Below are 69,919 nucleotides of genomic sequence, written 5' to 3'. Positions count from 1 at the left end.
TACAATCGTTTTAGCTTTAAGTTGAGTCATCTCAGCTTGAACCTGTTTTTGTATAATCGCCTAGACGACTGGAGATTGCTAGCTCGATATCAATTGTAAGGTCCCAACAGTCGATATACTATACCATGCCTGTATATTCTTGGTCGTAGTGTTAGAGATACTATAAATCTGATTTATATCAGGTTCACCTGTAAATCAAGCCTCCAACCATAAATCTGGATTGAGTTCTGAATGAGTTAAATGATTATCCTTGTATATCTCATGCAATCAGGTATTATATGTTTCCTGGAAAAAAATGTTAGCAAATAAAAAATTAATAACTCTAAATTTTTTTTCTAAGCTCGATTATCCACGAGTTGTTACACCCCTTTCCACCGGTCCTCATTCCACATGTGAGTTTCAACACAAAAAAAAAAAAACTCCATTAATCTTGGATTGCACCCAAGCATTTGCATGCAAAACAAACGAAATCGACTTGACAATGTGCATGGTAATGGAAAATCTCTTTGATCTGGTTTTTTGTACTAAATTGTGACCGACACAAGAAACACTCAGAAGTCATGTGTTAGTTATAAGCATCTCATATACCCTCCGAGACGTGCGAAGGTCTAAAATCCCTCCACACATCCATGTCTTCTTAGCCTGAAAAACCCTTATCTTTTGTCTATTTCTTTGATTTTTTTCTAGGCCTCATGCGAGAAATCACACAACTTGGTTCATAAAAAAACGTTATTGGTTAAGATTACATAAAATAAAATTTTAATATTTAAAAAAATATCACAATTTGAATTTAATCTTACCTAATAGCGTTATGATTCTTTCACACTCTCCTAGCTACATCGTTGTCAGTCTCCTCTCAATAAAAGTTTTTCTTATATGTCAATTTCATAAAATAATTAGTTTATTAGAATAAAAAAAACTAATCGATTTAAATATTAAAAAAATAAATTATTTGTGTATATACTAATTTTGAACTTTCTGAACCAAACATCAATCATAGGTCAAATTAAATGAGTATTGGACGAATTTGCATAAAAATTAATTCCAATGACATAATTAAATTTTTAATGGGCCAATTTGATGTAATCATGGGTCAAATTGAATTTTAATTATGTTCAAGAATTAATTTGGGTCCAATTGAAGGAGCTAATTAAGTGCAAGGACTTAATTATACTTTAAGCGGGTCAAATTAATTGGAGGGCTTAATTGGTGAAAATTAAGTTTGGGAGCTTAATTTGGATTTAATTGAAAAATTAGAATTTTAAGAGACCCAATTTAATTTTTACCAAGTGAATTGATTGAAATTAGGGGCCAAACACAAAACTTGAGGGACCAATTTTGAAGCTCGAAAAACTATTTTGCCTATAAATAGCCTTCATTTTCAGCTAAGACCCGGTTGCTCCACCCAACAGCCTCCGCAGCGGCTCCCTTCTTCCTCAGCTCCGACCTACACACGGCTATGCCCACAGACCCGCAGTTGCTCCCTGCGCCCAGGAAAAACTTCCTTCTCCTCCTCTCAGCGGCAGTTCGTCTCCATCAACAGCCGCCGGCCACACCTGTAGCAGCTCCTCCCAGCTCCCTCATCACTTCTCCTCAGCCAGCGGAGCTCCCCCCATTTCAACAGATCCTCTTCTCCTTCGGTCTCCTCCACAGCCACCGAACGGCGGCAGCAAGCCACCTCGCCGTCTCCTTCAACCAGCGCCCACAGACCAGTAGCTCCATGGTCCAGCGACCGGCCACTTGAAGAAGAAGAAACCGGATCTGCAGTGAAGCAGATCCAACCGTGACAGACCCGAAGGAACCGGATCTAAGAAAAAGAACCAAAAGAGACTGTTGCTTGCGTTTTTTTGTGTTTTGCAGGTGACATTGATTCTCACTGCCGGTGAGGGGAAGAAGAGGGGAAACCGTGACTGACCCCTGCTGTTTTGGAGTTCCAGCGGCGGCGCGTGAAACCACGCGCTGCTAGTGACGGTGGCGCGTGTTCCAACGCGCCACCAGCGTTCTTGTGTACTATTCCTGCTGGCAGAGGGTTCCCTTGCAATTTCTGGAGTTTTGGGGACTATTTTGTAAATTGTAAATTATGTGATGTAATTTTTATTTATTTTTGAATTTTATAACTTGTATTGTGGATGTAAAAAAAAAGGAAGAAAAAGAAAAAAAAGAAGAAAAGCAGAAAAACAAAAAGAAAACAAAAGAATATATTATAAAAAATGTGTGTGTGCGCTTGTATTTTTATTAATGTCATTGGATTATAAAAAAATAAAAAAAAAGGAAAAAGAAAAAAAAACAAAAAAACAAAAAATGCATGTTTGTATTTATTTCAGGGATCCTTTCATGATGAGACGGGAAAAGAATAAAGAAGGATTTAATATTTTGATTGGATCACGGTGTAGAAGTACAAACTTGTACGGAAGTTGTATTTCTAAAATCCGATGAAAAAACAAAATTTTTAAAACTTCTTTAACACATCAAAGCCATGAAGCAGCTTACCTCAGGTAGGGTGCGTTAGGGGTGCTAACACCTTCCCTAACCACAATCAGTCCCTTATCCGCGAATCTCTGACAAGACCAGTCAACCTGGGTTTCCTAGTAACCCTCAATTAAATACTAGGTGCCGACTCCAAACAAAATCAATTCCAATTAACGGAGAGCAAAAAAACTGCCATCGTTAGGACGGGACGCCGCGTGCGGATTTTGACGTGCGACAGAATGGCGACTCCACTAGGGAGGTACTGTTTCTGACAATATTGGACTAAGCTTTGTGTAATTGATGTGTTTAAATTTTGCCATTTTTGTCTTGTTTTTTTTATCCATGCATTTTTAGAATCGTTTCATGCATCACTTGTATTGATTTTTGAAAGCACACGCAAGCTTCTAAGCTAAGTGGGGAGTAGCGGTCTGCCTCATGACTTTCAGTCGGGGTTCAAATTTGTGAAACATCCAACTATGAGCTGAGTGTTTACTCGGTAATGGCGGTCACAGGGTGCCCTGACCATTCCTTGTATACCCTTATACTGCCTTCACGCGAGGTGGTCACTGGGCAGCTCATAGACCCTTTTGAGACCAGGTAGAAAACCCACCCATGTTCACATAATGAATAGAACATGTCCTTAGGTTGTATGTGCTATCATTTATTTGCATCGGGGCGAACCTTTCTTGAAGCATCTTGAATTCAAGACTTGTGGGTGACAGAATGATCGTCACTCCGAAAATTTTCATTGTAGAGTTTGGGCAAGAATCAAGATTCTTGTTTCATCATACAAAAGTTACGATCATATATCACCCCTCGAAGGGCGAGCTCATCATATAGGTTTCATGTTCATACATTTGTCATGCATGCACCAGAATAAAAAGTGGGTCCCCTATGAGTCTGCAACACCCAATTTTGAGCAAAAAACATTGGAGATACAGAGTATGCTCGCCGCATCACCCATTTTCAAAAAAGTTGGAGTCTCTGAACAAAAGCTTGACTCGCTTCTGGCTTACTCGAGCAAATATTGAAAAATATCTATAGGGAAGTTCCTTTCAGCTGACCTATCATCTTTGTTCAAACCCTAACAATGATTCAACCCAAAAAAAACTGGGGGGCAAACATGGTAAAAAACCTCCACACAATCCGAAGGGGAATTACACCGTAGAATGGCGAGCTAGTTCTTGTCCTGCTAAAAAAAAAAAACTACCTCTGCTTGATCATGCCTGTAAAAATTTCTTGATTTTTTCAACCTATTCCAGTTTTTGTCAGTAATTTGGCTCAAAATGCCACAAGACTTTCTCTGTCAAATGAGCCTTTCCTGTGAATAAAAGCATGTGTTTTTTTATGTGTTCATGCAAATAACATACTGAGCACACCTTTGTACTTACAAAACCATTGCGCCAAGAATCTTTGGGCGTGTTTCCCTTTTCTTCCAAAACTATGCATGTTTTCACAAGGATTTTTGGGAAATCAAAGTTTAGTACAAAAGACAGAAATCATGTTGGTGTTTGTTCAAACAAACAAGTTCTGGAAATTCAGGTGATTCCTTAGAGAGGTAACCATACACCTAGAAAACCTAAAAAAACAAAAACACAATGAAGTGACTCTAAAGCTGAGTTTTGGTTGCATGAATAATGAGAAATCACTCTACATACTTGCATGAAAGCAAGGCTTACCGATCCTAAATGCATGCATTTGAGATGAAGAAAGGCCATCTTTGATAATCCTTTCACAAGGCTGAAATATCTCCTTTGCAGTCCCCTTTTGAGCCTAATAGATTTTTCTTGAAAAATAACCTTGACTAGGATCACACCCCACACTGGGGGGTAAGTGCAAAAAATCCTTAATGACTAAAAATGCCCAAACAACCCTGGGGGGCATGAAAAACCTCAACGATGGAAAGTGCCCAAACAATACTAGGGGGCATAAAAGAGAATTCTCAATCATCGAAGGTGCCTATGCAAAGCTGGGGGGCATAAAAAAAATCCAAGGGATCCAAAATTCTGAGCATAAAAAAAGTCAAGCCACTGCAATGATGCTCAAAATCAAATGAAGAAAACAAAAACAAAGAGAAAGAGCCCAAACCCAACACTGGGGGGGCACCGTGGACCATTATACAAATCAAATCCAAGGTCCAGAAATGTATGAACAAAAGAGTTTGGGATATAAGCACCAGTGATCCTTAGTCTTAAAGTCCCTTAAACACCTTTTGAGCCTACATATATCATTTTCTTCATAGCCAAAAGCCAAAGCCTACATTACGTTCCTAATCAAGCCCTTTCTGATCAAAGGCAAGCAATCTGGATCGGTAGGCAGTGCTTTCTCATGCAAACTGAATCATTATTCATGCAAATAAAATGAATGCAACCATATGTCACTTCTTCACATTTTCATCGAAAGACGGTTCTCAATAACCCTCAAATTGAAATTTCAACCTTTTATGACCAACCAGATGTCACTTCGTGTTTTTCACATTTTCGTCGAAAGACGGTTCTCAATAACCCTCAAATTGAAATTTCAACCTTTTGTGACCAACCAGATGTCACTTCGTGTTTTTCATATTTTCGTAGAAAGACGATTCTCAATAACCCTCAAATTGAAATCTCAATCTTTTGTGACCAACCAAATGTCACTTCATGTTTTTCACCAAAAATCAAAACAAAAAGTTTTCATCACATCTTAAAACCTCTCCATAGGAATCACTTGAATTTTGTCAGAATGAGTTCTGCTTTGAATCGATGTCAAAATGATTTTTGTGCCTGGAATAACTTTGAAATTCCAAAAATTCTGCATGAAAACAACTCCTTGTAAATAACCAAACCTTCTTTCACATAGCCTCATCCCCAAACATGATTTGAATACTTGGGGGCATGATCAAGCTAGGGGGCAATCAAAAACATCTGGCAGAGCTAGCTCTATGATTCCTTTTCTAAGAAACTATTGGGCAAAATTGGCAACTCTTGAGATAAAGGGGCGGATGACAAAGAAGTATGATGATATCAAGTCTTTCCCAGGGGTTAATATCACAAGAGATGACTCGAGTAAGCAAGAGCGAAAAGAGCCATCGAAGCTTACTATCAGAGACTCAAACTTTTGAGAAAATGAGAACTCCATGTAGAAAAGGAAACTCCATGAAGAAAGGGGACCTATATTTCTCAGGTAAGTATACATGCATATTGATCATGATGCATAACCTTCATCTTGACAGATTAGTGTCTCACAATCACCTCTTTTTGAGTGGGCCTTCGAGCCCTCACACCTTAGGTAATGTGTTTTCTAACCCTACCTCCTTTTTTAAGTTGGCTTTCGAGCCCTCACCCGTTAGGTAGTGTGTTTTCTAACCCTGCCTCCATTTTTAAGTGGGCCTTCGTGCCCTCACACCTTAGGTAGTGTGTTTTCTAACCCTACTTCCTTTTTTAAGTGGGCTTTCGAGCCCTCACATCCTAGGTAGTGTGTTCTGTAACCCTACCTCCTTTTTTTGAGTGGGCTTTTGAGCCCTCACCTCTTAGGTAGTGTGTTCTCTAACCCTACCTCCCCTTTTGAGTGGGCTTTCGAGCCCTCACACCTTAGGTAGTGTGTTTTCTAACCCTACTTCCTTTTTCGAATGGGCTTTCGAGCCCTCACATCTTAGGTAGTGTGCTTTCTAGCCCTATCTGCTTCCTTTTTCGAGTGGGCCTTCGAGCCCTCACACCTTAGGTAGTGTGTTTTCTAACCTTGCCTCCATTTTTAAGTGGGCCTTCGTGCCCTCACACCTTAGGTAGTGTGTTTTCTAACCTTGCCTCCATTTTTAAGTGGACCTTCGTGCCCTCACACCTTAGGTAGTGTGTTTTCTAACCCTACTTCCTTTTTCGAGTGGGCTTTCGAGCCCTCACATCTTAGGTAGTGTGTTCTTTAACCCTACCTCTTTTTTTTTAGTGGGCTTTTAAGCCCTCACCTCTTAGGTAGTGTGTTCTCTAACCCTACCTCCTCTTTTGAGTGGGCTTTCAAGGCCTCACACCTTAGGTAGTGTGTTTTCTAACCCTACTTCCTTTTTCGAATGGGCTTTCGAGCCCTCACATCTTAGGTAGTGTGCTTTCTAGCCCTGTCCGCCTCTATTTTCGAGTGGGCTTTCGAGCCCTCACACCTTAGGTAGTGTGTTTTCTAACCCTGCCTCCATTTTTGAGTGGGCTTTCGAGCCCTCACACCTTAGGTAGTGTGTTTTCTAACCCTGCCTCTATTTTTGAGTGGGCTTTCAAGGCCTCACACCTTAGGTAGTGTGCTTTCTAGCCCTATCCACCTCTTTTTGAGTGGGCTTTCGAGCCCTCACATCTTAGGTAGTGTGCTTTCTAGCCCTATCCACCTCTTTTTGAGTGGGCCTTCGAGCCCTCACACCTTAGGTAGTGTGATTTCTAACCCTGTCTTCATTTTTGAGTGGGCTTTCGAGCCCTCACATCTTAGATAGTGTGCTTTCTAGCCCTATCCCCCTCTTTTGAGTGGGCTTTCGAGCCCTCACACCTTAGGTAGTGTTTTTTCTAACCCTACCTCCTTTTTCGAATGGGCCTTCGAGCCCTCACACCTTAGGTAGTGTGTTTTCTAACCCTACCTCCATTTTTGAGTGGGCTTTCGAGCCCTCACATTTTAGATAGTATGATTTCTAGCCCTATCTACCTCCTTTTTAGTGGGCCTTCGAGCCCTCACACCTTAGGTAGTGTGTTTTCTAACCCTGCCTCCATTTTTGAATGGGCTTTAGAGCCCTCACATTTTAGATAGTATGCTTTATAGCCCTATCTGCCTCCTTTTAGCGCTCCTTCGAGCCATTAACCATCTTAGGTAGTGTGTTTTCCAACCCTGCCTCCTTTTAGTGCGCCTTCAAGCCACCAACCACCTTAGGTAGTGTGTTTTCCAACCCTGCCTCTTTTTAAGTGCGCCTTAGGGCCATCCACCACCTTAGGTAGTGTGTTTTCTAACCATACCTCCTTTTTAATGCGCCTTAGGGCCAACAACCATCTTAGGTAGTGTGTTTTCCAACCCTGCCTCTTCTTTAGTGTGCCTTAGAGCCACCAACCACTTTAGGTAGTGTGTTTTCTAACCATACCTCCTTTTGAGTGTGCCTTAGAGCCTTCAACCACCTTAGGTAGTGTGTTTTCCAACCATACCTCTTTTTAAGTGCGCCTTAGGGCCAACAACCATCTTAGGTAGTGTGTTTTCCAACCCTGCCTCTTCTTTAGTGCGCCTTAGAGCCACCAACCACTTTAGGTAGTGTGTTTTCCAACCATACCTCTTTTTAAGTGCGCCTTAGGGCTAACAACCATCTTAGGTAGTGTGTTTTCCAACCCTGCCTCTTCTTTAGTGCGCCTTAGAGCCACCAACCACTTTAGGTAGTGTGTTTTCTAACCATACCTCCTTTTTAATGCGCCTTAGGGCCAACAACCTTCTTAGGTAGTGTGTTTTCCAACCCTGCCTCTTTTTTAGTGCGCCTTAGAGCCACCAACCACTTTAAGTAGTGTGTTTTCTAACCATACCTCCTTTTTAATGCGCCTTAGAGCCTTCGACCACTTTAGGTAGTGTGTTTTCCAACCCTGCCTCTTTTTTAGTGCGCCTTAGAGCCCTTACCTCTTAGGTAGTGTGTTTTCCAACCCTACCTCCCTTTAAGTGCGTCTTAGAGCCATCAACCATCTTAGGTAGTGTGTTTTCCAACCCTGCCTCTTTTTAAATGCGCCTTAGGGCCATCAACCATCTTAGGTAGTGTGTTTTCCAACCCTGCCTCTTTTTTAGTGCGCCTTAGAGCCACCAACCACTTTAAGTAGTGTGTTTTCTAACCATACCTCCTTTTTAATGCGCCTTAGAGCCTTCGACCACTTTAGGTAGTGTGTTTTCCAACCCTGCCTCTTTTTTAGTGCGCCTTAGAGCCCTTACCTCTTAGGTAGTGTGTTTTCCAACCCTACCTCCCTTTAAGTGCGCCTTAGAGCCATCAACCACCTTAGGTAGTGTGTTTTCCAACCCTGCCTCTTTTTAAATGCGCCTTAGGGCCAACAACCATCTTAGGTAGTGTGTTTTCCAACCCTGCCTCTTTTTTAGTGCGCCTTAGAGCCACCAACCACTTTAGATAGTGTGTTTTCCAACCAAACCTCCTTTTTAGTGCCTCTTCGAGCCACCAACCACCTTAGGTAGTGTATTTTCCAACCATACCTCCTTTTTAATGTGCCTTCGAGCCCTCAACCACCTTAGGTAGTGTGTTTTCTAACCCTGCCTCCTCTTTTGAATGTACCTTCGAGCCCTCACCTCTTAGGTAGTGCGTTTTCCAACCCAGCCTTCTCTTTTGTTAGTGCGCTTTCTAGCCCTTAAGAGGATTCATCATTCCTCAACTAGATGAGTCAATCATCTCTCATCCTTTTTTTCTTCTTTACAACGCTTACTATCTAAAGTCTCTTACGAGACTTTCTACCACAAGCATTGTAAAAAGGGGGGCAACTGTCATCACCCAATTTTGGGTGATTCCCCAAAATTCATTTTTTTCCAATAAAAATAAAAATAAATAAATAAATCAAAATAAAAAATAAAATAAAAATAAAAATAAAGGCTGGCAATGCGAAGAAAGCTGACCAAGAAAGGCTGCAAAAATAGGTGAAAATCAAGCTGCAATTTTCGGAAGAATTTCAAGGCCCAAGTGTACGTTGTTATGCCCAAAAATAGAAAAATACAAATTCAAAGGTCAAATTAAATGAGTATTGGACGAATTTGCATAAAAATTAATTCCAATGACATAATTAAATTTTTAATGGGCCAATTTGATGTAATCATGGGTCAAATTGAATTTTAATTATGTTCAAGAATTAATTTGGGTCCAATTGAAGGAGCTAATTAAGTGCAAGGACTTAATTATACTTTAAGCGAGTCAAATTAATTAGAGGGCTTAATTGGTGAAAATTAAGTTTGGGAGCTTAATTTGGATTTAATTGAAAAATTAGAATTTTAAGAGACCCAATTTAATTTTTACCAAGTGAATTGATTGAAATTAGGGGCCAAACACAAAACTTGAGGGACCAATTTTGAAGCTCGAAAAACTAATTTGCCTATAAATAGCCTTCATTTTCAGCTAAGACCCGGTTGCTCCACCCAACAGCCTCCGCAGCGGCTCCCTTCTTCCTCAGCTCCGACCCACACACGGCTATGCCCACAGACCCGCAGTTGCTCCCTGCGCCCAGGAAAAACTTCCTTCTCCTCCTCTCAGCGGCAGTTCGTCTCCATCAACAGCCGCCGGCCACACCTGTAGCAGCTCCTCCCAGCTCCCTCATCACTTCTCCTCAGCCAGCGGAGCTCCCCCCATTTCAACAGATCCTCTTCTCCTTCGGTCTCCTCCACAGCCACCGAACGGCGGCAGCAAGCCACCTCGCCGTCTCCTTCAACCAGCGCCCACAGACCAGCAGCTCCATGGTCCAGCGACCGGCCACTTGAAGAAGAAGAAACCGGATCTGCAGTGAAGCAGATCCAACCGTGACAGGCCCGAAGGAACCAGATCTAAGAAAAAGAACCAAAAGAGACTGTTGCTTGCGTTTTTTTGTGTTTTGCAGGTGACATTGATTCTCACTGCCGGTGAGGGGAAGAAGAGGGGAAACCGTGACTGACCCCTGCTGTTTTGGAGTTCCAGCGGCGGCGCGTGAAACCACGCGCTGCTAGTGACGGTGGCGCGTGTTCCAACGCGCCACCAGCGTTCTTGTGTACTATTCCTGCTGGCAGAGGGTTCCCTTGCAATTTCTGGAGTTTTGGGGACTATTTTGTAAATTGTAAATTATGTGATGTGATTTTTATTTATTTTTGAATTTTATAACTTGTATTGTGGATGTAAAAAAAAAGGAAGAAAAAGAAAAAAAAAGAAGAAAAGCAGAAAAACAAAAAGAAAACAAAAGAATATATTATAAAAAATGTGTGTGTGCGCTTGTATTTTTATTAATGTCATTGGATTATAAAAAAATAAAAAAAAAGTAAAAAGAAAAAAAAACAAAAAAACAAAAAATGCATGTTTGTATTTATTTTAGGGATCCTTTCATGATGAGACGGGAAAAGAATAAAGAAGGATTTAATATTTTGATTGGATCACGGTGTAGAAGTACAAACTTGTACGGAAGTTGTATTTCTAAAATCCGATGAAAAAACAAAATTTTTAAAACTTCTTTAACACATCAAAGCCATGAAGCAACTTACCTCAGGTAGGGTGCGTTAGGGGTGCTAACACCTTCCCTAACCACAATCAGTCCCTTATCCGCGAATCTCTGACAAGACCAGTCAACCTGGGTTTCCTAGTAACCCTCAATTAAATACTAGGTGCCGACTCCAAACAAAATCAATTCCAATTAACGGAGAGCAAATAAACCGCCATCGCCAGGACGGGACGCCGCGCGCGGATTTTGACGTGCAGGAAAAGAAAATAAACTTACATGTTTTGGTCAGGTTTCTACTAGGAAATATACTTTCCGGTGTATACATCTTGATAAGAGGGGACACCCCTTTTATGAGTTACCCTCACACTCGATGAGCCTGCATTAAGAAAGAGTGTCTGTGCCTGAGGTGCCTCGTCATAGTCAACACCTAGCGGCTCATGCTTATTATAAGCGCTGCTAGAAGAACCAATAACGCTGCTATTCGTATTACTCTCTAATGATCTTCTATTCTCCATCTAAACAAATTTGATAAAAAATAAAAGTGATAATATTATCATTATATCCTATTTAAAAAAAAATCAGCAGCACCTCCTCTATATAAAAGACTATCTAAGATTTTAAAACCTATAAATATGCATTAATAAATGAAGTTACAAACCAATTGATTTTACTTATGACTAATATTTAATTTATTTATTTTGAAATCTACGTGGACAATTACAAGTTACAAATTGCACATAAAATAAGCATTTCAAAAATGTTTTTTTTTTCATGTAGCCTAAATGTTTTAATTTCTAGAATTAAACAAGAACTCATGAAATTCAATAAATAATTTCTAAAACATCTTAACATCCTAATATTTTTTTTACAATAAAACCATCAAAACTATATTAACCTCAAAATTTACTCTCATTTAACCTAAACTTATAAATTCCCATAATCAATTTCACAACCTCATATTAACAGCAATAAACTCACTAATTTCACCATCAATCAACAATTAACGCAAACCATTATAGTTAACCCAAACCATAATAATTATCAATCCATTACAATTAACAATTTATCACAAAGTTGTAATAACATTTAAAAGATTATGTCGGTTCAAAAATCAACCTTTAATGTGGTTAGGGATAGAAATTGCTGGAATAGCTAAGATCCTCTCGTGGCAATAAAAAAAAAGACATTATACCATAATTTGTTAAAGTGAATGCCTTGTTATTTTTCATACAGTATAAGCATATTAATTTTCCATGTATGCTCCAACTATAAATCATCTCATATGTAGAAAAATAATCAATCGTTCACATTAAAGTTGTCTTCTTCTGAAAATTCTATTTTGTTAAGACAACATATGTCAAAGTTCTGAATGACCATAACTGATTCAACTCGTCAATCAATGGTTAAAGACAAACATCGATATTTCTACCTGGACTATTAGGATTGGATATGATCATATATAAAAACATGAACTCGACCTCATACACATCCTTGGTGGTAAGTCGTAAACAATGAGTTACATCAGCCAACAATAATAGAGTGCAACAAATAACCCGAATGGATTAAATCTATTTGTACATAACTCAACATGTATATTATGTGGTTCCATTAAAAAAAATGATAATGCATCCTATTAAACTATTTTCAAGATTCACCATCAGAAGGGTGAACCATGACTTTGTCCACCACATCATGTGAATGATGTCATGTTATGTGCTTAATAGTCTTTGAAGACATAAATAACCTTTTGTAGTCTACGAGTGATTAGAAAATATCTCAGTTTTCTATGTGCGATAAGAGTCATTCCCTTACCAGTTTTAGGTTTTTTCCAAGTATGCCTATAAGTTCTATACTCGGTCAAATCTATATTTTCGTGGTAGTATAACATGTAAAAATTTGAACACATATCAATTTTTTGATATCTTAGGCCAATGGGTTTCATCATGAATTTAGTAACATAGAAGTTCTCTTTCAGCCTAGTCATTTCAGGTAAAATGTTTCTTGCCCATTTAACGATTTTGTCGTAATTGGCCTTACTCAACCCATAATCTGACTAGATGGTGAACACATGTGCAATAACCTATAATTTATTATGATTTGTGCACCCATTCCATAATGGTTAGTCATAATATTTCAAAAGTCCAAAAAACTTAGTTACGTCTGTGTTTGGTTCTTTATCATAATTGAACATTCATCTGCATAATCCTGATTTATTCTCATTGCATCCATCATCATACTTTTACAATGATTATTGTTATCATCTACAACTTCATACATGTTAGAACTAAAAGTTGACTTAGCCATCTTTACTACTATGATCTCATAAAAAATATATGATTTTACGGGTGGAAACCAATACAAATATTTTTTCATGAACTTGTTTTATAGAAGATGCATCGTGACAATATATGGATTAAGAAATTTTTTATTTTTACACATCTTACATGGATATTTAATAACTCCTCCATTAATATTTTTTAGATTAGATTGTGTGTAATTAATAAAACTCTTAACCTAATTACAATAAGCCATCTTGTGCAACCATCTAAATGAAACTCGATATATCTAGGAACAATCATCCATTACTTATATGAAACATAAATAGAATATTGATGACAATATGTATTAATAAATAATATGAACTAAATAAATTATTGGTACCCAACTAATTAGCTATCAATTGTGTGTAATTAATAAAACTCTTAACCTCATTACAATAAGCCATCTTGCGCAACCATCTAAATGAAACTTGATATATCGAAACAATCATCCATTACTTATATGAAACATATATAGAATATTGATGACAATATGTATTAATTAATAATGTGAACTAAATAAATTATTGGTACCCAACTAATTAGCTATCAATGGTTGAATTCAAACTTATTCAATTTTTTTAATAGTACCCTTTAATCATTATCAATTTTCTCTAAAAAAATCAAACTCCTTCAATTTATCTAAATTTTCAACTTAACAATAAAATTGACAAAATATAAAACGTTCTCATTAAATAAAATCCATTATTTGTTTCATTATAAAACACCCAAATCACACAATTAAACTTAATTTCATCAAATGAAAAACAAATACAATTTTTCAAAATCTTAAACAAAGCATAACATGTACAAATCATAAATTCATACAACAAATTTCTATAGAAAAAGGTTATAAAACAAGTAAACACTCAAATAAACTACATATACTACATAAAAAATAGGTCACAACAAAAAATATGTAAGTTTGCTAACTTGATGTAGCGAATCTTCAAAGAAAAATTAAGCCAAAATAGGGATACTGACAAACTAAGTGATTCGGTGGTCGGATTTGTGATGATGAAAGATTGATTTGTGACAAAATAAATGGGAAAAATGTTCTGTTTTATACATGAAAAAAAGAGAAGAAGAAGATGAAGAAATGGGGGAGAGGGAGATGAGGGTCACGTGGCAGACTATAACTTAAATATTACCGATATATTCCCCTATAAAAATTAATGACAATTATTTTCATTGGTAATTTAGTCGGTAATATTGACAAGTTATATTTTCTGACGGAAATAACGAAGGGATCCATGCCTAATTCCTTTTTTTTTCCTTTCCTTGAATTTCATCTGTAATTCTCTTAGTATACATCGACATAAATTTTTTTATTAGTAAATACCGATGGAAATAACAACGTCATGTTCTGTCGGTAAATGTCACTACAATTTACCGATGATATTTTTTATTAGTATTTCTATTTTTATTTGATAATTTTTTAGTAGTGTCTTCTTTCTAGTAACATCATTTTCATCTTCTTTATTATAGCTAACATCATCATTGTTTGAACCAATATAATTATTATTATCATTTACTATAAAATCCCCTCAAGAGGTTGTAGTCTAGGTCTTTTTATTATTCCATATTCTACAATTTTGAATTTCTTAGTTCTTAAATCCTTTAGATTTTAAATTTCATTCTGCAACTTTTTTATTACCATCACCATTATGAAATGCCACACTATTGAGTTTTTCCTCCTCCTTATCCTTACTACTATCAATCACATAATCATTATTATTATTACTATCACTATATATTACTTTATTTATATTTAAACTCTCATATTAAATAATTTCTCACCACTATCAACTTTAACCTCAGCTACATCTTCTTCAATATCTTAAAGATCTTATGATATGTTTGCAAATATATCTTCAACTATTTCAACCCTAATATCAACTTCCTTCCTCATATTTTATGTTGTTTCCTTTCTTTTATAAACACCTTAACTATCTTTTAATATTTATACTTTTTTATATCCTCTTCAATAACCTCAACTCTCTCAACTACTATACTATATATTTTATTTACTTTCAATAGCCTCAATTCTCTTTTCAAAAGCCTAAACTATAATTCACACATATAGTAAATAATGATGCAGGGTGACATTTAACATATTTTTCATTTACAAGAAGTTAATTTTAATAGCTAAATTGGTGCACTCTACAAAACAAATTTATTTTCTTGCAATGAAAATGAGTAGCATATATAAATTGCAAGATTTTTTTATTATAAATATATAAAATAATTTTTTAAAAAGATTTTTTTATTTTTAATATATATGAGCACATCAAAAACACTAAAAAACACCTAAAATATCAGTTTAATATTTTTTAAGACAAAAATAATTTAAAAAACAAGTTTAACTCCATGCAAATTCAATTTGCCCTATGAGTTTGATTTTATCCAATATTCACTTGTACCAGCCTCCCTTGTAGTCTATTGAATTGGTCTTTTTTAATAAAGCAATCATATCGTGTTAGGGTTCGAGGTTGGTAGAGAGAGAATACACACGAACATATCAACCTATACTTTTTTATGCATCGAGATCCTGTATTCTTTTTTTTTTATGTGGCAAATTTGACTACTAGTCAATAAAATTGGACCAGTCAATAATTGATATGGGTGAATTTACAATTAAAAAAGAAAAAGAATATTTTGAAAATTTAAATGAATGTAATTGAAAAGAAAAAAAAACCCATATTTTAAAAAATAAAATAAATCAATATGTATTACAAAACAACCAAATTTCCAATTTTGTCTATAATGAAAAACAAGTAAAAAATTTAAATCAATATACAGATTAAATACTCAAGAAAAGGAAAAATCCCTTGTACCTTCTCAGCCCTCGTATCATTCTTGTCATAAATCTTAACCCAAATTGGGATGAAAGGGAGTTGGATTTCTGAAAGTCGTTGATCACGTAGTGTAAGGATGTTTTAGAGGACTGATCTTCACAAGTAGACTCAATTCTTATTCTTTAATGCCTGTCCATCTATTCACAAGAGTATTTTATAATATTAGTATTGATTTTTTTAAAATAAACAACAAAAAATTATAAATATTTTCATTTAAAGAAACCGAAAATTACATAATACTCAAGGATCACAACAAATAATAACTAATGATTAAATTTAATGATTTGATGAAATTTTATTTTAATGCATGATTATTATTAATTAATAATACAAAAAAGAGACTAGCCTTCTTTTTAAAAAATTATTTAATAATATTTTTTGAAGAATTGTATTATATATTAATTAAAGGCATGGAGGATTAAATATTAGTATCATGGTATGGTATGTTATTGTTTCAAATTATACATTAAGCATAACATAATCAATCAGAAGTTTTTGAAAAGTTACAGCATAAATTTCGATTAAGCATTTTATAGTATATTGTTTATATATGTTCCATAAGAGTTAGCATAAATAGTTAAACTTACCCTTTAAGACATATATAGCATGTTTTTCATGTTATCATCTAGGATCCAAATCCTGAGAAAGAGTGCAGCTGTTTCTTGTAAATTAATGCATCATTTAATGTTAACTCTACGAGAGACTTCTACCATTTTTTTTAAAAAAGGGGGTTACTAAAACTTAGCCCATAAGAAGTTATGTGGATTACAGCCAGCCCTACGGCCTTGATGGCTTGTGAATTTCTAATCTTTATGGGCATTAATGCATGGGAATTCTTCCGCAAAAAGGAAAAAAGATGGACCTTCCTCGATCCAAAAACTTGTATGAGCCCTAGAAGCAGCTTCCCACAACTTTGAAATATTAAAACCAAAGTGTACTGAATTTAATTGTGAAATCCTCCTATCAAGATATAACAGCGTGCACGAGAGTCAAGAAAGGATGAACTACTCTGATGAAAAATATTTAGTTGATGATTTGCAACCATTGAACACATTTAGCGTGTGTTTTTGCACTTCTTCGTGAAAACTTGGACTGACTAGTTAGGCTACCCAACAGACTGATTCTGTCTGCTCCTCTTCCAAAGACATCTAAATAACGAAACTACATAATACTAAAATATCTATGGAATCTATCTTTGTCCTGAGTCCGATGCATGCGAAGTCAATGAATGCAAGGACTCTCGTCTTTTTTTTCAAGCTTTTAGGTGTTGTTTTGTCCATATATACATGCATGTTGGGCACGCAAAGGTCATACATAGTGTTGCATAATCACTTCTGTGTTGTATTTTTACATACTGATCGATCTTTTTAAATTCATAGGTGCCCTCGATCAGGGCTTTCAATATGTTGCGGTATGAGTAGGATTTTAAGTTAAATAGTTATGTCATGTATGAATAATTTTTAATTGAGAAATAAAAAGATATTGTTTGCATTTTATAAAATAAATATTTAAAAATACATAAACTGATAAATAAATTAAAAATTGTTAATGCTAATCTTCCTAAAAAAATAAGACAAGAAATATACATGTAAATATTTTATAAAATGACTATATCGTTTTTATTTATGTTATCTTAATTAGAGGCTAATCTTTATTGCTAATGATAAAGGATTTTGGTTTTCATAAATACATCATATATATATATATATATATATATATATATATATATATATTCTTTGAAGCTTTATGAAACTAAAGAAATATTAAAATATCAATCAGTGTGTTGGGCACGCAAAGGTTATAGTGCTATATAATTTTTTATTATTATATTTACATTAATTATTTTTTAAAGTATTTTTTATTTTAAAATGTATTAAAATAATATATTTTTTATTTTTAAAACATTATTTCTGATATCAGCACACTAAAACAATAAAAAATTATAAAAAAATAATTTTAAATAAAAAAATCCATACTCACCCCACCTCCGTTTGAAACGCAATCGAGACTTGTCCGTATACAAAGAAGACTTTCAGCTCAAGAGCTACCACCCAGGTACAAGTTATATAATGGTATTAATCACGTTCATACCATGTATCCTTCTAGATCACTGAATAGCTAAAATCGAATAATTAATTACTGATGATACTTTAAGCATCTAATGTCAACCGAATTACGAATTTGACACACATTCCATCGACACCAGATTAAATTAATGCAAGTGGCCAAGAATTATGACTTGTTCACATAGTTCTTCAAGTGGAGAATCTCAACCAGATTGAACCTAACTCGCCTACTTTAACAAGAGAAACTCTCATTCTGTTTGCGGGTCAATTGCTCTTTATCTAGTACTGGCCCAATATATTCGTTAATTTATGCTATACTTGTATACAATGTCGTTAAAGAGAAACACCTTGTCTCTGTTCACATGGTCCGATCATCTGTAAAAAAGATGCCTTATTACATTATTGATACTTTAATTAGCTACATGCTAATTCTTTATACAAAGAAAAATAATAATCAAGCACTGCTTGCCTAGTATATATATGAGAAATCACAGGCGCGTTCAAGCTGTGGGAACAAACTATGTATGCTTCCACACATATTATTCTTTCTGACAGCATATATGTTGTATATCTTGGTGTTAAATGAGCTGCGGCCAGGTTAATGAAGACCCTGTTCAGTATGGTTTTAGTTTTTCATTTTCAGATTTTTTTTAAAAAATAAGATAATTGATAATAGGTTTGGAAAATTGAAAAAAAAAGTTTTCAAATTTGGTCTTTTACACAATCAACACACATTTTAGGAGGCAAGAAATGCGCTTGGAGTTTGGAACTAGTTCAAGATGGTTAGGATTCGGATCGAGACCTAAACTGAATCTTTTAGGTTTGAACGGAGACCTAATCTAAATCATTGAATAACAGTTAAATTTGAGATGGCTTTAACTTCTTAAAATGAGAGGTACATGGCGAAAGATGAAGTAAAAGGGCGAATTATCTGAAATCACATAATTATTGAAATTTAAACTTGTAATCGCTTGATATTAAAGCTCTAATAACATGTATAAAAAATATATACCTATAAAAAAGAAGAAGGATGAAATACAAGTTAAGCGTATAACTTTTAAAAAGACAGAGCAAGAGAAAGATCCGTGTTTCAAATATAAAGGGGATCTAAGAGTGAAATATTTAATTTGAAGGGCCATCATTACAATAAGCAAGCCATGATAACCTTCGTCTTTGCAGTGATAGCCAATCGAATCCGTCGTGATATTAAAATACTAATAATAACGAAGGCTAATTAATCGACTGTGTATTGATCATGGACTATGAGACCCTATCTCTGAAAGCAAAAACTAAGCATGAGGAAAATATGTATGTTATTAAACTCCTAGACAAAGGTCAAAACCTCCCATGTGTAGGGTTGGGGTCCCCAACTAGGGGGGAGAAGGATAAGGACAGCGAAGCACCCAGCATATTTTCAATGATACATGCATGCATACATATATGGTTGGAAAGAGAGAGAGAGAGAGAGTGACATAATTAAAATATTAATTTATAACATATGATTGATAGAGCTATATGTATGCCTACATTGGTCTTTTCCACTCTAAAATTAAATAATCAGCTTTATTAATTAAAAGTCTCTAAATAAGAAAATATGTGAATCATCAGCGTATCCATGAAAATTAGAAATGACAAGCATTGTTATCTGGTTTGAATAGCGTGTATGTATGTATGTATGTATTAAATAATATTAAAATATTTTAAAAATAGTCATACTATAAAAGGCAAAGAAAACAATTCAAGAGTTATAAATAGCTTTGTTCATTAAGAATGCCATAACACTGTAAAAATATCATTATCAGTGTAAAAAATATTTATCTGAGTGGTTTGCAATCATGTAAATAGACAATGTAAAATCAAAGTGAAAAATGAGTCTTAATTTGACGTATTGGTATTGAAGATTAAGTCATTCATATCAAGCTAGATACCCCCAAACAATGCTATAAAATAATATGTGACTGGTCTTTTTATAAAACTTATTTTTATTTTTATTTTTATTATTAATATAGATATTCGGGATAGCTTGCATGTATCTCAATTAATTTTATAAATACTAAAGTTAACAATCATATAAACTTTTAATAATTTTAAAAAAATTTATCTTTTGATAGTGAAGGCCATTGAGTAATCAGCTGATCTAAAGTTTATGGTATACACCAATGCACTCCCTTACCATGATAAGAATCTTGTACACATTCTCCATGTTTCTTGAAGTGAATCAACAAGGTTCTCAACGTCTCTAAATTTATATGGCAAAAAAGGCAAGAAAACAATTCCCTGGATAATAATTCTCATTGGGAATTATTATCCTTCAAGGCCAAGTCAAACAATCAAGAATCAATCCAGAAAGACACTTTTTCTCCATTACCCTCCGTGTATCTCAAACTTTGCGTAAATGCATTGGATGCAGTATTGCCTGCAAATCCATCCTTGGCACTTCATACGGGATCTTGAGAAGTATTCATCTCTGTATCTGAGATGAAAGGTGACAGATCAATATATATATAACTATCAAACATGTGATTGCCGGTGGTCTCCCTTCTAGTTTTCTGAGCCTATGCAGGAAGAACTGGCCCGGAAAATTACTTATTAGTACATTTGTTGATACCTCGGCTACATGATCATGGATACCATGTAATATTAATTGAGTCTTACATTAAATATCTTGATTAACTTGACCAGAAGCAAGCCAATCAAAGCACGTTTCTGCAAAATAATCATCACATGCGTGTGTGTGAAAAGAGCAGATGATTTTTTATATATATATAACTTGGGATTATCGAGTTAGTTTACGCACAATACAATTAATTCTCAAATTTATTAAATATTCTATAAATTTAGTAGGCAAATAACACACTGGGGTGATAGGTATACATAAAAAAAGATCGATGCAGAAGAAGGAACAAATCTCTTTTCTCATTAGGCCACTACCTCCAGTGCAGGGGATGGTTTTTACAAGACCTGGTGGTAGTTTTGTTAGTACGAAGGAGTCAAATTTTCAGGTAATGGTCGCGCATGGATATGATGGAACTATAAATACGACCTCTATTTGTACCGCAACTTTCATCGTAAGGCAAAATCAGCAGCAAACAACTGGGTTAAATAAATAAATAAATAAAAAGCATTGAGGCTTGTAGCCCAGTGATATAAGCAAAGTTTTCATGTCTCTGTTATTTGGGTTCGAGTCTTAGCGTGCATGTCTGTCATCTCCACGGTATCTTACCTGTCTATTGGGCTTGCAGGGTGTTCAGTTGATCCGGGAATTAGTTGTTGTGCGCGTAAACTGGCCCGAACACTCCAGGCTACCAAAAATAAATAAATAAATAAATAAAACAAATTAAACGTGTGTGTATGAAGTAAAAAGTTTTTTTGAAATATTGATGAGATAACGATATTACCCGGAATAAATTTGTTAAATTTGTGATTTGAATTATACATCTAACTAGATTTAATAATATTATTTTTTAAAAAATTATTTTTATTTAATTATATAATAATAAAAATATATACTATCATGAAAGTAATTGGAAAAAAAAATTAAAATTATAATGAGCAGTATAAAAAAAGTTATATTATAAAAAGATTGTTATATTTTTATTCGGAAAAAAAAGTATTACATTGAATAGCATTTAATAAAATAATATATAATAAAATCTTAGTTAATTAACATATTTATAACATTTTCAGTTAATTAATTTAAAAAAACCTCAAAAACACTTACCAATCCCAAAATTATTTACAAAAATAAAAATTAACCAAATAAAAAAAATCTAAACTGACCTCAATTTATTTTTTATGTCATGTTTATAGTTAAAATTCATCTTTATTAAACTCATGTTATCAAATGAAAGCCATTAACATAAAACCTTTTTTTTATGATTGAATTTTGGATAAATATTAATTTTCTCTCTCCTCCTATGCTTTTTGATGACTTTCTTTCTCTTATCTCAATCTTATAAATTGAAAAACAAAAAAAACAATAATTTTTTAGACCCAAATAAAAATTTAAAAAATTATAAGATTAGTAATGTGTTTTTTTGTATTTTACATTGTGACCCTCTCACTTTTAATTTTAGCTATCTTCTATAATTTAGAATTTTATCTCATGAAATTAGACAACAAAAATATTTAATTAAAAAATAAATAAAGTCGGAGGACACCAATTTTTTAAAAAAATTAAAGAGGATAACAAAAATTGAAAAAAGAGGTGTTTCACTATTCTCTCGCACTCTCTAAATACAACTTATTCTTATGAGGTTGTTAAATACTTGGGAATATAGGATTGTTACTAGTTTTCTTTCTGTGCTTGGATAAAAAAAATTAAACATAAAAAATTAATATTTAAATTATAAAAAAATCTCACAACATTCTCATTAAACTTCATACAACGATTTAAATTTTAAAACTCTAAACACAGTTCTTTATTTAGTTTTGATTTTAAATTAAATTATGTAAAAATTATTTTGAAGTCACAGTGAATAGTAAATTATATCTATATATATCCATAGTGAATTTGCTTTCCCTATAATTTATTTTTTTATTAAAAGAGAATGGAATCTTTTGAAACTCATGAATATTTAATAAAAGAGGCTTTGGTAAACCTGAAGCTAGTGAGAAGATTTATTTTCATTTTTTTTTTATCTAATTATCCTCAACTTGTCTTTTTGAAGTTTAAATAAGATTGTCAATATGAAAAAAAAGAACAAAAAAAAAACACTCAGGTTAAGCATAAAAATAAAATAGCAAATAAAAGATACAGAGATAATATATCAGTGTGAAAAGCATATTTTTTAAGAACTAAGTCAGATTTTACACCATGATGCCATAAGAAAAAATTCAAAGCTAATTTTTTTTCAACTATGTGGTAATTAAAATAAATATTCTCAAGAGTTTTAATGATTTGAATCTTGAAGGAGAAAATATATTTCTTTAGTATAGTTCCTCATTCTTTATTTATGGATTGTTTTTAGTTTTGAAGAAAAATATTGTTTTTTTTATATATATTAACAACATCCTTTCTTTAATAAAAAAACAAAAACAAAGATAACTACAATAAATATTCATAGGAATCTCAATAGTTTAATTATTGAGGGGAAATTTTTTATTTCCTGAGGCAAAACTCTCATTTCCATATTGATTTTCTCAACACACACACACACATATACCAAAAACATAATTTTCAACTATTTTGACTTGAAAATACCTCAAACATATCATAAAATTTTTAATAACTCTATTTTCAACTTTAAAACACTATATAATTACTCTAAAATAAAAAATCAAACTAATCTAAAACACCTTTAAGGATTCTGACTTTTTTTGCATGGTTCAAAGACAAAATCACTTCCATTAAATTCTTTTATCCAAGAAAAATCAAGTAACACCAAGATCCTTTTTATTTTTGTAGCTGGAATGTGGCTGGCCAAATGTTTTCTCTATCCTTTTTTATTAGCAATTTTCTTTCTCTTCTTTCATAATCCAAGGAAAAAAATGTGATAAAAATCAAAATTAAAGACAAAAACCTAAATACCTAAAACTATAGAGACCAAATAATATAAAAGTATGAAATTTCAGGGATCAAAATGAATTTTCACGCACAAAAATGCATTGCTTCTACTATTTTATTTACAAGATATTTTGTGTCATGGTGAACAGTACAAAACACCTGGGATTTATCCCAATTCTTTTTAATTTAAATTTTCTGAAGACTAAACATTTTCAAAGTTTTTGGTGCCATGACATCCTTTGTCCAATACCCAGTTCCATTCTGTCCACGCTTTAATGAATCGGTGGACATGGATTTTTGATATTATATTAAAAGATTATTCAAATTAAAACTTTAAATGTTAAGGCAAAGTCTAAAAGATAGTTTTATATACATAGCAATATTGGTCAATCCTTAATTTACCCAATTTTTATTTGCAATGTGCCATGGTGCTCCCTGTTTTTTAAAGACTTTCTCCAGTACTAAGATCTCCCGACACTTTACATGATATGCGACCAATGTCTGTCTGTCTCGTTAACTTGGGGTCTTCCAAATGATATTATTAATTATTGTTTGTGCAAGATGACTAATTATCGTTTGAATAATTAATGAGAATATATTAAAACAATCTAATCAAAGTTGTGAAATTTCGTTTACTTTTTCCATTATAGTCGATCTTTAACTTATACATGATTTTAAAATATGAAGCTTACACAAACAAGTATAGCCTAACAATAATTAATCATAGATATATGTCAAGTATCTCATTATTCATTAATTACCATTAAGAAAAGCTAAAAGTTTAGCGCTAGCTCTTTATAATATTATTTATTTTTTTAGTTTCATCCTTTTAAGTTATTTTTTTTGTATTTTTCGTTGATACATTCTATTATTTAATTTCATTTCCTTGAGTTGTGAAGGTTTTGATAAGATTTTAAAGTTTGATTGTGGGTCAATTTAATTAGTTTTGGTTTTAATTTGTAACATTAAGACACAATTAATAAAAAATGACCAAACTAAAAGGAAACACAAGAGTGACCTCTCTCAAATTCACATGGAAAAATTTTCTTTAGTCTGTATATTTATCATGGCTTTGTTTTAAGTACCTTTAGTTTTGGAATTTTAGTTTTTGATATAAAACTTTATTCTATTTATATTTTAGTCCCTGAGTTTAAGAGAGAAAAGAGAAAGTTATCGAAAAATAGAAAAAAAGAGAGAAAATTGTTGGATGGTCATATTCCAAAAAAAAATCATTCTTAGTGTCAATAAGTATTTATTTTTTATCTTTCATCAAACTGTAAGAAATAGATCATGGATATAAAAGATTTTTTTGATTTAATTGTGTTTTTTGGATTAATTTAGGGGCGTTTTAAGTTGATAAATTGATTTATTAAGATTTTAAGGATGTTTATTAAGTGTTATTTGGTGAAAATAGGTTAAAATATCCAAAAAATTCAAGCTTGATTTTTCAACCATCTCTCGTGTGGTCAAAAATTTTATAAGCAAACAACACATTGTCTATTTAAAAAAAAAAAAACGACTAAATGTGTCGTCCGTTCCTTGAACCAAGTCAAGAAAAAGGTCACGCACTTGTGTTTTTTTAAATGGGCTAGGTGTCTAGCCTCTCTTTTGCATTTGCTTTTTTTTCCCTTCAATTTAAATTAAAATTCATTAAAAATATGTTTGGTTTTTTTTAAATATTGTTCAATTTTTACTTTATTTCAAAATAAGATTATAAATTCTTTTATAATATTAGAAAACGATATTTTATACGACCCTTTATCTATTTTTTATTTTATTTTATTTGATCACTTTATTGTGCTTGTGCATTTTTTATTATCGTGTTATTAAATAAAAATTTGATTTCAAAATAGAGTTATTAAACTCAATCGGGTCTATAATCCATATAGTAGGTTTAATAAGTTAATTTGAGTTGACTAAAGTCAATTCAAAATATTGTCATCTTAAAATTAAAAAAATGTTAAAATAGCAGTGTATCGACAATTGTTTTAGTCAATTCAGGTTCTCATCGAGTTGATTGGGTGATGTTTGGACCCACAATGTCGAATGGTCACATCAAGCTAGCTCCAATATAGTATGATTTAAGATTCGGACTAGACAAAGGTGCTAAGTCAAATTAATAAGTAGAGGAGAAATTATGTTAGAAAATCATTTTATTTCAATTAAATTTTAATTATTATTTTTCCTAAAAATAATATTTACATGTAATAAATAAGAAAATTTGCATAGCTCCATATAGCACAAGATCATGTTTTTTTATCTATATTTATCTCTTAACTTTTCAATTTAGTTTTTGGTTATCGTTAATAGTTGATGAGAATGTGAAATGTTATATTTTTTTCCTGTAATGTTTAGTATTTTATACCTATTTGATGCCTAAATGCATTTATTATTTTTATATTTCGATTTAAGATGCAAATGTAAGTGTTAAAGGAAAAACAAAGTTAATTGGATGATTCTAGACAGTTTCAACACAACTTTGTAATCTAGGTATAACTCTCTTATACGAACCCTAAGAAATAACTCCACAACTTTCAAGTTTTGAGTTTTGAGAGATATTGACTGCATTGAGGTCGAAAGTAGACATAAAGTGCACTTGCACTACCAACATGCTAGAATATTCATCGGCATGCAAATTTAATATAATGTGATTTATTTTTGAAAGCTTCCAGATTTGATGCGTGAATTCTAGCTGAAAAAATTACTTTCTTTGTTATGTTAGGATTCTATTTTATTATTTAATAATTTCATTAAATATTCAGATTTGGTGGTTATTATTAGAGGATAATATTAAGAGTATTTTTAGGAGATTTTGTAGACTTTTAAAGAGGGGAAAAACATGTAAAAGAAAATGAGATATCATATCAGACCTTTCTTTTCTCTTTTCTCTCTTTCCTTTTCTCTATTTTCTTTTTTTCCTTTAAGTTCTCATGATGATACCGTGTAACTAAATTTTTATTTGGTCAAAGGAAATAGAAGCTTCGGAATCAATAAAACTATGAGATCTAATTTGTTTTGTTTTCATTGTTCTATTTATGCTTTAAGTAATGAATATTCTTCGGTGTCTATTTTTATAACTTTTTTTAATTACTAGGAGACCGACTAGTTTTTTATTTGTTGCAATGTACTACTAGGTTAGATATCAAATCTGTAATTATTTGATCACTCTAATTTGTTAAGCAACTAAGGTTAATGATTTGTTGCGTTACAAATTAGTAAATCTTAGAAAGAATATTCGACTAAATTAAATACAACTGCTTGTGTTGTTTAGCTTCATCAATCTCTTTAATTTTTAAAACTGCTACGAGATTAAATTTTTAGCTCTTGTCTTGAGTTGTTTAGTAGTTAGGATTAATTAGATTGCTTGTTTTCTAATTGACTACAACTAAGGAGATATGAAAATAGTTCAAGTGGTGAATATTAAAAGTATGAATTGATATTATTATTATTATTATTGAAATTCAAAATTTATTAAATCAGAGGTTTTTTCTCGAAATTGGCATGTTTGGGATTGTAGTAGCGGTGGCGGTTCAAAGTGTTTTTCGCTTAGAAATGCATTAAAATAAAGTTTTTTTTTTTAGAAATTATTTTTGACATCAACACATCAAAACGATTTGAAAACAAAAAAAAAAATTAGAAATCCTAATTTCTTTATCTACAATTTAGGGTTATAACTTTTAAAGCTTGAGAAGTCCTAGCTTTTTTTATTGTTATATGCTGCATCAATTGGTATGAAAATAAATTGGCTTTTAATAGATAAATATGTTGGTAGCATCTACTCACCCTATTATATAAGAGTGGAGACCATCTAAGACACAGAGATCATGATGAGGAGAATGAAGTCCTTAAAGAATTTACTTAAGGAAGATCAAACCCTAGATCTATTCCTGCAAACTTATATAGGCATTATGTTTGTATGGAGAGTGATGTTTATGATTTGGCAAATAAGCAATTGGATTATTATTACTTGCTTTAAATTCAACGTTATCAAATAGAAAAGAGACAAAATGTAGAGGAGATGCAACTTGGGCTGGTAAATGTTTGAGTTGACGGTTGAAAAAAAAGTAAGAAAATATTTCATTCCTGATTCACACATATCCAATGTTTTAAATTCAGTGGCCAAAATTGTTAATGGTAAATTAATTGCTCTGGCTATAAAGTTTATTCCTAAAAAAGCACAAGATAAAACAATTATCACCATCCTTGAAGGAATTGCCACATGAAGAACCAAAGATGGTAGATGTTTCAATATCATTAGAAGAAATCATTGAAAGAAACTAAAGACTTAATAATGTCAAAAGAAGTCGACAACAAAAATCAATGATTTCTGGAGGTTGAGAAAAACCAAAGGAATAACTTGAAACACAAACATGCTAAAAACTAGGACATGAAGTGGAGGTGAAATCTAAGGGGCAAACTAAAGTTGGTGAATAGGATGGGATTAAACCAATTTATGAAAAGGAAGAGAAATTGTTAAAATCACTCGGGAGGTTGAGCTGGTTGATGTTAAAGAGGGCAAAGGAAAACATTTTCTTCATGAAGTCACAGGAAAGGTTGGTGGAGGATGAAAAGAAAGAGGTTGAACAGACTAATTTAGTTGAATTATTACTAAAAAGAAGTTTAGTTTGTGAATAGGTTAGCTATAATATAATATTTGAAGTATCTACTTTTTTTAGAATGAAAAATTTCAATTATTGATTGTAAACTTGATAGAAAAAAATTTACTATTCTAAAAAGCACAATAGCAATAGATGCATATTCTTTTTCTACGCTTAAATATTTTTTGGTCGGACCGGCTTCACACAAGCCAGTACTAACTAGATGGTCATAAAATTACATGCATGTTTGTTATTTTATACGTATTAACATACGTACATAGGTATGTACCAAATGACAACTAGAAGTATTTAATTCTAGTACCTTGCCCGATGACTTGGCCTATAATTTGGAAAACTCTAGGCCGTCATTTTCACTAGTTATATTACTGTCATTTCCCTCTATTGCTTGAGCAGACTTTGGATTCTTAAAGTGTGATTGAAGTTGGAAGGGAGACCAAGTAAGGGTAGACATGGAAGAACCCTATTGCTGATTTGTTTATGATGGAAAGTTCTCTTGGCTAATCAACAAATAGAGAGTTAAAAACTGAAGATTGAAAACAAGGCTGTCCTTTGACTTGTGCTATCTCTCAACTAATGTCATCAATCCCTCCCTTACTTAAGAGTGCTCAGAAAACCAAGTCTGTCAAAGGAAGTTGGAGCCCTTCCCCACATCCATCAAAGCCTCTTTAAATTGATACCACTTCTTGTTCTCACAGAAGAAAGGTCAGAAGGAAAGAGAAAGATGGGAAGGGCTCCTTGTTGTGACAAGGCTAATATGAAGAAAGGGCCTTGGTCGCCTGAAGAAGATGCAAAGCTGAAGGAGTACTTGGAAAAACAAGGGACTGGAGGGAATTGGATTGCTCTCCCACAAAAGGCTGGTAAGCAAGCATTTAAACACTTTTGCCTGTTCCTTTTAGTAGCAAGTGGAATTTGAGTTGTTGGCCTGTAAGATTATTTTAATGGAAATGACAACCACTCCATGAAAAGTGATCTTAAGGTTTCAGTGCTCTTCCTTTTCTGCCGGTTCCAATTATGTTTTTTTTTTTAAGATCTTGAATCTGTCTGGGATTTGTGTTTCAGGTCTTAAAAGATGTGGGAAAAGCTGCAGATTAAGATGGCTAAACTATCTCAGGCCCAACATTAAACATGGAGAGTTCTCTGATGATGAAGACAGGATAATCTGCAGCCTCTATGCCAACATTGGAAGCCGGTGCTCTCTCAGCTCTCTTTTTCTTTAATTTCACTCCACAACCAGCTGTTTCTTTCAAATATTTTGTCATGTAGAGCAACTCTTTTTCTTATTTTAAGGCATGGAGAAGAACAACATTTATGAGTGTATTTTCAATTCTTGCAAAAAAGTGAAACCTCAAGAGAAAGATCTGCATGCTCAAGCATAATCCAAATACGGATAATTATATGAAATGTATATATGCTTGCATGCCAAGTTTACATTTCTAATTAAGAGTGCCGAGTTACTCTTTGAAGATCAGAATATCACTTTCATTTCTTCTTACAAAACTTGTTGCCGTCAAAATGCAGGTGGTCAATAATAGCAGCTCAGTTGCCAGGCAGGACGGATAATGACATAAAAAACTACTGGAACACCAAGCTCAAGAAGAAACTAATGGGTGTGATGAATCCTATTGCTCAGAGAAAACCTCAGCAAGCTGCTCTTTTTTCATCTCTCCTTCAAGCTACATCATTACCGTCTTCACCATCCACTCTCCTGACATCATCATCATCATCATCATCATTCACATGCAGCAACAACAGTTATTACAGTAACCTAACTAGGTCTTTCACTGATCCAATCTCATTTTCATCAAGTCCTATGAGCACTAGCTCTTTCGCTACTGCTTCTATGCTACACCCCCAAGAAACCTTTGTGGGGCCTATGCAAAATGATCAAGTTAAAGATAGTCTTATAATGTTTGGAGGTGAAGCCAGTTGCAGCTCGTCTGATGGGAGTTGCAACAATCAGATGAGCCATGTCAAAGAGGAGTATGAACATAGTGGTGGTACAAATAACAACAATGAACAGATGGGGTTACAAAATTATCTCTACAATGGGGTTGAAGATGACCAAAAATTGATGGTTTCAAGTGGGGCTGCTGCTCATGGTGTACTTAATGGGTGGATTGAGAAGCAAAATGGGTTATGGCCGGGAGATAACCCACTAGACTATGGTCTAGAGGAGATTAAGCAACTTATTAGCACTAGCAGCTGCAATAGCTTTTTGTTTGATGAAAACAAGACATGAGAAAAAGTCATGTACTACTGATGCTGACTGCGAGTAAAATCACAAGATTTGAAGGTAAGGAAGGGATGGGTTCAAAGATTCAGGTTTCAGGCTCAGTTTGTGGGGGATGTGGATTTGGTGCACCTTTTTTGACAGTACATGCTAAAAAGTTTCCTTTGTGCATTTCTTTTTGGGAAATGATGTTTTCTCTCTGTGTTAGTACTGCAACATTTCAGCAATAAATGTCATGGAAACTAGAGAAGCCATGAGTATCCTCGTTTAAGAACAAAGGTTGAAGACCAGACATCAAAGTTGCTTAGTTCTTGTTAATTTATTTTTATTTCAAAACATCTCCCACATGCAGATTAAATATGCAGTCATTTTTTTAAGGATTTAATTTTCATTAAAAAAAAAATCGAATCTTGTCAAGAAGGTACATGAAGCAGGGGTATATATATACACATACACAAACAAGATTTTAAAATGACTTCGATGCTAATCCTTATCCCAGTCTTCTTAAACAAGTGTGTTAAGAAACGAACTCAACATTACTATATCATGCAACGCAGGCATGAAGCCAAAATAGACATCACATAGGCCTCTTCCTAGCTAATATCAGTCATATCGATTTCTTTTATCATGGGCGGTGACCAATTCTACAGAGCCATTTGTATCACATGTACATAAAAATTTAAAAAACTTATTTTTTTTATTTAAAATTAATATTTCTTGATGTTTTCAAATCGTTTTGATGTGTTGATGTTAAAAATATTATTTCAATGTATTTTCAAGTAAAAAATATTTTAAAAAATAACTATTATCACAATACCAAACAAGTTTCGGATATCACGGTGGACAAATCATATTTCAGTTCTTATACATGATTGATATAAGATAGGAAGCGAGCCTGAATTATTGATAACACTTTGATTAGGACTTATGCGGGTATGAAGTAGAAAAGGTTTTGAGTATAAAATGAATTAAAGATAAACAAACTCAACTTGGAGAAGTAGAGATTAAAAAAAGTAAACAATCGAGGTCATCCGTAATGCAAGTGATAGAGAATCCTCATAGGGAAGCAGTCCAAAGGGCTCCAAAAATGTATGATATCAGGATCACGATACCTTTTGGGATTTGCTTAGTGGTTTAAGACAAAGTGGTTCTATTTTTTAATGGTTTTCCAAGAAGAAAAGCAGAAAGCCAACGTTGAAAGATGGAGGCATTGACCTCTTCACCATTTTTGTTTTCCCTTCTCTTGTGTAAGAGATCGGACTAATGGAGTTCTCCAGCTGTGGGCTTTGTTTAAATTCGAAATCAATTTGTCTTTGAGGCTACAGGGAAGGATTTTCTAGTGATGTCTTTTTCTAGTGGAGTTTAAAAGGTCAAAAGGTGTGGCACCTACTGAACCACCAGATCTTAAGCCATTTTAGGACAACAGCTTCTCGGCACACACTTCTTCAGGTGGCGCATGTGTGAATCAACAGCACCAAGTTTTTTTTTTTTTTTCCATGGAACAATAACAAGTTACTGGTAGACTTTTGTGGCCTGTATGATGTAAATTTGTCTGATACAAGGCAAGGCAGAACACAGCCTACATTGAACTAGCTATACATGTATTTTCATCCTTATGCAGGTGATGTTTTCTAATCTTTAATCATTTCAATCCAATACAGTGCTCGTTTTGAGATATGCCCATATCTCATGTACAAGGATCATGAAGAGTTTGACTTCAAAATTTTTATAAAGATAGATTGAACCGCAAAAACAAAACTACGGAACAATATTGGAGGGAACCCTAGCTAGTGTGGGGACTGCCTGCACTGTCCATGGCTCCATGCTGGACTGTATATGAATGTCGCTCATTTAAAGGGTGAAGATTGTGATGCACTATACTTCATATTTACAGCTGTAGGACTAGAAGTTGTTCAGTTGCACATCAAGCCCTAATTCCCCAGGCTTGGGGGAACTGGCCGAGCCATCTAGGGTTTGATCCTGAACTATGATTATGGTATGATAGGGACGTCGCGTATTTTAAAGGGAAAATTGTGAGGCCACGTATCCCACATTAATGGGTTAAGAGAGATTAAATTAGATAAAAGAAATAGGTAGTGGAATTAAAGAATTTCAGTGTGGAAACTATCTACATCATCTAGGGTTTGATCATGAGCTGTAATTATGGTGCGATGAGATATTGCACATTTAAATAGGGGAAGATTGTAATGCCCATATCCCATTTAGATGGGTTACGAGAAATATAATTTAGATTAAAAAAAATGGCCAATGAACCTATATGTAACAAGAAATTCCTTTTAGACGGTGAGAATTGTTATTAAAAGAGTTAGGGCAAGAGATTACATATAGAGAAAGGGTAAAATTGTTATTAAAAGAAAAAAGTAGGGTTAATTTTTTCTGGAAAAAAAATGCTAGCTGGAAAAATTAGGGGAAATCGCCCTCTCAAGCCCCAGTGAAAATGGAAAATTTTGCAACTTCTAGGGTTTATCTTGGAAAACTAAAAGAAACTCTTTTTATTTTTCCCATTTGTTACTCAACAAAACATTCCTTTTCCGCACCTAGGCTTGTGTCCTAGTAACAGAAGCAAGGTTCCTTCTAGTTCGAGTCTTAGCGTACACGCTTGTTATTTTTGTGGTGTTTTATTTGCTTATTAGACTTGTAGGGTATTTAGTGAATTTGAAGATTAGTTGTGATGCGCGTAAACTGGCCCGGATATCCCGGGTTACCAAAAAAATAAACATTCTTCTTCCATGTTTCTTTGTCTGTTTTTCTTGGAAAAATAGATTAATACTCGTTTTCGAGCTCCAGTCCTGTTACTCGCCCAAATAAAAAGCCTTGAACCATACTTGGACTGAGATCATGTTTGGTTATTTGGTGTTATTTTTTTTTAATTATTATTATTAACGTGAGTGTCCGAGCCAGCTTAGATGTACCTCGACTAATCACACGGTCCCTGAAATTAACAACCATGTAAGCCTCCAGTAACTATTATCATATTAGCAACTACAAAACTCGAACCAAAACCATAAAAAAAAACAAACTCTTTAGTCTCAAATAACATCATATCTTTTATCATTGACCACCTACTAAATGGTTTCTTTTGGTGTTATTCTTATTTTGATTTCTCGTGGAAATCCTAATGCCGTGTTTGGTAGGTATTCATTTCTCAATCACAATGCCAAAGTTGTCGATTTGGAATGTCATGTCATTTTGCTTCATCTCCAAAAGAAAGATAAATAGGGTTCAAAATGAAAACTAACCTACCTTATTTTTATAGCTCTTCCGTCAATGAAACAAGCAATAATTTTATACTGCAACTAATAAAAAGAAAAAGAAATATGCAGAGAAAGGCACACATAGTGTTGTGCACAGTATATTATATACTGATATGAACATAGGTTAAGGATTGCTTGCTGGAATTATAGTAATTACAGGGATACAACAAACAGGATTGAATTATCTAAATAAGGAAAGAAATATGTGCAGCTGATACTGTATCTGGGATTTTTATTCTCTATCACCCTCCTGCAAGCTGGTCAGCGCTGGTGAAGCCTCGATCAGACTGGACCGAAGCTTCAAAAACTTCGGGGTTGGAAGACCCTTAGTTAAAAGATCAGCTAACTAATCTGTCCAGCAACTGGTGATGAATGGGATACAGGATTGTAATTTATTACTTTCCAGCACTAAACGAAACACGAAGCAACTACCTTGTATAGCCTGGGAATTCACAAATGAAACAGGGAGTGAAATAAACCACTTAAAATGGACAAATTTTGTTTCTTCATAGAATAGAATCATACAATATCGAAATGTTTGACTTTCAATCATTTTCCCAGCATTTGAGCACAAGTGCAAGAAAATAAAATACCAAGACCATGAACTTTCTTTCTGAAAGTGAAGAAGCTATCTGGAGTTTCGTTCTTCTTCTTCTTCCAAGGAAAAAGACGTTCAAGGACGGAACAAAACTAACCCAAGTTATACAACCCAACCATTGAACAAACCAGTTTATTACGTTTATGTACGAGAATAACATTATTTGCAACCCCTTCTTTTTGACCTCTTTTTTTTCTTGTGGCATTTCAACATGCCACCAGGATACATGGCCTGTGCAGCTGAGTCTACCTTCTGTGGCGTGAATGTATTTCAAAATATAAGAAGTAGCATAAAGCTGATAACACCACAAAAACGAATAGATTACAAAGAACAGCTCCACAGCGCCTGTGCCCACAAGGGCCGAAATGGAATGGTCCTCCACATTGATGGCAAAACCTAACCCCGCATCTGCATTAATAATCAAAACGAATCAGAATTATACATATTGTTAAATTGAAAGATTACATTGACATACAATCTGCCTATGCATAGCTAGTTCTTTAAACTCGTTTTGAATGGAAGAAACCTTCAACCCCATATTTTGAATTCGGCTATACTTGAGAGAAGGACTAGACAGAACTTTGAGACTCAAGTGTACAAGTTCTCAAATATGTGTGCTAACATTCAACATAAATCCAGTTTAACCGTATTAACCTATCAAATCATTAGTTTTTTTTATATATATAAAGAACTTATATGTTTTCAGCTATTATAACTACATCTTCTGATGAGCTTTAAATGATATAATGTTGCTTTGTATTACTTTAGGGGGAATAGCCCAGCATATTCTTATATAATGGAGTCAGTGTCCAACCCGTTCTGGTATCCTTAATTGAGCCAATTGTGTCCCTGCAAAATAAGTGAGTTTCTAAATGTTTCTCCAACATCACTTTCTTCCAGCTAAGCTCTAAAATGTTTCAGTCACGTGATGAGCACATAAACAATATTATATAAAAAATGACCCTGAGATAAAAGGGAGAATTAGCCCAACTTGGCCTTGTATTTTAGAGGCAGTCTCCAATCTGCCTTTAAAAGCTTAATTGCCTCAGTTTGAAAATAACACTATATTCAAAGACAAATTGAGAGCAATTAAATTTTTAAGGACATATTGGAAACTAGGCCTAAAATGTAAAGACAAGTTAAGGTAATTCTCCTTTTTACCTCAACGTCATTTTCGATATAATACTAGTCATATCCATATAACGTGACTAATGCTTGTGCTTTAGCCGGAAGATGTCATTGGAAGAATAGATTGGAAACACACTTATTTGGCAGCGAAACAATTAGCTCAATTAAGTATATAAGGACATATTGAACATTGACTATATTATATAAAGATAGGCTACGTCATTTGCCCATTATTTTATCATGTATATATATATATGGTATGGGAAAAAGTGTTGGATAATCCAAACTATAATAATCTCCTGTCACATATAATTTGTTGGTTAAAGAAAGAAAAATCTAAATCACAAATGCTATGCAGTTAGGGAGGGAGGGAGAGCGTACTTGCATTTCATATCTCTGCAACCACTAACTCGCTCAACGGAGTGACCACAATTATAACATCTAGTCCACTTTTTCTCTTCAATCAGTTCACCAACCAGAATGTCATTCCTATCTCTTAGATGTCTGCTCTCATTGCACTGGTATCCTGCATGCCATGGAATCTTGCATAGGAAACAGAAGCTTTTCTTGCAGTTAGGACATTTTATTTTCGTTAGCTTATCCCTACACTCATTCAAAACCAACACTGAGCAATCTTGGTATGGGCAATAGCAGCTTTCAGACCCTAAAACAGTAGAATCACATAGATGATCACACCATTTCTCAAATATTGTTTTTGAGATGATGCACTTGCATGAGAGAGGGTCTAATAATTGTTTGCAGTTCAGTCCAGGGCATTCAATGACGCCAGTGGTTTCTTCGACTTTTACTTCGATATATTTGGCTACGCAGTCCAAACAGAAAGGATGTTTACACAGGCTACCATTCTTGAATTTCCTGATTGCTAACATAGGTTCGATGCAAATTTCACATGTAAAGTTTGAATCTTCTTCTTGTTGTAGCTGTCCTGGTTCTTCTACTTCTGTTTCCTGGGATTTTTGCGCTGTGTTTCCCATTATATTTTCTGCCTTTTGCTTTTCTTGTGAACCTCAGAGTAGTATCCTGGGGCTTGCTCCTCCTCCTTTCAACTTTGAATCCGATTTCCTACTTGAAGGCAATATAACACTTTTTCAGCTTCAACACTGAGATGAAAATTCATATCACTAAGTCTAATCAAATTACAAGTTTACATTCAAATGAAACAAAAAAGAAAAGAAATCAACTTTGTACTTTGCTTCAATCCCTGGTTATCATGAGGCAGTTGAAGTAACATAACCCTATCAAATAAAGCGAATCCAAGCAGACGAAAAGAAAGAAAATTAATTGGCTAGCAGAGAAGTATGATCTAAGTTGTCATGGGATTCAAGTGCAATGCCTTAATATATATATTTTTTTAATCCAACAGTCAGATTGTGTTGAAGTACCGTTTAGCCCCCCAAGTCCTACATCGAACCATGGTTGGTAGTCCATGGTGTGAAATTTCCATCACTACATCTACATTTTGTATGCTAACAAAAATGGGCTTTACTGACGTTCCGAATTACAATTGTTCCATATCTTTGTACCAATAACCAAGCAGAAATACAAAACAAAAGGAGTTAAAATCACAGTACATAAAAATTCGATCTACATCAACCGGTGAGTGAATATTTCAGAAATTTAAGCAATTAAACAGAATTAAAAAAAAAAAAAAAGCAACGGCTGATTTTCTTTTCTGGGATTCACAAAGGCAATTCCTTTCACTTTCCAACTAAAACAGAACACAAAATGAAATAAACCACCGATTTAAATTGAACAAAATTTTTAGTCTCATAGCTCACTGAAATGTTTCCCTTCCCGTCGTTTTCCAATCAAAAAAGTAAAGTAACACTGGAAAAAATTTGAGATTTTTGTCTCAGTTTGACAGAAAAAGAAAGTACCCAATTCATCAATTCGAGAAGTAAATTACCTGAACTTGAAAGGGGAAAAAAATACCAATTCAGCAAACACTATATTAACAATACATGCACAGCGACAGAAATTGAAATTCACTTAAAGAAAGCCAAAAAATGGAAAAACTCCTTAAATTCAAAAAATTATATCTAAATGAAGCATTTCTGGCTCTGCTCTCTCTTTAAGCAACAGGATTTCAAGAAACAGATCGCTCACTACATTCAAGACGGAGAGAGATAGGTACTTACAGAGAAAATTCTGATTTTTGTTTCCTTCGTTTTCCAGGAACCAAATAGGAATTAAGATATGTGCTGTATATGGAGAAAGAGTGGGAGCTGGAGATAGAGTGGAACTCTAACAGTGGTGTGACTTGTGAGCGCCGCTTCTTTATAATGATTTTTTATTTGGGTGTTATGGTAAGATATGAATTAATAATAACCTAGTTCCGATAGATTAAATAAAATTAATTAGTTAGTCCTTGCAGTCTGTCTTATATATATTTATAACAATCCCCGTATAACAAAAGGCACACCCTCCCAATTCATTGTAGAATAGAGCAATACATTTTATTTTATTTTTTAATATTTTTATCATTAAACCTTTTTTTTATTAATTGCATCTTTTGTGATAAAATTAATGACCAATTTCTTGTAATTTAATATAGAAAAGCATAATTAAAAAAAATGAGAATCAAAGTATATAGCACGGTGAAACTGTGGCTAATCTCAAATTTGTATGAAAAGATTTTTTTTGTCCCTTTATTTTTTTTCATAGTCTTTTTTTTTTTTTAATTTTAGTTTTGTTCCAAGATTTTATTTTCCTTCTTTTATAGTCTTTAGGTTTAAGAGGAAAAGAGAAAGTCATCAAAATTAGGTTTAAGAGAAAAAGAGAAAGTCATCAAAAAACTATAAAAAAAAGAGAGTTGTCGGTTAACTATATTTTCACCACGAAAAAAGATTGTTTTGGTATCAATGAGTTACGAAATGAGTTTCAATGAAGTGTTTTTTTTCCTTTCATCTTGCCAAAACAAAATTGATCACGGTTGAGAGATAATTTTTTTTCAATTTGATTTTGTATTTTAAGACAATTTTAAAAGTTTTTTGAGTTGATACAATAGTTTTATAGCATCATAAAGATGTTTATTAGGTGTTTCTATGATAAAATAGTTTAAAAAATAAATTTTTGAGCTAAAAAAATCATGACCTAATTTTCTGACAACTTGACCAAACATAAAAGACTAGGTAGTAAGATTGTCTTTTCTTGCCAAAAAATTCTTTTGAACGCAAACTCGAGAATTTTTTAAACAAATTTGAGTTTTCTAATTTAAAGCCAATCTACTAACCTGTTTAGATAATATTTTTTTGTTCACTAATAAACCAACTAGTTAAATTTATATTTCTATAATCAATTCAATTAGCTGATTTAATCGAGATAACTTCAAAAGGATAAGAGTTTTTGTTGATAGACGGTCCCGATCTCCAGTGCAATCAGTTCGAGTGTATAGTAAAAGACTTGGCACTCTTACTGTTTCTTTTTTAAAAAAAAAATTAGATTAGATGGTGTAAATAATGGAAATAGGAAGAGATTTGAGTCCATATCTTTAATTACAGGAAAGACATTTTCAACTACTATGGCACATCAATAGACGGATTTGGACACAAGCAGTCCAGAAAAGTTAAGATCATTTGACAAATGACCCTCCCTCCTTTCACAATCTCAAACAATAGCAAGTAATCCGACGTCGCTCTCGTGCCCGCTAACCCGGCGGTTAAACACCGCAACCCACGCCAATGCTGCTCCGTATAGCATGGCGGTAGATCCATTGCGCCGAAGGTGAGGATCTAATTTGCTGTCGCTGTCTTTCACTCTAGTTAGAAATGGTCTTACTCGAAAATAATGTGCTGTTTACTCTTGTTTTTTCTAAAGATTTTTTCACAAGTTGTTGCTTTCACCGGCGGAAGCACCCCTTCTTTTTTAAATGAAATCCCTATCTTTGATAAAATAAATAAAAATTACATTGAGGTCCTTTTTAACTCTTCTTATTCTTGAAAAACATTCAGGATCAAAATGATTTTTAAAATTATATAACATATTGCTTCCTCACAAAAAAAATAATCAATAAAATAGTTAAAATTATAAGTTTGCCACAAGTTTAAAAAAACTCTAGCAATAGCAACCCCTTTCTCTTCTACCTTGGTGGCTAGGAGTGATTATTTTCAGTTCAATTTGGTTTTTATAAAAAAATTAACCAAACTAAAATTTTTTTTAAAAAAACAAAACTGGTTCAAACCTACCGGTTTCAGTTCGATTTGATTTTTAAGACAAAAACCGGTTTTTTCAATTTGGCTTGGTTTTTTCTGGTTTGACTTGGTTTTTTTCTGGTTTTTTTGGTTTGGGTTTGGTTCGATTTGGTTTTTTTGATTTTAGACTTATAAAACAAAACTGAACCAACTGGTTTTTTAAAAATTTTAATCAGTTTTTTTTCATGGTTCAGTTTTTTTAATTTTTTTCTTTTTATTTTCTTGATTTTTTAGTTTTTTTTTGCTTACCCCTGTTAGTGGCCACCTTTTCTCTTTGTACTGCCGTCGCGGGGCAAAGATGCACGAGCCTTGTCCATCCTTTATACAGAGCAGCTATGAATAGTTTCTATAATTTCAATCAATGTGTACAAGCAATAACATAAATTCTGCTGATACCAACAATTATTTTCCTTTCGAATCAATTTACACAATTCCTGGATTTTTTTCGTCGCCCCCATTTTAATGGGTTTTGTTGATAAATTAAAATAGGATAATTAGGGCAATCAAGGGGAATTTTGAAGATACAATATTAATTGTCCATCGAGCTATACGTTGACTGCACTCTTTTCATCCTCATCCTCATCCTCTACACAACAACCAAATCCATTCAAAATTTCAAAACCCTAAAAAACATAATTTATAATATTAAAAAAAAAGAGTTGGAGAGAGATGAGGTGATTATTGGTGCTTTTTGAGATCCATCAATTTTTTATAAATTGTGTTCGTGAAACCTCTTTTAATTCCATGATGGATTATCTATTATTTGTTCGAGTTTTTGTATAAAAAATATAATTATTTTTTATTTAAAATTTTATGTTAATCTACCATGTAAAGTGTAATTTAAAAAAAAATGATGTAAAAATATAATTAACTATAAGATGTTAAATATAATTTTTCCAAAGAAAAAATTAATGTGTTTTTAAGTTGAGATTTATATGTTCACGTATGCCTTGTCTTGAGGTTGATTAAAATGGTTGGTTTTACAATCATTTAATAATATTATTAAAAGAATAATTTAGATAATAAAAGATGTTGATTTTATAAATTTTAACTTTGAAATTATTATCTAATATCATTTTCAGGATTTCACAAGTTAGCCCCTAACTATTTCCTTACTATTAAAACTTGCATTGTTGAACTTTTTTATGAGTTTTTGATTGTATTGTTTAATTACACTTATCACTTTATTAGGATTTTTATTTATCAAAAAAAAAGTTTCCTTGATTGAAATTGGGTAATTTTAAAGCTCATTGCATGACAATTACACAACATATAAGAGCAGAAAAGAAAAAAACAGCTCCTACAAAAACAATTAGCAAAGTCTAAATCTAGACTCATATTAAATATATGCCTTAAACTATGCTAGGGAGACTGTTGCTTTTATACATCACCTTCTCCATGTGTTATCATGATCTTCATATTCATATCCTTCACTTGCAAGAATCGAGAACAACCATTTAGGCCCCGTTTATTTGTTGAAAAGTAGTTTTTTTTTTGGAAAATGAATTCCGGAAAAGTGAATTCTGGAAAAGTGAATTATTTTCTGATATTTGATAGTGTAATGGAAAATAAGTTGAAAAATATTTTTCCAGTGTTTGGTTATGTCATGGAAAATAAGCTGGAAAATAACTTATTAATGTTTTATTATTTTCATGTTTATTAAAATAATAAGAAACAAATCTTACAAATTAAAAGGTTGAATGAGAATAAAATTGAAAAAAATATAATTTCATAAATTATCTCAAATAAAATAAATAATAATCAAAATAATAAAGATCAAATCTAAAAAATAAAAAAAATTGAAAGATGAAGAAATTAAAATAATAATAATTAATATTTCATAAATTATTTCAAATAAAATAAGTAACAATAAAAAGAATGAGGATCAAATTTGATAAATAAAAAATTTCAATTAAAAAATGATAAGGAAAAAGCAAATAACAATTATAAAAATAAGGATCAAAATCAATATAAAAATTAAATTCTAAGGGATGAAATTGAAAAACAAATATTCAAAACAAAATATATATAGTAATCAAAAGTTTGAGGACCAAATTTGATATAATCAGCAAATAATATGACACTTCTAAATTTTTCACAACTTCCGGAAAGTGTTTTCCGCGCAAAATAAAAGGAAAATATTTTCCTGGAAACCAAGCTAAATTTTTCTTTGACTAGAAAATGTTTTCCGTTGACCAACTTTTCTAATGGCAAACAAACACAGGAAAGTTTAGAAAGTAATTTTTCGAAAACCTATTTTCGAGAAACAAATACAGCTTTATAAATGGTTGAAATATCCTCTAAATCAAATGAGAGGAGGGGACAGAGAGATGTGGATCTCCAATTCCCCCTGCAATAGAAAACACAACATCTTCTCGACCACACCAAGCAATCCGATAAACTTATATTGATGGTCGATGCAATGTCATGGGTCATGCTAGATTTTTTAAAACGTAAGAAAAAAAGAGTTAAGGCGATGCTAGGATTTCTAAAAAAGTAAAAAAAAAATTAAGACTCAAGTTATTAAATCGACTGAGTTTAATAAGTTAAGTTAATTTAATAACATAAAAAACAACCCTAATTTAATAATGTTAAAAACCAAGTAAACTCGAACGAATCTCTTAGATCCGACTTAATCTTTCAAAATCTTAACTCGTGAAATCTTAAACCTGAGTTTAATCAAAAAGCTCAATTTCCAAGAAAAAAACGATGTCATCTCATGTTAACCTATTAAGCATGTGACATAAGTCATTTGACAAGAAACATAAAAAATGGAAGAACCTCGAAAATGAATTTTTAACTAATCAAATGTTGAGGAAGAAATTGAAGAAAAAAAATCAATTATGCAAAAGGATAAAAAATAATTAGCAATTATAAGCCAAAATTAGACTTGGGCCCACCCGGGTCAACCAACCAAATTCACATGCCAGATTATGAGATCGAGTAACCTAATAAAAAAGAAAATAAAAAAAATCATGAAACCCTTTTTTTATATATATAAAAAAAACAATCATTAGCTTTTAAAACTCATGACCCAGGCCATTTGACCAAAAATACCAAATATGAAAAAATCACGAAACTCAATTATCTACCAATTAAATATTAAAAGATATGAATTTTTAAAAAAAAAATTCAACCACACCAAAGGATCCACAAGAATAAAGAGTAATTAAAGGCCATATAAAATGTGTGAGTTCACTCGGATTAACCTGCCAAATCCACTAGTCAGGTCATGAGATTGAGAAAGAAAATAAGTAAAAATAATAATGTTAACCCGTGTTAACTTATACAGCTCGTGACTCGGGCCATTTAATGAGAAACACTAATCCTGAAAAAAATCACAAAGCTTAATTTTCAATAAATCAATGTGAAAGGATGAGATTACAAGAAAATTAATTATACAAAATGATCCAATAGAAAAAATAAAAATTAAAAGAATGAGGATCAAATTTGAAAAAAAATAAGAGGATGGATAATTTTGGATTGAAGGGTTAAATTGAAAAGAAAAATTCACAAAATAATTAAAAGAAGAAATTACCAAAAGAATGAGGATTGAATTAAAAAAATAACAAATGAAATATTTTTATTGAATGATGAAATTGAAAATAATTCAAAGTTTATAAAAAGGGAAAATTAAGAAATAAAAAGAATCAAGACCAAAATTAAAGAAACAAAAATTAATAAATTTAGTTTGAAGGACGAAATTGAAGAAAAATAAAAAACCTATAAAAAAGCCAAAGACCAAAAATACAAATCAAAGAATGATGACCGACACTCAAATACACCCAACTAAGAGGGCTATCATGAAATTTTAAATGGTCAGCGTGAGTTTCAAAGAAGAAAAAAGAGAAAACATTGTCGATGACAATATGCCGAGAAACAACCGACACACATCATCTCTTGAGGAAGAGGATGCTGCATGGAATCCAGTCATGTGGCGGAAGGAAGTTTTTCATCATTGGAGTCAAGCCCAAAACCTGAAATTAACCCGAAACCAAAAATCTTACCAAGTTCACATCTATTTTTTAGGTGTTTTCAAGGTACAAAAACCTAATATTAATCCTCCTTATCATATGAAATCTTTTGATACTTAAATCGACCGTTTTGGTTGCCGAAATCTTCTCCAACAACAACTTTCTCTCTTTAAGTTGAAATCTAGCAACCCTCCTCTCTCTCCTCCACCTAAAAAAGGATAAAAAAGAAAAAAATAAAGTTTGGTACCAAGTATTTTTAAAAAATTATAGGTACCGATTACCAAATAGCTTAAAAAACAGGAGAACTAAAATGAACTTTTCAAACAAATTACAGACTTGCAATTTATTTTATATGTTTTTTCACTTTAGTCCTCTATCTTTTAATTTGACCTCCACCCCAAAAGAAATATGCAAGTTGGCTCTAATTTGAGCTCAAAATGGCTCAATTGTACTAAAAAAAAGTTTGAAGACCAAATTGAAAATTAAAAAAATTCACTTTGCAATCCACGATAAATTATGAGATGATGAATAATGAAAATAACAATAGTGTTTTACCCATAAGCTTTAATTTTTGTTAATGAAGTCTAGTTTCATCTTTAAGATTAAGGCTACGTGTACTTTAAAATTGATAAGATTTTCTATCACTTTTTTCTATTCATCATCAAGTTTATTAACTATGGCATCAAAACAAAAGCTATATATTCTTCCAAGATTGAGAAGTCATTGTTAATTATGGCATTAAAACAATTTATTATATGTTGTGATTGATTAGTGGAAATGTTGGTATTCATCATTGGTTATAATGTTTAACATTTTCATTTGTGGAAAGGTTGATGAATGTCACTAATACGTTGACTAGAAATAGTCATTAATCAAGAAAAAGATGTTTGCCTTACATAGAGAGTGGTGCACTGTCACCATTTGCTAGAAAAGATGGTGCATTGCATAAAAATATGTAGTTGCATAAAGAATATGTTAGTTAATCATAAAAATATTGTTTGTATAAGGTTGTGCGTGGTGATGTATTTTAACTCACCAAGACTACAAAAAAAGTGCGTGTAGAAGTGATAATTTACTGGGTGTAGCCATTAGACCGAGGCTCAAACAATGACAAAAGGTTATCACTTTCTAGCCTCGATGTTGTTGTTTGAGCAAATTTCTCAACCACAACAATTGGGCATGTGGCCTAAACAAAAAAACAAATTATTATTATTGTTGTTGTTGTTATTATTATTATTTGGTTTAGAAACCCATGCACCATAACTTATGATTTTCATTGCTTTGTTCAAGTAATTATGATCTAACTTTGAGTAATTGGTATGGTTTGAAACCATGTCGCGCAATTACCATCTAAATTTATTATGATTTATCATCAACAAGATCCATGGAGGCTAATCATTCCATTTGATATGGGCTAAAAAATTAATTATTCGATTATAATGTATGCCTATACAACATTCACACGTCTTAACTAGTCTTTATTCATGTCCACACACACTAAAAAAAAAATTCTTTCTTTGTAATAAGATGGCAAAAACTCTGATTTTATTTATATGTTTTTGTCAATTTTTTAATTGTATCATGTGTTATTTAGTTTTGTCTAATTTCAACCTACTAACAATTGCATTTCATTTTCCCATTAAAATACTAATATGAATAAATAAATAAAAAGAAGCAAATAGCTAACAAAAACAACAATAATAACTAGTCAAATGATTTGCGTTTCACTATAATTTGTATCAAAAGGTTTTTTTGTAACGGAAAAAAAATACATAGATGCTTATAATGCATTTTATGCATTGAGAAAATTTTTAACTATAAACTAAAAGTTGATATATGTTTTTAATAAAATTAATCAAGAATTATATATGTCAATAAATATAAAAATAAGTTGTTAAAGTTAACCAAAGACTAAGCCAAGAAGTTGAAAAATGGATGTAGATTAATATATCTTATCTCATATTGTGCGAAGCTCTTAAAATATTTTCATTTAATTATATGTCGAAAGATTATTTTTTTTTGCAAGAAAAGCACTAATTTAAATTATATTAAAATAAAATTATTTTATAGTATAATTGTTTCTTTTCTTATCATATATGTTTTTTTGAATATAGCTTTTGGAGGTATGTTGTTTGTTCGCTAAAAACTAAAAGTAATTAGAATAAATAAAAAAAAAACTTCTAAAGATCTAAAATAAGGATAAGAAAGAAGGTATCTCCTTAATTAAAACCCTCTTTATCTTATTAATACAAACTTTTTTTTGTGATAGTTTTTTTACTAGAATAATTATTTTTTAAATAACAACTTATCAGAACCACAAAAGCAAGTTTTAGTAAAGAAAAAAACTTGTGTTTGATATTCTTTATGAATATATATATATATATATATATATATATATATATATATATATATATATATAAAGAATAATATACAATGTGTTGCCTTATGTATGATTACTGTCCATCTTAGATGGCTAGAAAGTTGAGTTTAAACCCTTTTAACACAAAACCCACTTCCAACACTTTTTTAATCTGAAAACATATGTAAAACACCTTAGACACCTCAATAAACCCGTTAATAACCTTAAATTAGCCTTTAATCTTCTTAAAAATAAAAAATCAACTCGATTAAAAAAACTTTCAAGCCCTGATCTACCTCTTCCTCGTAGATGAAAGGTTAAAAAACCATAACGAAACTCTTCTAATTAGATAAAACTTATCGACAACAAGAACAACTTTTTTGGTGGTTGGATTGTAGCAAACCGACACACTTGCTCTTTCCTCTCATGTTTCCTTATGACTCTCTCTCTTTCTCATCTCTAAAATCTAGGGATTAAAAAGTAAATAAAATAAGGTTTTGAACCACAACATAAAACTTCAAGAAACATGGACCAAAAATGAAAAAAAAACCTTGGGGATTCAAAAAATAAAAAAAATATGCTCATGCACTGTTAAAAAAAAAGAGGTTGAATATTTTTTTTAGTTTCAAATTTAGTCCCTGAAGTTTCAATTATTTTGAATCAATCAAATTGAATTTTATTTTGTCAAATCAAGCATTAACCCAATATCAAAACTTTTTATTGACATTGCCAGAACCCCATATCAAGCCAACCAAAATAAATCATTAAGTCTAATCATATATCAATTTAATATGAAAGGATCAAATGGAAAAAAATCTTGTGACTAAAAAAATTGAAATGACAAAAAAAGAAAAAGAAAACATTATGGGTCATTGTTGCAATCCATAGTTGATTGTGTTTTTCTCTAATATTGCATTTCCATATTTTTTCTTAATATTTCTTTTATTTTGCATTGTCTCATATGTTTATGATTTCAAACATCATTCAATGATTTATTGAACGTCAATTTTACAAAACCGAACCATATTTGTTGTTAAAAATAATAATTAAAATAATAATAATTAAATTTGATATAAAAACAATTGATAACCTTATTTGTTATTTTGGAGAGAGTAAGATGTAGAAATCAAGAAGAAAAGAGAGAAAAGAGAGATAAGAGAACAGAACAAAAAGAATGAATCGCTAGAGCTATGATGACCATCATCACACACTACTAGAAAAGGAAGCCCCGACCTAAACTATTCCAAAGGCATTAAGGAAGACCATCTTAGGAGCTTGGAGGAAGTCACACGTGTCGCTATAATATGGTAGACTTCCTCACATGATGGTGCGTGTGTTACACGAGCTAGAAAACATCATCTTTTTATTTAATTTAGTCCATGATTTGGTAAAAAATAAGCTGAATATTTGTTTCAATTTCTAATTTAGTCTCTAAAATTTTAATAATCTTGAATCAATAAAATTAAATTTTATTCTAACAAATCAAGTACAAATCTAATGTTGGAATTTTTTTTTTTTGAGAACCTCATATCAAGCTAACTAAAATAAATCATCTAAAATATATTAACTTTAATATAAAGGACTAAATTAAAAAAGAAACTTGAGTAATAAAAAAATCGAAGAATAAAAAAAAAACTATGAGCAATACTACAATACAAATAGATTGTTTCTATGCGTAAAGATAAAAGACGATGAGTTTTAGCTTCTTTTTAATAATAATTTAATAATCAATTAATTTAATTAACAACAACAGCAATAATAAAATCGAACCCGGTTCACCTTGCGATATTAGGGTCCGGCTCAGACGTAATAAAAAACCGAAATTGACAAAATTGTTATCGAGTGATCCTGGTCTCTTCCTCTTCTATCCAGAGAGCCAAAGATTTATGATTACCAAAGCAGCAAAATTGAAACTCGCTTAAAAATGGCCATAAAATCACAGTTAATTTCAGGATTAACCCTGCCATTGCCACACCCTCCTTCTACTTCTTCAAGCTCCAACAACAACAGCAACAGCAACAATAATACTATTTTGAGTCTGGTGAAGAGGAGGAATCTCAAGACATCGTTTTTCAATGGTGGAGGTACGTGCTTTATTTGTTGTTGTGTATGTGTTTATAGGTATCTGTTTTTTTTTTTTTAATTTTGGTCCCTAAATTTGATCCTTTTTTGGATATTTAGGTCCTTTTTTCCATCGAAGTTTGGTGCTTTATAGTGTTGAATGTGAATTGAGAGGAGACCCAGATGCTATAATTCGCTGTTTTTTTAATGTAATGGCCTTTTTTAGCGATATGAGTGAAGGATTTTTGGATTCTTTGTCTTGTGTGGATTTTCTTATTCAAAAAATTATACAAGGATAGGCAATTGTTAGCTTTAGAGTAGTAATTGTGTGGAGCCCAATTGTATGTTTCTATAGTTGGTTTCTTTTAGGAGTGATAAATAAGGAGACCCTTTTGGATAAATTTGTAATATCTACGGTGGTGTGTTGTGATTGTGAGGTGGAGTTTGGTAGGGGCTGATTGTTTGAGGACCAATGAATTCAACAGAGTGTTACAAGTCACAAGAGTTGATGGGGTTGGCTGTATAGATGTTCTTGATTGTTTTGTTCGGTTTTGGGCTGAATGTTGTTTGTGAGCTTTTGGTATTCTGAATTTGAGTAATTTGATGTAGATCTTTAACAAGTTTAATAATGGTATTGTCACAAGCATAACAGATTATCTCTATATGAATGCCAGCAATCTGATTCAGAATACGCATTTCTGCAGTTGGCACTGCACTTGTGCGTTTAAACACATATATTTGCTGAATTTAATTTTGCTTGCAGTTGAAGCTCTAAAAATTACTAGGATTAGAACCGGTCTATCCACTCGGTCCCATTGTTATGGACATGGTGGAGGTGCTCTTGGAACTCGTATGAACCTTTTTGATCGGTTTGCTAGAGTTGTGAAGGTGAGATCCTGGATTGTTTACCTGCATTTATGGACTGATACTGTGGTGTTCGTTAATGACTAACATTGCTAACAATTGTTACTTTTTCTACATTAACCAACATGGTTTAGCTTTCTTCTGTCACAGTCATATGCAAATGCAATTGTAAGTTCCTTTGAAGATCCTGAGAAAATTCTAGAGCAGACAGTACTTGAAATGAATGATGACCTAACAAAGATGCGTCAGGCCACAGCACAAGTAATTGATCTTGCATTTGTTTCCTTCTTTAGTTACTTGTTTCCTTCTTTAGTTACTATTGGTTCTCTCTTCCTTCTTCTCTTCATCTTTTCTCTTCTTCTTCCTCCATATATGAAGGTATAATATGTTAAGTATTTAACACCGAAATGGCAGTATCATTAATGAATATAAAATGTCCAGGCTTCTCAATATCCTGCCTGTGTGGAATTTCTTTATTCTTCCTCCTTTTCCTTTATGATGTTCTTCTTTTATATTTTCTCTAGGTTTTGGCTTCTCAAAAGCGTTTGGAAAATAAATATAATGCTGCACAACAAGCTTCTGAAGAATGGTAACCATGGTTGGAGTTACTATTACAAACAAGGGAAAACTGAATTAGATTTGTTATTTTGACTGCATTCTTATGGTATAAATGAAGCATTATTTTGCACTGTGTAGGTACCGTAAGGCACAACTTGCTCTTCAAAAGGGAGAGGAAGACCTTGCACGTGAAGCTCTTAAGAGGCGTAAAACCTATGCTGTAAGTTCCATGTTCCTGAAAGAGACTATGTGGGGTTTGAATTTGTCCATTTCTAGCTTCTGTTTTGCACCATGTACCTCTGCATTACAAAGCAATAACGATACTTGGACTAAAGGTCTACTGGTATCAAACAAGGTTAACAATGCTAAATGCTACTGCATCGGCATTCAAGCCTTGTTGCACTGCAGTCGGAAAGAGATGGAGAAAGAGAGCGAGAAAAGGAAAAATCTTTTTTCTTGAATTAACAGTCCATAAGAATTTGTGGGTTAATTTAGATGTAACCTCTCTGCTAGTTCCATCATATGTTTTCATACTTTATGATCGTGTAATTTTGTTTATTTTATTACTGCTTTAATATATTGTGCTAGCAAAGAGTAATTCAATCTAGATGATGAGAACACATCAGTAACTAATATCTTCCATTTTCTTAATTTGTTATCAATTCATAATTTTCTACTTTGAGTATCCCCAGTCTGTAAAGAACCTAGGATAGATGATTTTTTATGAATGTTGTTACTTTGATTGGCAGCTCTGTGTTCACAGCAGCTTCTGATAAATAATGCTTAATCTAGAAGAGCAAATATTTTATAGGGTTGTTCCTCACTTAATGCCCTCTTATCAAGTACATTCTTTATCACCTTCAAAACAAAAAACTTAATTCCCTCATGTTTACTGAACTTACTTCTAAAATAACAAATGTGGAAGTTGCTGTTATTTGTTGTTGAGAATTCAGGTGTGACTGTAAACAAAGAGTTGTTCAGATGTTGCAAGCTGAATGTGGAAGTGTTGTCAAATTTACAAAGGAATCCTTGGGAAAGTTAATTGTTCTGCTTTCATTTTTGCAGGATAATGCTAATTCTTTCAAAGCACAACTTGATCAACAGAGAAGTGTTGTTGAAAATCTCATCTCTAATACTCGGGTATGCATATTCTTATGATTCCTACATCGCGCTTCTTGTGAAAATAGCTTGTCTATTGTCATTGGTTTGGCCTGTCATTAACTGAACATTCTTAGGTAATGGTTCATCCTGTACTCATGAATTTATTTGAAGTATGGTACATAAACATTTATGAGATATGGTAGAAAATATATTTCCTGCCAGGAACAGAATGAACACGTTCAATAAATGTCGAATTCCTACTTAGTTTTGGGTTGAATTCAAGAAGAGGCATGGATAGAAATAAGGTATTAACTTATTGTTTGTGATCAGTTGCATAGTAATAATTTGAGTTCTTAAATGGAAATAAGTTGGAGAGATATGGAGGCAATTTGCCTTCCCTTCCTTTCTTGTAACAATAAACCAAAGATAAACTTTAAAAGATGCTTGAGATTCTCCTGTTTTAGGATTTTGTTTGGTGTGGGAAGCTGACAAGTGACATTTTTTAGAATCCTTTTGGTAAAGATTTTCAAATTTACTTGGCCATATTTCGTGCTGCTTTTCCTTTCTAATTTTTGGTTTTCATCTTTTCAATAGCTATAGTGATATATTAATGACTTTGTGGTAGTTGCTTTTAATGAAATCGATTTTATGTGTAGCTTTTGGAGAGCAAGATACAGGAGGCAAAATCAAAGAAAGATACCCTGAAAGCACGTGCTCAGTCTGCAAAGTTGTCTCTACCCTTAGTTCCCCTCTCTTAGTAGCTTTATTTCTTTGTGTTACCTTTCTAATGCTTGTTTTGCTGTGCACTTCTGTGTTCCTGTAGGACTGCAACCAAAGTGAATGAAATGTTGGGAAATGTTAATACAAGTAATGCACTTTCAGCTTTTGAAAAAATGGAAGAGAAAGGTGAGGTGTTTGGAACTAATCTCTTCATTGAAATTCTGTTTGGTATGCATTTCCTGCCGTTCTCTCCTATCTTCTATGAAGATTTTGACAGTTTCAGATAATATACTCTGGAAACAGAACATTATGACGTGGGATATATCAGTGGTTCTAGAATACACCTACATGTAGACATCACACTGTATGCACACAACTGTTTTCCTTTATTTCCATGTCAGTCTACCAAAAACTCAATCAAGCTACAATCATTCTTTTCTCTCATTTTGTTTCAATGATTATGTCTCCAAATTGATTCTTCGTAACTGTGACCTGGATAGTTACCTAGGGTGTGTGTTTAACTTTTCCATTGCTTTCCAGTCTATTGATGCTCATATAACGATGTCTATTGTTGATGTCAATTCGAATCCTTTCTGTTACATATTCATGCAGTGTATTTAGCATCCACTGTATCACTTCTCTGTATCCTCCACTAACATGGCTGACCAAAAAATTTCAGCTGTGTTTCTCCCACATCATCTGAAAGTTGCAGTCTCCCCCTTTTGAAAATGTTTTTTCTCCCCTGAGCTATCAATTTGGATATTAAGAGCACCATGTTATTCACCAGTTCCTTCATTGAATAATCCATTGTACCTTCAGTTGGATGCTGTTTATGTTTATCCTTGATCAAATGTGATTATTGGTCACTAAAAATCATGCTTGCGGCAAGGCATCTGGATCCCTTGTTGATTGTCCTGGATTATTGCATAGTGTGGAATACTGTTGACACCTAATTGTATCTAAGATCTTTTTTCTGCATGCTCCCCCGCCCCCTCTCCCTTTTTGATAGTATTGGCAATGGAATCAGAAGCAGAAGCTCTTGGCCAGTTAACTACAAACGAGCTTGATGGAAAGGTATTTATTTTTCTCCTTCAACTATTTTTTATACTTTCGCCTTCTATAATTTTTAAGAATGTTCCTTAGCTAAACTGTTCTCTGTCCAATGCTCCCTTTTTAAATTGTTGGAAGCATCCATGTTTGCTTTGTTGACCTTTACATTCTTCTTGTGCAATGAGTTGGCAACTTTTTATTTATGTATTTATTAATTTTGAATTGTTAATAAAAATATGCTAAACACGAAGACATATAGGCATGTCCTGACTTCCATAACTGATTGTCTAAAACTATCTGGTGGGGACACTGGACTCGAGATATTGTTTACGTACTCGTATGATCATAGACAATGGAGGGTAGCCCAAACCGTTGAAAGATTGGGCTTTAGTTTATGTTTTGGTTTTATTTATTTGAACTTTTAGGTAAGGTTTATTAATTAGGCTTTATTTATTAAGCTTGATTTAATTATTATTAGATATTTTATTTAGTGGGCTATAAGCCCAATTGCTTGTTTCTAGTTAGGGTTTAAACATTTATATCCTTCTTTTCTAAATGTTAGACAATTGTTGATGAATTGAATAAAATTTGCAAAGTTGTGGACTTTTCCAACCCCCATTCTTTCTCTTCAGCTTTTGCTTCTTATTCTTTGGTTTTTTCTTCTTAGCTTCTTCTTTTCTCTCTTCTTAGCTTTTTACTTCATCTGCAAATCTCTCTTGTCTCGCGGTAACTTTGGTATCACTGCATAGGCTTTTAATTATTCTTACAGTTAATCGATCTTTTAGGACTTGTGAAAATCTTCAAAATTCAACACAGTTCCTAAACCCTAAAAACTATGTAGAATCATCATCAACAGTTGATCTAGACTTGAAAGAAAAAAAAATCCTTTAATCTTTTTGCTTATAGCTTTAAAAAAAACTACTGTTCATCTTCAAATCTCTTTTGTCCTGCATCACCAGCACATGCATACATGCACACATTTGTACAATTGTGAGATTGATTTCAACCATGCCAAACCACACAAGCTTGCAGTTAGGCCCTATTTAAAAGTCTGTAAATTTAGCAAATTTAATTAACTTCAAATTCATTTTCTCTATTCATATTTCAGAGCTAACATTAGTTATATAGAAATGAATTCAATTGTGATTAACATGATTGAGAAGCTGGGTTGGCTAGCCTTCTCTTCTTTTTGGTTTTCTAGTTCCAATTCCTTTCTGCAGCAATGGCTCACTCTTTCTCCTCTCCTATTTATTAACTGATGTTAAACTGCTAATATGGTAAGGAAAGGGCTGATTCTAACCCAAGGGGAGGTTCTTGAGTCCCTTTCCCATGAACATGACTTCTTTGGCCCTTGATGGGCTGAATATCCGTTGGAATAGAATTTGGCATAGACGTTTTACCCCTGAAAGCTGAAATGCGTGATGGATCTGACTTCAAGTGTAGTCCTTCAAATGGGTCTTGAAGAAGAAATTCTCATTCAGTACATAAATACGATGAATGATGTATAATTAAAGGGTAGCTATTAATGTGGGCTGTTGGGAATAACACAGATAAGTTCCGTATTAGGGTATTTGAAAAGTAAAGGAGTTTTAACTTTTTGCCTTTACTATGACAACATACTTCTGAAACTTTCCATTGAACTATATATTTCTGCATGATTTTTACACCAATTCCTACTTAAAACCAACTGCTGATCATCCCAATCTTATTACCATATCAAATAGCACTTTTTAACTTTACAATTGATGGTTTCTTTCCAAAAAGGAGATTTCTTTGTGATCCTTACCATTCTTTTATGTTTGTTGTATATGCAGTTTGCATTGCTTGAAGGCTCATCAGTTGATGACGACCTTGAGAATCTGAAGAAGGAACTTGCTGGTAGCTCAAAGGTTTGCCTTACACAACTTGCTAGTATATGAGAAAAAAGGTGCCCTGTGATTTTCTTGTCATATATAGCTCAACTCAACAAGGGCTAAATAATTACTGTCATAGTCTGTTTGATTACTTGTAAAAAATCTTATTCTGGTATTCGAATCATGGATGGTGACCATGGAACCAGGACGAGAAATTATGAAATCTACATGATTTTGGATGGAAATAATTTCTGTATACAAGACAGAGGTAGTACTGTGAGCATAAGAAGAAAAGATTGTTGATTGGCTTAAAGCTTCCATTGTGACTTTTCTTGTTGTAAAATTTGTGTGACTTCCATTTCCTTTTTCTTTGACAACTCTTATTTCTTTGATCCTCTGAAACAGAAAGGAGAACTTCCACCCGGAAGAACAGTTGTCACCAACTCAAACAATCCATTCCGAGATCCTGACATCGAGATGGAGCTCAATGAGTTGAGGCAAAAGAGAAATAACTTTTGAAGCATTTAATACTTTCATGTGCGAACACTCAATTCGTACTTGCGAGTATAGTATTGGATTAGGTCTTTGCTTTGTGAGCAAAATACTCTGTAAAGGCCAAATAGATGATCGTTGTATAGTTGAGCCGAATTAAAATAGAACAAGTTTTGTTGAATTGGCTTGATGTTACACATCATTGTCACGTTGCAATTATAATCTATATTGCATGTGTGCGTGACAGCAAATTGACTTGCATTTAAAATGATTACTGGTAGCAGATTTGACCATTTAAAGATGGCGTTTTTTGATGGGGCTTCAGATGCCACCTTTGCCACAGTGTGAAGTGTGAAGTGTGAAGTGTGACCATCGAGCCAATTGTTCACTTGTCACTGCCAGCACGAGCGATGAAGGCTGCCTCTTCGCAGGTGGAGACAACAGTAATGCAACGGATGATTTTGGCTGTGCCCTAAACCGAGAATTCTTTACTTATTCTATTGCACTTCTTATATGGGTCATAGGCTTGACTAGGTGCGAGCAGGCAGGCTTCCGAAACAGGTAGGAATATTCCATGACACATTCGATATGCAAGAGCATGCAGATAAAAACCGATCCCAACACGTGAAACCGTGCAAATGTAATTTATAGGAATGAAATTGAAAGAAATGCAAAGTTCAGTGACTGAAATAAAAAATAAAAACTTAAATGATCTAAAAATGGGAAACTCACATATACAAAAGACAACTTTCTTAATTTTGAAAAAAGGAGCCATCTCTTAATCATATATGTCATCTTAGTTTCTATTTTAAGCTAGCATCTGTTTAGTGTGCAGGCAACAAGGGTGTTGCCGGAGGAATTTGCAAGAGCAAATCATTAGACATTCTCTCCAGTTTATGAGATGGCAGAAAACAACATGGGTTGTTGGCTTGCATCAGGACCCAGCGTCAGAGGCCCTGGTCACTAGTTTTATTCATGACGGAGGGACTTGTGGATTTCTTTAATGATTTCATGTACAACAAACAACACTGTGAAGCCAAGCTCCGAGTCATCAAATCACCGAGTCAACCCATCAGGTATTTCATAACTAAACTTGACTCGTACATACTTTAATAATGAAATCAAAATGAAATCTGAATGCAGGAAAGCAAAATGAAATCACATTCTCGCATTAATAGCAAAATGCAATAGCCAATTCTATCTTTGTTGCTGTTGTTGATTATCACTTCCTGGGATTACAAAACCAAATGCTAAGAAAGCAAACACAAATATTATATCCTTGTTTCCATGCAGGTAAACTCAACAACAAAATGGACCACTACAAAATTTTGATCAGGCATCACTTGTCAAGAAGCAAAACATGGACCTCAATTTTCTCCCAGCCAGGCTCACCCCCCAGAAATTCTAGGAGCTCGCTTCCAGGGTGAACCTTTCACTTCCTCTTGCTATGTCTCACAATTTCAGTAAAATAACCAAAACTATCCTACTCGCCTTTCTCATGTTGGTAACCTGATGCCTTTCCAGTTCTGCCAATTAGATATGGCTCCAGCATAGAATCATCACCGTGCATGTCAAGACCATGATAAGATCGAGTTGCAAAATAATCTGCCCCGGATCGCACTGTGCCCTTGGTGAGAGAATTAGAACTTCTGTCCTGCAATTTTAGAGCCTTCTCTGTTGCATTTGCCAAAGCTAGAACTCCTTCATTTTCTTCTTCTTTTTTCTCTGTTTGTGCAACAATTCAAATATTTTGTTAAATCACTACAGCATGTAAGATGTGGAATGAATGCATCAATGGAATTCTCAAGAAAGTTTAGGTAAGGTTACAATAAGTTCAACATCTCAAAGCAAATCATGGTCCATAATTTGATAAAAGAGAACCCAAGACTCACAAATATGAGAAAATAATAGATGATGAATCACCAATTCATCTAGTGCATTTTTCACTTTGCTTTCCATCACTATACCACCATTAATAATAATAAACATTTACTATTTCATCAAGAAAAAAAAAAACTAATGCTGAAACAATGAAGAGTAATAAATTCCAACATGCTTTTCATCCATGACACTGTAGAAAACGAGGATAGAATTATGGTATTATCCTCATGGCCTAGTCCCTTTTCTATCATTAACAGAAGTAAACAACAACAGCTTAGACAATCATGCATTATTTCCAAGTTTTATCATTCAAAGGTACAACTCCAATAAATCCACATGCAACAGAGAACTGGAAGCAGGTAAGACTACCTTGCAAATCAAAATCTTCAACATATCTGCCTTGCACAAAAGAAAACCGTGCTTCTTCAGAATAACTCTTCACTTCCACTGGAGATGAAGTAATCAAATCCCTGAATTCCATCACATATGCTCCTGTCCATTCACTTCCTCTGCGAAATGCAATTCTGATAAATGAGGATTTGGAAATGAATGAATACCCAGAATTCCTGGGATGATGAATTCTATATGTAAACATAAATTTTGGAATGCAATTAATCTCTCCAAATCCCCTCCATCCACCTTACAATGCCAACTCAAAAGTCAAATCACGGTCTATATGTTGCTCTGATGTGGCATCGCTCTGTTTTTAAGGGGAGAGAATAAAATGGAAGAGATAGAGGTTTTTTCCAGTGAAGAGGATTAATAAACTGCTGGACCTATTGCCACTGCTTTAGTAAGTATGATGGATAACCTGCTTAGCCTACTCTTCTAACTAGATGGCAGAAGCACCTGCTATTAGATTATCTCTTGGGTTTTGAAGGAGGAAAAAAAATTGGAACCACATAACTTAACCTATTAATAATGAGGCGGAACAGAACAAAAGGAAAAGAGGAGATCGATGAGATTTACAAAATAGAAGTTGGATTAAGCATTTTACTAGGAAGTCAATTTTTAGCTTGCAGGTGTAACAAATTCAAACCTGTTGAAAGCTAGCATGGCCTCAAATGGAGTAATAACTGGAGCATAGAAGTCTTTGCTATCCAATAGAGCAGTTTGGGCACAGGAGACATAGATAAAAACATCACACTGCCACAAACAGAATATTGTCATTATGAAACTCAAAATTCTAACATCCATAACTAAAAGTAGACAATCTTCTGAGTCAGATAATTGGGTTTACTTCAGGGAAGTTGGCAAGCTTTGCAGGATTTGGCCTTCCCATGACAAGAGTATAGACCTTTTTCCCTGCACCAGTGATCAGGTCTTTCATCTGATGGATCATATTGAGGTAACCAGCTGCACCAAATGGAAGCACATTGGACAACTGATTGTCTATACTACATTAAGAATAGAACACTAGAAATACATTATCTATAAGCATACAGCATGTATTAGTCCCAAAGAAGGAAGAAGAAGAAACTATGTAGTATTCCAGATATCATGTAAAAAATGGTCTTGTTGTCTTAAAGCAAAGCTAAAATGAACAGATCTTATTAGTTATTAGATGTTCATTCTCCTAGGAATATTAGAATTGAACTTCAAAACAATTTGTAGAATGAACTCAAAGGAATAACCATATACAAGCAGGATATCCCATAGTCATTCAAAGTCAAACCCAGGAATAATTTCCAGATTCTGGTAAGATTTCCCATCAATGGGTGTTTATTATTCTAAGACAAACTCTAGGAACTAATGTCAAACAAAGACCAATAGATAAGAACTAGAATAGTGAAAAAAGTGCAGATCACCGGAGTTTGACTACATGCACATCTAAGCGTGGCGTATGTTTATATACATATATACGTTGCACATATGCACACAGAGACATAAATGGGGATAAAATTAAGAATCCAGTTCTCAGCAGGTAAAAGAAACGTCTTGAAAGAAGAGTGCAGAACATGAACATGCTCAGGATTCCGGAATAAATGGGAGTGCATTTCAGAACTGCACAGGAGCCAGAGTTCCAGACTGGTATAAAAGTGAAAGTTAAATGGTAAAATAATGAAATGCTGGAAAGATGACCCCCCAGGAATGCAAAACCACAGATGTAACTATAAATACAAAATTAGATAAAATCACCAGAAATGACATACCTACTCCGAGAGTTCCCACCAAAATCCCAACAATGTTAGCATCTTTTGCCTTCTCCACTAGGTAATATCTGCATGTAATATCACTAACACAATGAATCAAGCAACAGAGCTACATGACATGAATACAGAAAATTAGGAGGAAAAAATTCAGAGAAGAAGACAAAGGGAGAACAAAACTTTTATCTCATAAATAATACCTACGCTTCAGAATCCTTCTCTGTTGAGATAAATCTGTTCCCAAGAAATTTCCATTGGCATCATATCTGACTAAAACCACCGCCACCAAATCAAATTCAGCATTTGTTTAAGAAGATAAAAGAAAAGAAATACAGCTGGCATATTTTAATATTGGATAGTAACCAAATATGCAGATGCTTAACTGAAAATGTTTCACATTCTGAGCAATTAAGCAAATAATTTTAAGGACTTAGGATATCAACCGACAGGCCAGAGCAATCAAATCAAAATATTTTGAGGTTCTCACAACCATACTAGCAAATAAGCTCAAAGAGAAAAATACATGCAAAAGCATAGCTTGAGTTTAAAAGGAAAAACACCATATCAATATTATCAGAAGATAAACAGGAATGGAGCTAACATGGCTTATAAATAAAGGCAGTTAAGCAACCAGAAACTGAAAATTTTCTAGGTTGTGGGGAAGAATTGTAAACACAAAACATACACACAGAAGCACAGTAATACAAACACGAATATCTCCACCACCATCAGAATGCAGACAATTGAATTTTGGTAAAGCAATAAATGCAAGTTATTCATTAAGCAAACACACACATGTGAATATCCAAAAAACAATTCACAGCAAATTTAATGCAAACATAGCAACAACTTCTACCTATTTCGCATCCATTGAATGTGAGTACAACATTTGCAAATGCTGAATTGTCCGAACCAATCCATAAAAGCAAGTAGTCCTCCATTTTTTGTCCGCTAGGTAATTCCCAGCTCAAGCCTCCAATGGTGTGCCTAGAACAAGCTGCCACACCAAGTTCATTGCTAACCTCACCATCACCAACTGACCTGGGAAGCCCACCAGAATATTTATGGCAATCGGGAGGATTTATTAATGGACACATAACTTCCGCAAAATGAAATACAGTCTTGGTTTTGGACCCAGATAGTGTGGATGCTGCTGCTACCAGTTCCTCTCTGATATATGGAATTGCATGTGCATATTCCAGTCCAAAAAGCACCTATATCCAAAAATAAGTAATTGTGCAATTGTGCTTGCTGGCAGTAAGCTATGCCAGAACAATCAATTCTTTAAACTTCAAAACAGCATTTATCATAAGATCCTATCATCCAATGTCATAGTTGCCATGAATATACATAGCAACATTATGTTGTACCAACAAAAGTCTTTGTTACATGGATAGTATATCTCAAATAAAGTTGTCTTTTATACCTTAAGAATTATAAGACCCTCAAATTATTAGCAGACAAGAAAATCAGTAACTCCATGTTTGATTTTTTTTTCTTTTAGGCACAAGGGTAATCAATGCCTAATATAGCTACAGGCACACACTAGTCAGCTAGTAGAGTTAGTAAGGGATTCTACCAACAAGACTCAATCAATCTCCTTCACTGCGGATGGAGAAATTTACAAGCAAAAAGGAATTTAAGCACCAACTCAACTTGATCATCACAATTTTGACCTTAACAGCTGCAGAGAAGCCACTAAGATTTTCTAGACTGTGATGGACAAGCAAGCAAATTATGAACCACCCTACATGCTCATCATAAGTTCAACTACAACTACATTGCTCAAATCACGATAGAGTAGTACCACATTGCCATGTGGATCGCTTTAAAAAATCCGTACATTGCAACATTATATCATACCATAAAGGGCTTGCTGTTATTTGAGGCATAATTCGATAAACTTGCAGCACAACTTGATACATCAATCATAGCTTTTCCAAAAACAAAGAAAGCCGGAAGGGTCGATGTCCTACCAAAATCAAACACACAAAAACATAAAAAAAAAAAAAATAAGAACAAACAAGCTAAAATGTAAGAAATGAAGATAAAAAGTAGTACTCACGGGCTAAGGCAAGTGTGTCCGTAATGAATAACACAATCAGCATTGATACGCGAAGCTCCTACTTCATCAACACAACAACTTCCATACGTTGAATCCGCCATTACAAACAAACTAACCCCAATTTGTTCTTTCAGTTTCCCAATTTTCTCCCTCAAAACTCTCACCACTGTAGTACAATCCTTCAGTAACTCATCTGGAAACTATTTTTAAAAATAATTATAATATATAATTAGCAGAGAAAAAGAGAGGATTTAGCCATGTAATTAATTATTAATTACCTGTAAAGCGACTCTGGTGAAGTTTCTGCTGTGAATGAAATCCACTGTCCGGTCAATTTCGTAAATTTCCATCAAATCCATGCCTAAACTTGAAGTACAAAGCCTTCTCTTTCTGCTGTCTGCACTGGAGAAGGAGGAGGCCTGGAAGAAGCGTGCACAAACATTAAACAAACAGACTTTAACACTAACATAGATAGGAGTGTAAGAAAAATAATGGTCCTAATGGGCCAAGAATTCGGCCCATTAAAGTTAAACCGCCTTAATCGCCAAAATAAAAGAGCCCAAACCATATAGGTACGTTTTTCTTTTATCCTCTCTAATTCCTCTATTCTATCTTCAGAAAGAAAGAACAGACAAAGGTAAATACAACAGTGACAAAAATCGCCGGAAAGTTCTACGGCTTTCAAAATCACCGGTGAGTTCTACGGCTTTAAATTGATCTTTTTTGGTTGCAAAAAATCGATTGAAATGGAGATTCTCAATTTCTATTGTTTATACTTTCTGTTATTATTTGTTGTTGATATATTTTTCAAGTTTTTTTTGGGAAAGGTCATTTTTCCAGTCTCTCTCTTTTTTAAAAAAAAAAGAAAAGAAATTTGTTTTTCCTGTTGCGGAAATAGAATTAAAATATGTTTGTTAGTAATCTTTCAGGGTAAAATTTAGGTTCTTAGAAAGAATACTGAACTGTATCTTAATGTATGCGGGTAACTGTATACGCCGCAGCAACACAGGTATTGTGTTTGTCTTCACAGGATTCTTGCTCATAACTTGTTGTGGTTATAATATCCTGACTTTTCTGCAACCAAATGCAAGTACATGTGATCATAATTTGAGTACTTTTTGAAAAAAGACTGTAACAAATGGAAGATGGATGGTGCTGGTTCTTCTATGAAGTCTTTGAAATTTTATCAATTTAAGCTATTCTTTAGTGACCCTTCAAGTTTGAAATTTTAGGTTTTTTTTTTCGGGAGATTTAATGCATCCCCAAAGAGAGGATTGAAAGATTGGTCTAGATGGCGAGCTGCATTCAGACAAATGTTCACCGTCCTTCTCTCTTTATTCCAAAAGTTTCGCAATCAAGGTGTCAAAATGATGCACCGTTGTGTGTTTTACCATTGCCCCGTGTTAATGGTTCTTCTATGAAGTCTTTGAAATATCCTCCAAATGGTTTGATGCAACAGCAATTTGCCACTTTATTGAAGCACCAAAAAAGTGAGCCTGTGGTGAAGTACCGGAATGGCTCAGCTGTTTGCTTGCTTGGTGGCAAAGATAAGTCCGAAAAAGACAACCAGGTACCAGGCCTCTTATTTAAGTTTTTGTTTGGTGTGCGTGGTTGCTGACATAATTTTTTCAGTGATATTTCTGAGATTTTAATTTTGTAGTAGGTGTGTTATGCTTTCCAAAGGGATCCCTGACATAGTTGTTCTTGGCCATATAATAATTTGATTGAATGCTGTGGGATATTGATGGTTACACGGTGCCCTTTTTTAGTGTGTGTGTGTGTGATAGCGAAGGGCATAGAACCAATGTGTAAGTGTCTGCTTCTTCTGCTAACCTTGGGCAAAATATTCTTGTTTTCTCACTTTTCTTCCTTGTCATCTATGTGACTTCTTTTCCTGCTGTTTGCATGAGTGGAATCTTATTTATATGCTTGTTTGTTTGTTTGTTCTATAAATTTATGCGATAGTGAAGGGCATAAACCGAATGCTGTATTTGGGCCTTGAAAATTGTTTTGTATGAGAGGGAGGGAGGGATTTGATGTCTATGTGAGTACTGTACTTGTGAGTCATTTCTGTAAGCCTTGGCCATGATTAAGGAACACCGTATATGTTTGACTGAACTTCTTAATTGTAGGGACCTGCGTGGAATCCACTTGAAAAAGCTATGGGAAGTTTCAAGGGACAATCAATAGAAGATATGCTACGCCAGCAGATTGAAAAACAAGAATTTTATGATGGAGGCAGCGAAAAAAATCCACCAGGTGGTGGTGGGGGTGGGGGTGGGGGTGGGGGTGGGGGTGGTTCTGGAGAATCTGAGGATGAAGGTCTTGTTGGAATCATTGATGAAACCATGCAAGTGATATTAGCTACTATTGGCTTTATCTTTCTGGTAATAATATCTTTCTTTTCCTCTGCTTTGGTGCATATGGTCGCTCAAGGCACTGTTTTTTTTCAACTCAATGTTTCAATTTGCAAGTTTTTGAGCATATTTATCTCTTATGGAATAGAGAGTTGCCATAAAGGGTTCTTGAAATAGACTAACATCATTTCAGTTAGTTACTAGCCCAAAACTGAACTAATAGAATTTATTTACTAGCTACTGATTCTCGGCTGTTTGTTGCTTTTGTGTGTGTCTGTGTAAAACAAAAGTGATTGGCAGTAGTGTTATTTCTAATGCAGCGAGGAATGAAGGTTTTTCTAACCGGAAAACCTTCATTCTTTGTTTCTAAATGATCACTGAAAATCTCCCCTGCTTGAAAATGCAACCTAGTCTCTTTTTGTTTTTATTGGAAGACATTTTTTTTTTTTAATTCCAAAAGTATTTGCCTCTGTTGGCTTGTGTGTGCAGCTATGTTTTTTCTTTTACTCTTGCAAGCCACAGCCCTATGATAAATCTCTATTCCTTCGAAGTTTTTCATGTTTTATATTACAATGTATCACCTGAAATGGTTTGAAGCGTGGTCGCTTCAGTTTGTCTACTAGAAATACTTGTGTTGCACCGCATTCAACTTTTTTAGCCCAATTACTGCAGTATGTCTACATTATCAGTGGCGAGGAGCTGACTCGACTAGGGAAAGATTATCTCAAGTTTCTCTTTGGAAAAGGCAAAAGTGTTCGTTTGAAGAGAGCCATGAACAAGTGGAAAAGATTCTTCCAGTCGTGGAATGAGATCAAGGAAGAAGATCCATTTTGGTTGGAAAAGGAGATTATCAACACCCGGACATGGTTTGACAGCCCAGAAAAATACAAGGAGATCTTCAGGTCTGTTTGATCCTCTAATGGCAACAGTAATCTAAGCCCTGCTGGTATCAATTTTCTGGTCCGTACTTGGCATTATTGGTTCTACATTGGAGCTAGCAAGACGTTCCAGATTCCATGACGTAAAAGGCCATTGATGTAAGCCACAAGGGGCTTGATGCCAGATTGTGGGTTAGTAGCTTTCAGTTTTGTATAAGATTTGAAATATGAGATCAGGGGAAAACTAAATTACTGGAACTGTTAATTGCTTTTGAATGAAGCGAATGACTTTGTAGTCCTTGAGTTGCAGTGTGACCTTTCCTTTTGATATTTGAGTTTTATCATCCAAGACCATAGAGTAGATAAAAGCATCCTTTTCTAGGGCATGCATGCTCAAGCTAGCGACTTGGACGAGTAAGCATTCTAAAATGCTATACGTTTCTTACCAGAATTTGGATAGATATCTGTTGGGATCTAAACTCCGATCATAATAGTAAGATATATTGTCCCCTAATTACTGCCAGCTAGAGTCCAACACGTCTTCAGCAACAAAATGGAGGTAGACGTTCTTTATCCCAAATCCAACCCCTCCCCTTCAATATTCTGCTATTTGCTAACAACTCACCTCAATACTTGTGTTGAAACAAAGATTCTCGAAAATGTTTTTTTTCAGATACATCATGAAAAATATAATATATATAATATAAACTCGGATTATAAATTTAAATTGTAAAATTATATATATATATTTTAATTAATTATATATTGATAATTCTAGTCAAAAAATTAAATTACATTAAAATATAATAAAATGAGTTAACAATATTATAATCAATGAGTAATCTAAATTGAGTAATTTAAATAAAATAAGAGAGATAGATATTATGAATCAATAAATTAATGACATGAAAAAATAAAAAGTCTCAGAACAAAATTTCTCAATACAGGGAAATTACTGAAAGGTAGAAAGCACACATAAATTTAGTGAGAACTTGGTTGTTCCCATCACAATAAGTCTTGATAGACCCCTTTTAGGTTGCAAGCTAATGAGTTTAAATTAGTAATTAACTAACATAAATTCAATAATAAAATAAACCACCAAATAATATCTAATGTGCTAGAAAAAATTCAAATTAAAAATAATTATTTTTTAAAAAAATAGAATAAAAAAAAATCTTCATATTAAAATTCCTCATGTAGCTTGAATCTTTAATTTTTGCATATTCTTTGTAGATTTGAGTTATGATTTCAGACATGTTCTCTCCTGATTTCAAGCATATCGTTCTCTCTCGTTTGGATAAATTATTAGGCATACGATATATAGTTGGAAAGTTTCAGATGTCTAGTTTCTATCCCAACTTTAATTGAAACAAAATTCCACCGGTAACTCTAGATATATCCCAAATAGTACACAAATATCTTGTTTAACATATTTGGCAATATTAGTTTATTAACTTTGACCCTCTGAAATATTATTTTCCTAACTCTATTTGACCCGAAAATTTACCACAATATTTTTTCATGTATCTAATATTTTCCTGTAAAATTTTAGTTTTATCCAATATACGATTTGAAAGATATATTCAATCTCGCAAAATTAGTCAACATATATTTTAAGGTCAATTTTGGACCTGACTTAGTTCATATCATAAATTTAGTAAACTCGTAAAATCAAACCGAGTTTACCGATTTTGCACAAGTTAAGTTTAATTTTACTGGTTTTGAGGTTTTAGTCCGATTTAGCATGTTAGATACATGTTGACTCGTAAAATCGTAAAATTCTATGAGTTAACTCATGATTTTAACAACCTTGGTTGAAACATTATTATACATTATTATAACTATAACTAAATATACTAACAACATGTTTTGAATTGTGTCAAACATTGTTCAAGCATTCATAAAGAAACGTGGAATGGAGTGGTGTTATTTTAATTTTTTTTCACTTTGGTCCCTTAACTTTTTTATATTATGTCCTTTTGCTGTAAAATTAGCATCCAATTGCATCAATTTTATTAGCTAAAAACAAAATTGAAAGACAGGGGATCAACTTAGAAAAGGCGTCGAAAATAAGTTGTGTTTAAGTCGGTGTAAAAATTACACTCCTAATTTATAAAATTAGACCTTTTTGGTCCCTTATATTTCTAAATTTAATTTTGATACACAACCTCATTTCTATTGTTTTTAAGTTCCTGATTTTTTAAATAGAGATTTTCACCATATTCTGGCATATGGAGAGAAAGTCATCATTTTTGCATATTTCGGCCACCAAATTAGTTGATATTTGTGTCCACGGGTTTCATTTGATAAAAGAAGTTGAGTGGTAGCTGTCTCAAACCTCAATATTACCTAAAAAATAGATCAAGGTTGAGGAAGAAAAAACTAACCCGGTTTGATTTCATGTTTTGAGGTCGTGTTTGGAGTTTCTTAGATCGATAAATTGGTTTCTAGGTGTTGTGATAGTGTTTATAAGGTGTTTTATAGTTAAAATAGGTTGAAAAAAAAAAGAATTTTAGACAAAAATATCTCTACTCTGATTTTCTGACCACCACTATGGTAGTCGAATTCTGGGCAGACAGGCGACAAGTCACGTGATTTATTTATTTCATAAAAAGGTTGCATGTCTCTTTAAAATATTAAAAATTATATAAGGTCTTAGCATGCAGATCCAAGCTCCTTACCCTTTTTTTTTTTTTTCATATGCCTAGGACACACTGGGCCATTAGGCCCTTGCACCTAGGCTTTTATGGGTTTTGTTGTTGCAATTCATTTTAATCTATATTTAGACGCAATATAAATTTATTAAAAAAAGTTATTAGACCATGTTGAGCTCTTGGCACGAATTGATGATTGAACGGGTCGTGACACAACATGAAGGACTTTTTTTAATGAATTCCCACCTGAATTAAAAATAAAATAAAATTATCCCTTTGTTATCATTGATTTTGTTTTTCAACTTCAAATAAATAAAACAACAATTTCATCATTTTTTTATAACTTAGCTTAAAAACATTATGCTCTATTGGGATTATATTTTGACCTAAGATCTAAATTTTTTTTTTAATTAAAGCTGACTGAGATCAATATAATATGACATATTTTTAAAGTTTTAACTTCAATTCTTTCATAACTCTTATATATGCTTCTAGATTTAGTCTTGTTTGTGATTAATTAAGACCGAATAAAGGTCCAACCGAGAAGAGAATGAGGGAAGGAAAAACAAAGATAAATTATTTAGTTACGTTAACTTATTATGGTTATGTCCATTACCGGAATTGTAAATTTCATGTGTTAACCCGAGTCGATACAATTTGTTTTTATTTTTTCATTTCACTCCCTCATTTTTTTTCTTATTTAATCCTTTGACAATTCTTTATTTTCACGTTTAAGCTAGAATTAAACAAGACTAGAATGACATGAGTTTTTTTTAAAAAAAAAAACAGATCAGCATTTTAATTAGATAGTCAGTTTGCTATTTGCTCGCTTTATCGAACAAGTCACACCAACCTTTTTTTCATTTTATTAGTGTTTATGGTGGTCAATTAATTTATTCCGATACACTAATTGAGTTTTTAATCATCATTTTAAATATTTCATTGTATATAGGAAAAATAAAACCATTTATATTTTTTAATATAATTATATAGTTTTTATCCGACTCGCAACAAAATATGGACCCAAAGCCTAGTAATATACTAAAACCCATGTTAGCAGTGAACAATGAAGTGTCAATGCATTTTACACTATAGTCCTTAAAAATAAAAAATTATGAGTTTGTTTTGTTGACTTTGGTGGTTTTTTATCTTTTTTTTTTAATTTCATCCTTCAATATTGGATTGATTGTAAATTGAACCTCAAATTTATTTTGATGTACTTTTTATGGAGTTATTTTAATTTCATAACTTAGAATTAGAAAGTTAATCTAAATCGACTCAGTTAATTTTTTAATTGAAATTAGTTTTTAATTATATTATTTAATATTAGATTGATTGAAAATTATAGTTAATAAAATTTTTTTAATGTTTTTTCTATAAAGTTATCAGAATTTCATAACTTGGATAGTAAATTTAGTAGATTAACTTTAATTACTCCAATCGATCTAATATATCATCATTTCAATACTTAACCGATGCTCACAGAAACATTGCTATGAATAACAGCACATACATTCTGCTAAATTGATGAAATTCGAACACTTCTTTTGCTTGCCAACTGATTGCTTTCTCTGCCCTCTACAGGTTGCACCATTCAAAAGACTACGGAGAGTAACATTTATAAACAGTGCCCCTAAGTCCTTCTGGAAAGATTTAAAGAAGAGAAATGATTGAAAAGGTTCGATCCAAGATGTAAGATATATACCAAGATGAAACACTCCCGCATTCCATTGTCGCCGCTTCCTATGGCTGCTGCAGTTAGTGTTGTTGGGCCTTTAAATATGGGGCTTGTTGCCTTGGCTCCTGCAGTTATTGTTGTTGGGCCTTTAAATATGGGGCTTTCGTTCCTTTCTCTCTCACATGTTGCTTATGCAGGTGGTCTAAACCATCTTCAATAAATGACTGAAAGTTGCTATGAAAACTCATGAAGCTTCAGGATCAGAAATGAACTGGCAATTTGGGATCAAATGATTGTGACCAAGTCACACATGCTAATGCTCTAAAATTTAGAGCTTGTTGCTTGCGTTTTATCTTAAAAATTGCTGTGTTCGGGGTATCGAGTAGGGAGGTCTTTTTGTTGCACAATCATGCAAAAGCAAACTGGCAAATTATGAGCTTAGAGAAAAGAGACAGGGTTTTGGGAATGTCAAGTTTCCTTTCCATGGTACCGAGTGCTCTGAATGCTGGTGGCATAAAATATCCCAGAATTATGTTATCTCAGCCATGCTCCAGTGAGGTTAATTATATTGCTTAGAAGAAATCTCTTCAACCTTGAGAGCTGAAATCTGTTTGAGATTCTTTAGGAATATAAACCGAATGAAACTTGAGTTGGAGAGCCCTTAGTCCTCTTTATCATCCGCTTAAAAACTCTCTTTTTCTAGACCATACATTTTCAAGATAAATAAAACAAGAAAATATTCAAAAAAAAATAAAAAAACCAGGCATGATAATTGATTTTGTGCAAGGGAAGCATATATCTTTGACTTGAAAACGGCTTGCTAGTACACTGGCCTTGCTTTTAGCAAGCACACCATTATGCTCTGACAATGAGCATAACCTCGGCTTCCCTACAATCTACCAGCATTCTCAACAGCAGCGAGCCAGAAGCAGAAGGTGAAGAGAAGAGTCCGAAAATTCATTCATTAAACATGCTAGAGAGGGCCCGTTAGAAAGCTAAAGTTTCAGTCACATTTCTCGGACTTTGCTCCTTTTGTATTTTTTTTTTCCGCTTTGCCAATTGCATGCTTACAGCTTAAAATGCCTACTGGACTGACTCGCCTCTCTGCTTTTATTTTTTGTCCTTCTGCCTTTATTTTGTCCTCCCCATTCTTTTTGACTCCACCTCAATAAATAGTTCCTTTTCCTCTTTCTCCTAAGAAGCTTTCTTGTAGCCATTACATTTGAGAGTACTTTACTTGATACAGCAGAGTAGAAGGATGCCTTGTGAAGATGCTACAAAACATCCTCGAATGTTTATTTTAATGATGGAGGGTTTGAATGGCTAAAGAATGGAGCTCGATGGCCAATTGTGCACCGAATTCGTGCAAGAACCTAAACCCAAAATGACAGCCTTACATTTCAAAAAAGCAACGGAAGAGGAAAACATTGAGGATTTAGACACATTATGCTATTAACTGCTATAGCGTCTTTGTTATTTTACCCTTCTTGAAAAAATAATGTTAGGGTGTTTATATCTTTTTATATGGACAATTAATCATTATTAAATTAATTAGGGGTATGATTGTTATTTTTATTTTTTAAACACGGTGGAATTATTAATTTATCTCTAAAAACAAAATTCTTGAAAACAGCATCTAGAAGCTTTTATGTCATTTCACTATTTCAAGAAAAATAACTTAATAATCCTTAAAAATAAGAATTTTAAAGATTGCGTTAAATGAATTTTTTATCTTTTAAAAAACATAAAATATTATTAAAATGAAAAAAATATGCATCAACATGTGGGGGAGGTGTTTCTGTCCT

General features: G+C 33.2%; 5 protein-coding genes across 11 annotated transcripts; 3 read left to right on the top strand and 2 right to left on the bottom strand.

The window, feature by feature from the left end:
• The first annotated feature begins 28,398 nt into the window (after positions 1-28,398).
• Positions 28,399-30,485, top strand: LOC133689030 (transcription factor RAX2-like). Its single transcript, XM_062108735.1, has 3 exons — positions 28,399-28,834; positions 29,037-29,166; positions 29,496-30,485. The coding sequence occupies exons 1-3, from the start codon at positions 28,699-28,701 to the stop codon at positions 30,214-30,216; spliced, it is 987 nt and encodes a 328-aa protein (XP_061964719.1). The 5' UTR covers positions 28,399-28,698; the 3' UTR covers positions 30,217-30,485.
• Positions 30,486-33,970: 3,485 nt separating this feature from the next.
• LOC133688668 (E3 ubiquitin-protein ligase RSL1-like) lies at positions 33,971-37,527 on the bottom strand. 4 transcript variants are annotated; one of them, XM_062108240.1, is made up of 3 exons: positions 37,368-37,527; positions 35,594-36,294; positions 33,971-34,488 (listed from the first exon to the last, which is right to left on the bottom strand). In XM_062108240.1, the coding sequence occupies exons 2-3, from the start codon at positions 36,201-36,203 to the stop codon at positions 34,028-34,030; spliced, it is 1,071 nt and encodes a 356-aa protein (XP_061964224.1). In that variant the 5' UTR covers positions 36,204-36,294; positions 37,368-37,527; the 3' UTR covers positions 33,971-34,027. The 4 variants fall into 4 exon arrangements, with proteins under 4 accessions (XP_061964224.1, XP_061964223.1, XP_061964225.1 ...); XM_062108239.1 differs by having other exon boundaries at positions 35,594-36,291; XM_062108241.1 differs by having other exon boundaries at positions 35,594-36,329; positions 37,368-37,526.
• Positions 37,528-47,575: 10,048 nt separating this feature from the next.
• On the top strand, positions 47,576-54,702 carry LOC133688277 (membrane-associated 30 kDa protein, chloroplastic-like). Its single transcript, XM_062107705.1, has 11 exons — positions 47,576-47,836; positions 48,577-48,701; positions 48,828-48,938; positions 49,202-49,266; positions 49,374-49,455; positions 50,301-50,375; positions 50,993-51,063; positions 51,160-51,242; positions 52,066-52,130; positions 53,921-53,995; positions 54,365-54,702. Exons 1-11 carry the CDS (start codon positions 47,677-47,679, stop codon positions 54,476-54,478), a joined length of 1,026 nt encoding a protein of 341 aa, XP_061963689.1. The 5' UTR covers positions 47,576-47,676; the 3' UTR covers positions 54,479-54,702.
• Positions 54,703-55,600: 898 nt separating this feature from the next.
• Positions 55,601-61,013, bottom strand: LOC133688275 (uncharacterized). Of its 4 annotated transcripts, none has more exons than XM_062107701.1 (10): positions 60,826-61,012; positions 60,548-60,747; positions 60,346-60,454; positions 59,339-59,696; positions 58,683-58,752; positions 58,486-58,553; positions 57,573-57,688; positions 57,372-57,478; positions 56,702-56,856; positions 55,601-56,176 (listed from the first exon to the last, which is right to left on the bottom strand). In XM_062107701.1, the coding sequence occupies exons 1-10, from the start codon at positions 60,904-60,906 to the stop codon at positions 55,935-55,937; spliced, it is 1,506 nt and encodes a 501-aa protein (XP_061963685.1). In that variant the 5' UTR covers positions 60,907-61,012; the 3' UTR covers positions 55,601-55,934. The 4 variants fall into 4 exon arrangements, with proteins under 4 accessions (XP_061963685.1, XP_061963686.1, XP_061963687.1 ...); XM_062107702.1 differs by having other exon boundaries at positions 56,702-56,841; positions 60,826-61,011; XM_062107703.1 differs by having other exon boundaries at positions 60,548-60,713; positions 60,826-60,963.
• A 97-nt stretch (positions 61,014-61,110) lies between these two features.
• LOC133688278 (uncharacterized) lies at positions 61,111-64,112 on the top strand. The gene is made up of 4 exons (XM_062107706.1): positions 61,111-61,240; positions 61,780-62,117; positions 62,680-62,934; positions 63,577-64,112. Exons 2-4 carry the CDS (start codon positions 61,839-61,841, stop codon positions 63,814-63,816), a joined length of 774 nt encoding a protein of 257 aa, XP_061963690.1. The 5' UTR covers positions 61,111-61,240; positions 61,780-61,838; the 3' UTR covers positions 63,817-64,112.
• The last annotated feature ends 5,807 nt before the right edge of the window (positions 64,113-69,919 follow it).

Source organism: Populus nigra, chromosome 3 (assembly GCF_951802175.1).
Source record: "Populus nigra chromosome 3, ddPopNigr1.1, whole genome shotgun sequence".
Lineage (NCBI taxonomy): Eukaryota > Viridiplantae > Streptophyta > Magnoliopsida > Malpighiales > Salicaceae > Populus > Populus nigra.
This window is presented reverse-complemented; position numbering and strand designations above follow the sequence as displayed.

Coding starts and splice junctions, on each gene's coding strand:
- LOC133689030 (XM_062108735.1), top strand. CDS start 28,699: ATGGGAAGGGCTCCTTGTTGTGACAAGGCTAATATGAAGAAAGGGCCT. Junction 28,835..29,036: donor TGCTCTCCCACAAAAGGCTG/GTAAGCAAGCAT, acceptor TTTGTGTTTCAG/GTCTTAAAAGATGTGGGAAA. Junction 29,167..29,495: donor TATGCCAACATTGGAAGCCG/GTGCTCTCTCAG, acceptor GTCAAAATGCAG/GTGGTCAATAATAGCAGCTC.
- LOC133688668 (XM_062108240.1), bottom strand. CDS start 36,203: ATGGGAAACACAGCGCAAAAATCCCAGGAAACAGAAGTAGAAGAACCA. Junction 34,489..35,593: donor TGGTTGCAGAGATATGAAAT/GCAAGTACGCTC, acceptor TTATTAATGCAG/ATGCGGGGTTAGGTTTTGCC.
- LOC133688277 (XM_062107705.1), top strand. CDS start 47,677: ATGGCCATAAAATCACAGTTAATTTCAGGATTAACCCTGCCATTGCCA. Junction 48,702..48,827: donor GGTTTGCTAGAGTTGTGAAG/GTGAGATCCTGG, acceptor CTTCTGTCACAG/TCATATGCAAATGCAATTGT. Junction 49,267..49,373: donor CAACAAGCTTCTGAAGAATG/GTAACCATGGTT, acceptor TGCACTGTGTAG/GTACCGTAAGGCACAACTTG.
- LOC133688275 (XM_062107701.1), bottom strand. CDS start 60,906: ATGGATTTGATGGAAATTTACGAAATTGACCGGACAGTGGATTTCATT. Junction 57,479..57,572: donor AGCTTGCCAACTTCCCTGAA/GTAAACCCAATT, acceptor TGTTTGTGGCAG/TGTGATGTTTTTATCTATGT. Junction 56,857..57,371: donor GCCATGCTAGCTTTCAACAG/GTTTGAATTTGT, acceptor CTCATTTATCAG/AATTGCATTTCGCAGAGGAA.
- LOC133688278 (XM_062107706.1), top strand. CDS start 61,839: ATGGCGAGCTGCATTCAGACAAATGTTCACCGTCCTTCTCTCTTTATT. Junction 62,118..62,679: donor AGTCCGAAAAAGACAACCAG/GTACCAGGCCTC, acceptor TCTTAATTGTAG/GGACCTGCGTGGAATCCACT. Junction 62,935..63,576: donor CTATTGGCTTTATCTTTCTG/GTAATAATATCT, acceptor CAATTACTGCAG/TATGTCTACATTATCAGTGG.